This window comes from Staurois parvus, unplaced genomic scaffold (genome assembly GCF_062004578.1).
Source record: "Staurois parvus isolate SC_StPar_1 unplaced genomic scaffold, SC_StPar_1.0 ptg000960l, whole genome shotgun sequence".
NCBI classification, from domain to species: domain Eukaryota; kingdom Metazoa; phylum Chordata; class Amphibia; order Anura; family Ranidae; genus Staurois; species Staurois parvus.
The window spans coordinates 444582-516670 of NW_028318756.1; the positions used below are offsets into that span (position 1 = coordinate 444582).

At 44.2% G+C, this 72089-nt stretch overlaps 1 protein-coding gene and 1 pseudogene across 1 annotated transcript; one reads left to right on the forward strand and one right to left on the reverse strand.

Annotated features, from left to right (window-relative positions):
* Positions 1-28101: 28101 nt before the first annotated feature.
* LOC149441668 (uncharacterized) lies at positions 28102-38401 on the forward strand. The gene is made up of 2 exons (XM_089657055.1): positions 28102-28306; positions 37346-38401. Exons 1-2 carry the CDS (start codon positions 28102-28104, stop codon positions 38356-38358), a joined length of 1218 nt encoding a protein of 405 aa, XP_089513181.1. The 3' UTR covers positions 38359-38401.
* Positions 38402-69963: 31562 nt separating this feature from the next.
* The window catches only part of LOC149441669 (uncharacterized), a 17606-nt pseudogene continuing 15480 nt past the window's right edge, over positions 69964-72089 (reverse strand).

Below are 72089 nucleotides of genomic sequence, written 5' to 3' on the forward strand. Positions count from 1 at the left end.
ATGTCTTAGCACTAGTTGCAGCTCTTTCCAAATTTCGCTGGGCAAAGGCAAAAGCATATTGCAGATGTTTACGTAAATCCTCTATGTACTGGTGTGTGGTGGTAGCATTGACCAAATTTTGATCTGTAGTGCGATACAATAAGTGCTGGGGCAGTACCATCCGTCTACCTGTCATCAGTTCAAAAGATGACATTTTTGTAACTGTATTCGGAGTAGCCCTCAACGCCATCAGGACCAGCGGGAGCTTGACATCCCAATCTTTGCCTGTTTCCTTAACAAATTTCTTAAGGACATTAACGATGGTCTGATTGTATCGTTCTACACCACCACTAGAGGCTGGCCGATAGGCGATATGCAATTTCCTTTTAACCCCCAAAATTTTCCACAATTTGGCCATAACTTCGCTAGTGAAGTGCGATCCTCTATCAGACTCTATCCTCTGAGGTAAACCAAAACGTGAAAATACATGATTTATTAGCAATGCAGCACATGTCTCGGAGCTGTTATTTGGTGCTGGTATACATTCGACATACTTGGTGAATAAACATGTAACTGTTAACATATACCAATTTCCTCGTGAAGATTTTGTTACGGGCCCAATAAAATCCATTTGAAGGTCTGACCAAGGCATACATATCCCCCTCTTCTGGAGAGGTGCTCTGTGAGTTGGCTTGGTAGGTTGAAATTGGGGACATATTAGGCAACCTTGGCAGTATTCCTTCACATCACGTAACATATGAGGCCAGTAGGCATAATCCCGCAGGATCTCATACGTGATCTTCTCTCCACGATGACCGGAAGTGGGAGCATCATGGGCATGCTGTAGCATCAAACCTCTAAATTTAAGTGGGACGACCCATTGTTGTACGCCACCCTTTGAGGTTCGTATCAACAATCCCTGGTATAAATAGAATTGGGATTTGGATTTCATTAAGATACGTAAATCCTCCTTCCCACTACATACTTCCTTATTTATGGGATTTTGGTTGGGATCTTCTATATGACTATAAAACAAGCCAATTATTGGGTCTTCTTTTTGGGCAGTAATTAAATCCTCACTAGGAGAATCGTGACTCCACTGTAATGCATTCGGATCACCAGCTGTTCTGGCCTGTTGCCTGGTGACAGCTTCAACCTGTACGGTACCTAAAAATTGATCAATGTCTAACAGTTCACCGGTGATTGCCCCTTCCTTGGCTAGAGAATCGGCCAGATCATTCCCTTCTTTCTCGGCACCTAGAACCTTGGAGTGGCCTTTGGTCTTCTTGAAGTGCAGGGTGAGATCATTGGACCTTACCAGTTCATTGATGTGACAAAAGAGCTTACCATGTTTCACGGGTTTGTGATTACTCTTGTTCATGTTGTTTCGCTTCCACCTAGGGAAATACTCCACAAAACTATTCCTGACATAATTGGAATCGGTTATGATGGCACACTCTCTGATGTTGAACTCTATAGCCATCTCAACTGCTCTAAGAATTGCGGTAAGTTCAGCAACCTGACTGCTTTTTGGTCCAAGTTTGTATCCCACAGAAATTGGGATGACACCTTGGGTCCAAACGATTCCAATACCTGCCACTAGTTGGAGCTGTTCCCCATCCTTGTGATGAAAAGCACAACCATCCACATATACACACGGCAGCTGTTTACAGTATTCTTCATCGTAAACCTTGTAGGGAGAGAACAGTTGTTCTTCCAGAAAGTCAGTGTCCGGGCCCTCCATAGCAGGCGTAGTTGCGGAACAATCATGGAGCTCGGCTAGGCCCTGGGCTACTGGACTTTCCTTTTTCTGTTTGTACCGAATTTCGAGAGGCCACCCTTGCAAAGACAAAGTCCAAGCAGTGATGCGGCTATTAGACACATTTCCTCCCTTGATACGTTCACTCTTTAAATACTGTAAAGGCTGGTGTGCCGTTTCAACAATGATTCTCTCTCCCTGAATGTAACTGCGGAAATTCTGTAATGCCCACACGGTGGACAATAGAGCTTTTTCACAGTCACTGAACTTTACTTCAACCGGGGACAAAGTTTTACTGGCATAGGCAATCACCTTACTGACATCATCACGTTTCTGGTAAAGAACAGACTCATACTTACCTGCGTAAACCCTGTCTCTAGATAGAAATTTTTACCCCCTTCGGGATATCCTAGACACGGCGCTTGTGTGAGACGTTCCTTTAATTCCTTCATGGCGTCCTCCTGTTTCTTACCCCACGACCATCCGACATCCTTCTTCAGTAGGTGAAGCAACGGCTTGCTTATCTCGGCGTAATTATCAATAAACTTACGCGAGTAGTTTACCATACCTAGGAATGATCTCAATTCTTTAAGGTTAGTAGGGACTTTACAGTTCAGAACCGCCTCAACTTTCTTCTTTTGTGGGTTCAAACCTTCAGCAGTAACTTCATGGCCTAGGAAGTTTACCTTCGTGCGACACCACTGGGCTTTTTGTAAGGACAGTTTAACTCCTGCTGCTTTTAATTGGCCCAGGACATGCCGAAGTTCTGTAATGTGTTTGGCCATATCCGTACTTTTGATCAGGATATCGTCCACATATGCCAACGTCCCCCTTTCGAAGGCGTCTGGCATGGCCTTGTGCATGAACACAGCAAATTCATGTCCGGAATTTATGAATCCGAAAGGCATTCGTACCCAACAATATTGTCGATTCCCAAAACTGAAAGCCAGTTTGTATTGGTCTTCCTCACTCACCTTTATGGTCCAATACCCCTGTGCACAATCCAAGGCTGTGAAAACTTGGGATCCTTGGAGCTGGGCGAGACATTGGTCTATGTATGGGACAGGCCATCCTGACATGTACACACGTTTGTTTAGCTGACGGAGATCAGCGCACAAACGCCATTGTCCATTGGGTTTTAAAATACCCAGGATCGGGTGGTTATAGGAGCTGTGGATGGGCCTAATTATACCCCTTTCATGTAACTTCCTGATAATCTCAGCTAGAGATTCATAGGAAGCTCATGGTAACCTATACTGTCTTACGAATACTGGTGGGGCATCTGGATCTGTTTGGATCCTAGCGATGTGTAGGTCAGTAGTCCCACAATCGTAAGAATCCTTGGCAAAGATCTCTTGGAATTCAAGGAGAAGCTCTCGGAGCAATTGTCGGTCGAGATCACTGGCACACGCGTCGGCGAGGGCCACCATCTCTTCCACCAACTCCTTGAATCCAGGAAAGCTTTCCGGCTGACCTATCTCATATGCCTCTTCAAGTTTCGTGGTGAGGTCATTGGGTATGTGATGTGTGTGTGTGTTCTCCTGCCATCCAGGTTCTTTGGGGTACTCTTGTTCTTTGATTGGGTGATCAAAGACAATTGATGTCTCTTCGATTCGACAGGTGCCATCTTTAGAATCGAATGGATAAATGGACTCTATGGTGAAAATACCCTCTGGTAATGAATGGAATGTTTGTTCAATTAATTGTTCCTCCGACAAATATTCATCGGGGATGAGTCCAATCACCTGGTTAGTGACCCCAAAGGTATAATATTCAGTCTCTACCGCTAGACCAATAAGGGTCTCTTTGGGTAAGACGATGTCCTGATTGGACAGATTATGTATGTAAATGTACATCGGGGATTGATGTGTGTTGACTAGGGGCGTGTGTGTAATGTTCAGTCCCTCCTCCTGCATTTTATGGGAGAGGCATACTAATGCATCTGACCCCTTCAGTCTATGTCCCTTTTTAACTTGGATGGGGAGTATGAAATTATTTATGCCCTTAGGAATTGTAATCTTTTGGGCTACCTGGACTTCAACAGCATAAGGCATCTGTTGCTGGGATTTTAAAGCTAAGTCCAGATTTTGGTATTTTTCGGGGTCCCCCTTTAGTCGACTCCATAAACAGTCATTAATTAGGTCGACTTGCATTGCAAAGCGATGTAATACATCGTTGCCAAAATAAATTTTAGTTTGGGGATTATCCAAGACTAGGAACACATGGGTGGCTGTTTTGTTTCCTACAGTGACGTTTAAGAGACACCTAGCCATTGAATTGTGATCATCAGAGTCATCAAGGGAGTCTGAAATCCAATGACGCTGAGGTGTGGAGAAACGGATCATTTCCATTTCGGTCAGGTGTTTTATCAACCCATGGCTTACAAAGCTGTGTTCCTGTCTCAAATCTAGTTTGGCATATTTTGACCTATTAAGACCATTTATCCGGATGGGGATAAACAAGTCGCTGTTAACCCTTTCAATACCTGTCAAGAATTGGGTGTGATCTCCCCCTTTTCTTGGTTTATCCTCCTGATGAAAAGATATCGTAAGGATGTCATCTTGGAGGGAAATATCTTTTATTTTATCTTGGGGAATTCTAAAAATGTGTTCCTCATCTCTTCTGATAGGGTTATGGTCATCAGGTTTGATAACCGTTACATCAGGAAGTTGGCTGTTCCTGAAATGGATTTCTAATGATCCAGGCCTTTCTTCCACCAGGTGGCAGTGTTGTCGGGAATGGGGAGTTTTAAGTTTCCCATATTTAATCGGGGTATTTACCTGTGACCACAGTACTTGGTTCACACAATCAACTATGGTGTTCAGCCTTTTTAGGAAGTCCATCCCAATTATCATGTGGTGCTGGGAGATGCTGGCAATGATGATGGGGTGTCTCAGTTCCTTATTACCCAGTTTCAGTTTAAGCCAGGCGGTACCCATGACTTGTAAAGGGTCTCCACCTACACCAATCAATGAGCTGTCAAAACTTTTAAGTCTTGGCTTGGTGGGCATGACATTCGCCACTTTATCAAAATGTTCCTGTGACATGATGGTTGCTTGGGATCCAGTGTCTATTAAGCCGACAATCGAAAGATCACTGGCATCCTGCACCTGCACCGTGGCATAATATCTCCCATCAGATTCAGTCAGCTCACACATGAAATTGGTGTGGTTGAAGATCTGTGGGCCCTTCAATAACATATGACTGGCTCTTATCTCACCGCATGTGGTGGACACATTACCCTTATCCTCCCTGGTGGGATTCTTGGACTGTCTCAAGACAGAAGCACAACTAGAAGTTGGTGCTCCGTCTGGCTTGTCAATCCCGACGACTTCCGATGCCGCGACTATATTAGGGGCAATAGATGGACACTGAAAAATAGGAGAATCGTTAATAACCAACAACTGGTCCCCCTTTGCCTGAGAACTAGCTTCTCCATTAGTAGGCGTGTCAGGGATGGGGCACACATCTCCTGTCATTTGACTCAGTGTCCTCCCCTGTTGGTTTAAGGCTTGGTTGCCTGTTAATTCTGTGACCCTTGGTTGGTCACAGGAGCTGCTCCTAAAAAAGGATTGGATGGAAATTGAGTGACAAGCCTGTCCATTTGTTCAGCCATTTTGCTGACCTGTGCCTCTATTTGTCCAATACGCTCAGAGGAGTCATTCTGTTGATTCTCCCTCTTCCTATACTTACGCTTGTATTTTGGACGGGACTGGTAATGAGACTCAGAGTCAGAACTACTGCTCTGGTCCCGACGCCATTGTTCTCTCTGAGGTTTTGGGGTCTCCCTGTTATTAAAGGGAGCCTGGGGTACTGTATTCCCCCTTTGAGCTTGAGGGTGTTCTTGGCGTGGAGGAAATCTTTGGAAGTCGGAGTTCTTATTAAAATTGGGATTCTTATTGTAATTATGGGGCCTGTTGAAATTGGGGTTCCCATAAAAATTCCCATGTTGGTTTTGGCGAGGATAATAGAACCTCCGAGGATACCATTGACTCCTTTGATTCTCATCACTGTACTGACCCTTACCATAATTTTTATTCTTCTCACTTCCACTACCGTAGTTCCCTGGCTTTTGTCTATCCTTTCTCACCCACTGGTTTTGGGGTGCAAAGTTATGGACCTCCTTTACTTGCTGGGTTTGAGGTACAAATCTAGGGGAACCATTGGTTTTACCCCCACGGACTACTTCCGCATATGATTTCTTCTCTGCCTGCAAATTTGGATTTGGAGGGGAAACGGTAGTGGCTGCTACTATCTTGGGGCTATTTTTAGGTTCTCTTTTTATCCCGCCCTCACTGGACTGTTGGATCGAGAATAAATAGTCACTCTCTCTCACCAACCAATCAAGAGAGCATCCCTTTCTGTAATCCTTTGCAAGTCCCAATTTTATGTAAGCAGGTAATGCTTCATAGAATAGGGTCTTGAATTCTGGCTGGTTAGGATTGGGATCCTTTTCAGCCAGGAAATAGGCATTTCTGAGGACAGCCAGAAATTCTGCAGGGCTTTGGTGAGGACCACACTTTAAATTGTAGGCCGCAGCCTTGGCAGAGGTTACAGTTTTATAAGGCCCAAATTCCATGTGGCACTTATGTTTAACCTCTCTCCAGGACTGACTGGAATAGGCCCTCAAGGTCTCAAAGAATTGCCGGTATTTCTCTTCAAACACCCATGGCAGCAATTCTATTTTGGTGTGGTCATCTCTAATGCCCAGAATCTCTAACGTCTGTTCATATGTTTTCATGTGTTCGGTGATCTCAAGGGACCCTTTCTTAGAAAACATAGGAACAGTGTCCTTCAGGAACTTAATGACCTTTGGGGTGTCATATCTCCTGAATGATCCCTGGGATTTCCCTTCCTGCCTATATGAAACCTCATACTTTTCTTCTGAGCGCTCTGGAGTATATCTTGAAAGCCTAGGAGGTGACCTATATTCTGACCCTGCCTCATTATCAAATACTTCGCTGTGATGCGGGTATCTCCGCTCATCAGCCTCCTGCTTGCCTGGGTTGGTCCGGTTTTGGACCCCAGAATTTATTTGGGCCGTCAACCTCATGATCTGCTCCTCCAGAGTTTTCTGCTCAGATTTTATCAATGTAAGTTCTGACTGGTCATGCTTATCCCCTGGGTGAACTTTAATTTTGACAGGAGATAACCTCTCTGATCTGAAGTACTCCACCTCATCTTTTAAGTCCTGATACTTCTCTTGAAGTTGTTTTAATTCCTGAAAGTTTCTTTCATACAGGTCCTGAGCACTTCGAAAGTCTCCGACCAATCTATCATAATGTTTCTCGGATTCGTCTAAACGAATACCGGCATGACCAAGCTTCCCTTTCAAAGACTCAATGTCCTGATTTTTGCTTTCTAACAAGAGGCGGGCCTCTGACAACTCTTCCCTTAAAGTCATGGTCCGCTGGGCAGCTCCAGCGGTCATGAACCATAACATGGGCCAAGCTTCTAGGAGAAGTCTGTCACGGCTTCTATCACTTTCTGCTCCAGCAAATGCTATTAAAAACCCAACAACCTGGCCCTTTTGGTTGAACAGGTCCTCAAAGGTACTCATAGCCTGCTTTTTCTCTTCATCCACAAATTCATTATTGCTATCCCCCAGACCTAATCTCTTGCGGAGATAATCTATTACTTCACATTCAACATACTTCTGCCAAGCACCGGCAGCGTTCCGAGCTGGCTTCATAGCTTCCTGCTCAATGCCTTGAGCCGCCATATTTTCCTCGTTATGCTTGGAAGAGGTGGATCCGTGATTACTGGATGCCATTTTGATACAAAATATATGTTTGATAAAGTGTACAAATATACAATCACCAGTGCGTTTTGTATTATGGTACGATTTCTATGGATCTCAGCAGTGCCTCCAAATTTATCCTGTGGTGGTTTATGTAAGGATATATTTTATTTATAAAGGGCGTGTCCCTTTCCCTTAGATGAAATATTACAGTGCCTCCAGCCGTTAAAATACGGCAAATATTTAGTAAACCAACAATTTGGACACCTTGATAATTTGATCACCACTTATTATTATACCTTGAATTCTTTTAGCCAATATGATTTCGTACCATACACACAAAATTTGCCTTATAATAGATAAATATAAAAATTTATTTATGTACAAAAATTATATATATATTAACACAAAACGCAAAAGACTGGTGATAAATGAATATTGGTACGCACAATCAAAAATATATCCTACCAATGTAAGACACACTAATCAAGTTTCTAACTCATTACATCAATCACAAATTTTAAATGATATGATTATTTATTAAATTTATTAATAATTAATAATTTCGAATATCTCAAAGGTTATATTCTCACAAGCCGTGGCCATAGGATTGCAAGAAGCAAGCCCTTGATATATGATACTCTGGTTATTAATATTCAATAAATTATGAAATATGAAAAAATTTATAATATGGCAATAAACAATTTTTAACAGTCAAAACAGTATCTCTCTACATATATCTAACTACCCAATATTGTTGTGATACACTAAGGTAATTTTATGATTCCACACAACAGAGAAAATAATTAATACAAAAATCAAATAAACATCTCACCGCACCCGGCATTCAGACTAGGCAACTCTCCCGTGGATTTAGCTGGCAGTGGAACGCCTTCAGACTGATATATAGGGCAAGTGAAAGATATTCAGTAGGGGAGAATGTAGGAAGTTATAAGATTAGAGGTTTAGAAATTTAGTTAAAGTTTTAGGAAGTTTCAAAAGATGGAAGAGTAGTTATTCAGCAGAGATCTTCTTCAGATGTCAGGTCTTTCCATGAGGTTTTTTATGAGCTTCTTTTTTTGATCTCAAAGCACAAGGGCTTTTATATCCACTAGTCCATTGTTCTAAGATACCTTCCCACCAGGCTTCCTGATTGGCTAGTTGAGAAATGTGTGTACATAAGCTATTTCTCACCTGCCCGCCAGGTGGCGGTCATGTATCACAGAACAATGTGAGTATTTGAGATGACTCATACCTTGGGTGGAATCTTCAGGTAATTTCAGGAATTAAATATACAGCTTTTTCCAGATATAGCAGCGATCATACCTATACTATTCTAAATAGGGACCATGGAATATAGGTGTATATTCAGTTATTCCTTCTTGAAGTACCATCCTGTTTGTTCCCTGATAAGACATGTAACTAATGCTAGTCTATAATACATCTTACTTCCCATCATCTCAATACTCAAGTTAGTGATATATAGTTCCCATTGCTGAGTATTTAGTGGTGTTTAAAGTCTATAACATCTTATTTATAATATGTTTTTGTAGTATATTTTTGTAATTATATACAGTGAACTTTTAGACTTAAATGTCCTGAATTTCACCTCTTTGTTTCAGAATCAACATTTTCTCTGTGTAGGAAAAAAAAAACTCTCTGTTTGCCTGGCCCTTGTATTGGACTCATGGTAAACAACTGTTAATGCTTTCACCCTTGGTGAACAATAGTATATGGTAATAGTTTCAGAGGTCTGTTAGTTCATCACACTCTGCAAGGTTTGGGTAAGCTCTCAGACAATCAGTTTGGTTCCTCTATTGTCATGTCCAGACCTTGTATATGTTTACCTGCTTATTGAAGTCTGAATAATGGTGTTTGATCACCTGTAGAACTTCAAAATAGTATTGTCTCTAGGAGGAAAGAAAAACAATCCCTTCACCCATTACATTTCTCTAGCTAGATGGTCATTCGACTTTCCAACCAAGACAAATTAACCCCTTAACATCCGGCTATGCTGACTTGATGTTATATAGGATTATGTCTTGATAAATCATGTTTTTGAGACATAATTCAAAAGCCCACAACAAGTGATAGAAAGATCTATATAGAGGAATCGGGACCTCCTTCCTCCTGCCGGTGATCCCTCTAGTGATATAAAGATCTATATAGAGGAATCGGGACCTCCTTCCTCCCGCCGGTGACCCCTCTAGTGATATAAAGATCTATATAGAGGAATCGGGACCTCCTTCCTCCCGCCGGTGACCCCTCTAGTGATATAAAGATCTATATAGAGGAATCGGGACCTCCTTCCTCCTGCCGGTGACCCCTCTAGTGATATAAAGATCTATATAGAGGAATCGGGACCTCCTTCCTCCTGCCGGTGACCCCTCTAGTGATATAAAGATCTATATAGAGGAATCGGGACCTCCTTCCTCCTGCCGGTGACCCCTCTAGTGATATAAAGATCTATATAGAGGAATCGGGACCTCCTTCCTCCTGCCGGTGATCCCTCTAGTGATATAAAGATCTATATAGAGGAATCGGGACCTTCTTCCTCCTGCTGGTGACCCCTCTAGTGATATAAAGATCTATCTAGAGGAATCGGGACCTCCTTCCTCCCGCCGGTGACCTCTCTAGTGATATAAAGATCTATATAGAGGAATGGGGACCTCCTTCCTCCTTCTGTGGACCCCTCTAGTGATATAAAGATCTATATAGAGGAATCGGGACCTCCTTCCTCCTTCTGTGGACCCCTCTAGTGATATAAAGATCTGTATAGAGGAATCGGGACCTCCTTCCTCCTTCTGTGGACCCCTCTAGTGATATAAAGATCTGTATAGAGGAATCGGGACCTCCTTCCTCCTGCTGGTGACCCCTCTAGTGATATAAAGATCTATATAGAGGAATTGGGACCTCCTTCCTCCTGCTGGTGACCCCTCTAGTGATATAAAGATCTATATAGAGGGATCAGGACCTTCTTCCTCCTGCTGGTGACCCCTCTAGTGATATAAAGATCTATATAGAGGAATTGGGACCTCCTTCCACCTGCCGGTGACCCCTCTAGTGATATAAAGATCTATATAGAGGAATCGGGACCTCCTTCCTCCTGCTGGTGACCCCTCAAGTGATATAAAGATCTATATAGAGGAATCGGGACCTCCTTCCTCCTGCCGGTGACCCCTCAAGTGATATAAAGATCTATATAGAGGAATTGGGACCTCCTTCCTCCTGCCGGTGACCCCTCTAGTGATATAAAGATCTATATAGAGGAATCGGGACCTCCTTCCTCCTGCCGGTGACCCCTCTAGTGATATAAAGATCTATATAGAGGAATCAGGACCTCCTTCCTCCTCCTTCTGGTGACCCCTCTAGTGATATAAAGATCTATATAGAGGAATCGGGACCTCCTTCCTCCTGCCGGTGACCCCTCAAGTGATATAAAGATCTATATAGAGTAATCAGGACCTCCTTCCTCCTGCCGGTGACCCCTCAAGTGATATAAAGATCTATATAGAGGAATCGGGACCTCCTTCCTCCTGCCGGTGACCCCTCTAGTGATATAAAGATCAATCTAGAGGAATCATGATCTCTTTCCTCCTGCCGGTGACTCCTCTAGTGATATTAAGATCTATATAGAGGAATCAGGACCTCCTTCCTCCTGCTGGTGACCCCTCTAGTGATATAAAGATCTATATAGAATAATGAGGACCTCCTTCCTCCTGCCAGTGACCCCTTTAGTGATATAAAAATCTATATAGAGGAATCGGGACCTTCTTCCTCCTGCCGGTGACCCCTCTAGTGATATAAAGATCTATATAGAGGAATCAGGACCTCCTTCCTCCTGCCGGTGACCCCTCTAGTGATATAAAGATCTATATAGAGGAATCGGGACCTCCTTCCTCCTGCCAGTGACCCCTTTAGTGATATAAAGATCTATATAGAGGAAACGGGACCTCCTTCCTCCTGCCGGTGACCCCTCTAGTGATATAAAGATCTATATAGAGGAATCGGGACCTCCTTCCTCCTGCCAGTGACCCCTCTAGTGATATAAAGATCTATATAGAGGAATCGGGACCTCCTTCCTCCTGCCGGTGACCCCTCTAGTGATATAAAGATCTATATAGAGGAATCGGGACCTCCTTCCTCCTGCCGGTGACCCCTCTAGTGATATAAAGATCTATATAGAGGAATCGGGACCTCCTTCCTTCTGCCGGTGACCCCTCTAGTGATAGAAAGATCTATATAGAGGAATCAGGACCTCCTTCTGTGATGTTTGTGTGCAATAGAGGCATAGACGTTGTACATGACAGCCATCTTGTTAGGTTTCATCCATGTTCCCTTCTGTCCTCCCTCATCCCTTTGTACATGGAATGCATAGCTACAAGTTGAACGGAGGTCAGCAGGATCTCTTATCCTAAATAAAACACAGATAGATCATCTCCAGGTCTGTAAACCTCTAATTAGTCTGGTTCCAGGGGGTTTGCTGGAAAACCACTTCCCGCTGCCCGGTTGTAAAACAATAACTCAGTCAGTCATGACCTGTTAGGCTGTTAGGGCAGAGCGTGCCATAAAACGTACATTCCACAAGAGTCATTTTTCATACAATTTATAAACTTCAGCAGGAACTGGGCACATTAATATGAAGTATATATACAGATAGATCATTTTAATGAGTCACACAAGACCTTACATTACTATGTTAGTGCCTACAAGAGAGAAGAAGCAGTCTCTTTCCTCCTGGGTGACAAGGGTACGCTATGTTTGGTATCTTTGTGTTACGAACAGGGGCGGACTGACAACTCATGGGGTCCCTGGGCAATAGGGGATCATGGGGCCCCTGTGTCCTTGCCCAAACTAAAAAAAGCCTATGAAAAAGGTACCAGGGGAATCTCATGGGGCCCCCTACTCACCCCGAGCCCTCGGGCAGTGCCCGAGTTTCCAAATGGTCAGTCCACCCCTGGTTCGGAATATATTCGGAATAATCATACTTAGTATGAAATTGTAAGGGATTTGGTCATAACCTTGGTTACCGCCTAACACCCATCCCCAAACTGGATGATTGGTCATTTGTTCTCAGGAGACACCCCTTTAATATGGTAGAAAAAGACTGACAGCCTGGAGAAGACAGCTCTCATTTAACATCAATCAGAAAAAATCTAACAGACTTGAGAGCCAAGGCAATCTTTTTGTTCGGACAATTGGACTCTGCTCAAACAAAGGATATTGAAAGTATTCTGCCTTCTGAACTCCTTTCTTTTATTTCTCTGTTGTTTTATTGCTCTCTTTATATCTTTGTTACAACTTTGTTTGTAAATATTTTTATTGCACCATTTTGACCTTTTTAGTAATAAATCCTATTTTCTGAAAAGTGTTGAACTGTCTCTAAAGCTTTTAATGCAAATTAAAGAATCTCTGACCATGGAAGAGTGCTCCTGTATGTGATAATCCTCTGAATATCCCTGTCCCTGGAAGAGTGTTCCTGTATATAATAATCCTCTGAATATCCCTGTCCCTGGAAGAGTGTTCCTGTATATAATAATCCTCTGAATATCCCTGTCCCTGGAAGAGTGTTCCTGTATGTAATAATCCTCTGAATATCCCTGTCTGAGGTGACAGTGTGTATTACAGACACTTATACTAATATCATAGTGTTACTGCTAAGATTTGTGTGTTTCCTCCTTCTCTGTAAAAAGGTGGTGGTGGCAGTGTGAAGGGTTAATTGCGTAATTAACCAGTAACAATCGCTCTCAGGCTGCTGGCACATAGATTGTAGTCCCACAAGCTGGAAAACCTTTGTTCAGGGCGCAACTGAGAGTGGCATTGTTACGCAAGTGGCAGATCGGCTGGTCCTTCGGTCACGAGTTGGTGAGAAGGGCTGAGGTCGGATGCCGCATTCTGTCATACCTTCCTCCCGCTGGTGACCCCTCTAGTGATGCATCCTAGAATTCTATTCGCTTTCCCCACTGCCTGGCCATGCTGTTTGTTCATTTTGCAATCATCTGAAATAAGTACCCAAAATCCTTTTCTTCTGAAGTGCTGGCCAACACTGTACCTCCAATGTTGTACTTTCTCAAGGGATTCTTTTTTCCTGGGTGCATTATTTTAGATTTGAAATATTGAACCGCAATTTCCACTTTTTTACCAATCTTCCGGCAATGCTAAATCCTGTTCCATGTTACAGACACCTCCAGGGATATCCTCCCTATTACACACCTTTGTGTCATCAGCAAAGAGACATCCCCTTACCCAACAACCCTTTAGTTCTATCACTTACATATAGATTACATATAGAACAGCTCCCAGTACAGAACCTTGGGGTACACCACTAGTGACTGGTCTCTGTTCTGAGTGAACCCCATTTACAACCACACTCTGGTATCTATCATTTAGCCAACTGCACATCCACTGAACCCCCCAAGGGCTAAGTCCTAGCTTGTCCAACTTCTGTATTAGATCGTTATGTGGAACTATATCACATGCCTTGCTGGAATCAAGATATTCTATGTCCACAGCACCACCCTGGTCCAAATCATTGGTAATATAGTCAAAAAGTCCAATCAGTCGAGTCTGCCATGATCTGCCCTCAGTAAAGCCATGCTGCTTTGTTTATTTAAATATTTATTGATTTTCAAAATATTAGGAAATTTAAAATCCACAGTATAAATTCTCTACATTTATATAACAACAGTATCTAATTTAAACATTAATTTCCCATATTTTCCTTATTTCTCCCAACCCCCCCACTAGCAGCTCCATAGTCACCCCCCCACCCTAACCTCCCACCCTACCCTACATCCACCGCTCTTTGGCAAGAGAAAAAAGAGGCTCTAAATCGTGCTCTCATCATAAGGAGGCAAGAAAAAGAGAGGCCTTACTCTCGTCCATTCACCCTTGATCTAAACTCTTCCCATTTTTTCCATTTCGCCTGATATATCCCCATACCATCTTCCTGGGCATAAAACAGTTTCTCTAATCTTACAATATGGTCCATTCTAACTATCCAGTCTTGTTTTTTTTGACCTTCTAGTTGACGCCAAAATTTTGGAATCAATCCCTTGGCTGCATTTAGAAAATACCATACTCCTGACTCTTTATATTTATTTACTGCTATTTCTGTATTATGTAAAAGGCAGGTTCCAGGGTCCAGACTAATATCAATTTCCGTAATCTTTCTAATTTGGTTTACCACTTCTCTCCAGAATATTTGTATCTTTGGACATTCCCACCATATGTGATAAAACGTGCCTATCTCTCTGCACCCCCGCCAACAAAAAGGTGACTTCTCCCCACTCATCTTATGTTCTATACTCGGTGTAATATATCCTCTTGTCAAACATTTAAAATTCATTTCCACCTCCCGTGAACTTATATTCTCGTGAACCAACCTAAATATTCTTTTTTGTTTAACCTCATCTATCTCCACACCCAAATCTCTTTCCCATTTACTATATACATTAGTTTTTTTCCACCTTTATCTAACTCAGTGAGAATTTTATATATCCTTGCCGTACCGTGTCTCCCATCACCTCGTGCTCCCAACAGCTTCTCAAACAAGTTCCAATCTATACTCGCTCTCAAAGGCTTAGGCAATTTCCCCACAAAACATTTTAATTGATTATATCTCCAACCATCTATCCTAGTGAAAATCTTTCCCTCTTCCTTTTTCAAATCTTTAAGTGTTCTCAGTTCTACTCCTTTCATTATATCTCTCAATTGGGCACTCTCATTTGTGATACATTTTCCTGAAACCTCCTCCCTACCTGGTGGGAAGAACCCTGAATTTTTCAATGGCATCAATAATGAATTAAATTCCCACTTTAACTGTCTGTGCATTTTATCCCACACTCTTAACACATTTAAAGTATACACACTTGTGCTTTCTTTTAGTCCTCTATACTCTGTAGGCATCCATATACTCCTACTTAAATCATTACCACTAAGTGAGTTTTCCACTGTGACCCAACTTTTCCCTTTTGCATTATATGTCCAATCAAATATTCTAGCCAAAATAACTGCATTATAATATCTCTTAAAGTCAGGGACTCCCAATCCGCCATTCTCTTTATTTCTAGTTATCACTTCATAAGATACTCTAGGTTTTTTATTACTCCAAATAAATCTTGTCATCATCTTTTTCAGTATCTTAAAATATACCTCAGGCAACTTAATAGGGACCATTTGAAATTTATATAGGATTTTGGGAACTACAACCATTTTTATCAAATTTATACGTCCCAACCAGGACCGATTTCCTCCCCCTAATCTCTTTAGTTCCTCTCTAATTTTGTTTAACATTACTATATAATTTGCTTGATACAAGTTTTTATAGGCCGAAGTGAGTTTTACCCCTAAATACTTCAATTCTCTCTCTCTCCACACAAAGGGAAACTCCCCTGGTATCCCCATTTTTTCTTTATTTGAAAGGTTTATATTTAATATCTCTGTTTTAGACGGGTTTATTTTTAAGTTTGACATCTCTCCATATTCCTTCAAAGCCCTCATTAAATTAGGGAGCGTTATCCTAGGATTTTCTACATAAAACAGTAAATCATCTGCAAATGCGGCAACCTTATGTTCTATATTTCCCACCCGTATTCCTTTTATGTCTACAGTTTTCCTTATTGTTGCTAATAATGATTCCAAAGATAGAACATATAACAATGGGGACAGTGGACAGCCCTGTCTTGTTCCATTTGTCAACTCAAAAGATTCCGATAGCTCCCCATTTACCATTACCACTGTAGAGGGGTTCTTGTATAACTTTCCTATCCAAGTTCTCATTCTATCGCCCACTCCTAAGATCTCCAATGTGTCCATCATATATCCCCATTTGACTCTATCAAATGCCTTCTCTGCATCCACTGAAAGAGCCACCGCTGGCGACCTTCCCTTTCTACTTTTCTGGATAAGCAACAGTGATCTCTACCCTCTCACCCCTGAACAAAACCCACCTGATCTTCATGTATCCATTCGGGCATTAAATCTTTCAATCTATTTGCCAAAATCTTTGCATAAATCTTCGTATCTATATTCAGCAAAGATATTGGTCTATAGCTTGAACATTGGGTGGGATCTTTTCCTTCCTTGTATATGAGGACCGCCTGAGCCTGCAGTGATTCTCGTCTCATATCCATCTCTTCTCCCAAGGCGTTAACATAGGACTTCAATTTAGGTATTAACAGTTCACTATATTTTTTATAATATCTAACAGTATATCCATCTGGTCCTGGGCTTTTACCTATCATAGATTTTTTTAATGCTATCTTTATTTCTTCATAGGTAATTTCAGATTCTAAGGAATTCAAAAGATCTTCATTTAATTTCGGTAGTCCTGCGTTTTTTAAATATATTCTTCTTTTTTCTACGTTTATTATTCCATCTTTACGTGTTGAATCTTGAGGGGCAATATTATAAAGTTTGCTATAATAATCCCTAAACACCTTTGCAATATCTTTAGTTGAGTGCACCAGTTCTCCGTTGAGGATTTTTATTTTCTCTATGTAATTCCTATTTTTCTTTTTCCTCAAAGCTCTCATCAAAAGCTTTCCTGATTTATCACCCCATCTATATCTTTCGCATAATACTTTGTTAAAGACTCTCTTCTTCTCTTCCTCCATCATAATCTCTAATTCCTCTTTCTTTTCCTTTACCTTCTGCATTATCTCTTTCGTTATATTCTTTTTATGCAATTGTTCAACATCCGCCAGTTCTTTTAGGAGCCTACTGATCTTCTCTCTCCTTTCCCTTTTCTTTCTAGCCCCTATTGCAATAAGAATTCCCCTTATGTAGACCTTATGAGCCTCCCACACTGTAGCCTCAGATATCTCTCCCGTTTCATTTTCCTCAAAATATCTCTTAATTTCCTCTCCAACCTTTCGCTCAGTCTCTGGATCCATTAGGAGAGACTCATTCAACCGCCACATCAAACCACCTGGAGGCTTTCTTCCCCATCCTATTTTCATTACAACTGGGGCATGGTCTGAGAGTGACCTTATCTCTATTGTCACTCTAACCAAAGACTCTATTAATCGATGATCTATCAGTATGTAATCCAGTCTAGAATACATCTCATGGGCCCTTGAGAAGAAGGAATAGTCTCTATCGTTCATGTGCATAATTCTCCAACCATCCACTAACTGATACTCCCTTATCTCTTTCTTTAGTACTCTTAGGGACTTACTACCCTCTCTTTGTATAGATGAAGTAGTATCCATTTGTGGGTCCATACATAAATTGAGGTCCCCAGCTACTATCAAATACCCCTTTCTAAAATCCATCAATCTTTTTAAAATTCTTTTCAAGAATCTTTCCGGCTTCTTATTAGGACAATAAATATTAGCAACTGTACATTCAATGTCTTCTATTTTACCTCTTAGAAATAAAAACCTCCCCTCCGGGTCTGTCTCTCTCGATTCCAACTCAAACCTTATATCTTTTGCAAATCCTATAGCTACCCCCTTTGCTCTCTTAACCGGGGAATCTGCATAGTACCATAATGGGTAATATCTAGAATTCAACTTTACATTTGACTTTAGTTCAAAATGCGTTTCCTGTAGGAAAGCCACTGACACTGCTCTATGTTGTAGTTCCTTATATAATTTAAATCTTTTTCCTGGACAACACAACCCGTTTACATTATAAGTTATAAATCTTAGATCTTTCATTTCCTTTATATCTTTTCCCTTCTCTTTATCTTATCCTCTCTCTCTCTGCCCCAATTACTCTTCTCTTCCTCCAAACTATACAGCCTCTTATCTTTCCTCCATCCCTCACTTATCCCTCTACCCCCCTGTCCACCTCTCCCCTCCCTCCCACCCTTCCCATCCTTTAGGCTTACGTTTTGCCTATACATCTTTTGCGGGGCCAAACCCACCATAGATTACCTCCTAGGGGTTGAACTCCAACCATGGACAGATCCCCACACCTCCCACCACCTCAGATACCCCAAAAGTATTTCCATCATCAATTCAAGATGTTCCACCTTTCTTAAGGTCCCAACGGAGAAAAGAGAGAGAGAGGGTGGTGTCAAGCGTGATAAGAGGAGAGAGAAAAAAATAAAAAATGTCTTTCCCCTTCTCTTTCTCTCTCCTCTCCCTCAATTCTCTATCTCCCTCTTCTAGCAACCTGCCACTCCTCTCTCTCTCCACCTCCCAAACCCCCTTCTTCCACCTCCCAACCAGGGACTTCCATCCTTTGTAATTCAAGTCTATCACAGAAGTTTCTTAAGTCCTCAGGAAATCTCAACTGGGCTGTAACTCCATTCTTCCATCCAATTAGGCACTCCGGCATACCCCATCTATAGTGCACCTTTTGCTTTATCATCTTCTCCTCCACAATGTCTCTGGTGTTAAATCTGCAAAAATCTGTATATTCATTTCTCCATAATTAATACTTGATCTTCCCTTGATCTTTCTCCATACTTCTTCTTTATCCTCCCATTTCTGAAATTGGACTATTATATCTCTTGGTTTCTCTTTTCCACTTCCTTGTTGATTTTTTCCTATCCTGAAAACACCTTCCAGGTTAATCTTTTCTGTTTCTGATCTATCCATAATGGAGTTTAATATTTTACAGATAAGGCCTCTTGTTTCTTCTCCTTTTACCACTTCCGGAACTCCTCTCATCCTAATGTTGTTTCTCCTTTCCCTATTTTCTTGTACTTCCATTCTATATAACAGCTTTTTTTGATCTTTCTTAATTTCCATTGTCCTTTTCTCCAGATCAGAAATATATTGAGCATGGCTTTTAACTCTTTCCTCTGTCTCCTCCACCCTCGATAGCATCCGGCCCAAATCATTTTGTATACTTGTCATTTCATGTTTTAATGTTTTTTCTAAGTTCTTGAACATATCTGCCATCTCTTTCTTGTTTGGAATTTGTAATTCACTTTCAGTATCTCTCCTTTCCAATTTTTCTGTAAGATGTTGACTGTTATATTCTTTTCCCAGGGAGAGTCTAGGGCTACCTTCTATACTCATTTCCATTTCACATTTTTCACCAACGCTTTGAGATCTATCTGGAGTCACATTTCCTTGAGATGTATATTTTTTTATCGTGCCAGTTTGAGACCCCTTTGGGCCACTATTTTTAACATTTTTATTTTTCATCTCTTCTATGCGTTCTTTTTCTTCAATAGGGGGAACACAAAGATTGATAACAATATATACCAGGGACTCCTTTTTTTTTTCTCTTTTTTTTTTCTTCTTCAAGTTCTCTACTTAGTATTCCTTTCAGGTTACTTTAATCTCCTCCTCTCTCTCCGTCAGACCCCCCAGGGAAACCCCCTCTCTCACAACTCCTCCTTTGCCTTTAGACAACAGAAACAGTCATTTATGTATCACAATAATCCATCCAGGCTGCTCTCACTCACCCTTCACAGCTGCAGCTCTAGCAAGTTCCTCGGTTGTCACATTCCATAGCTCTCTTCAGGAGGGGAGGGTTTCCTCCAGGTTTCTTCGTTTTCACTCCTCTGTAACAAAGTCACCTCCATTCAGGGGGGGGAGGGAGGCATCTTGCTGCATACTTCTCCCATAAGAATGTCTCATGTACTGGGAGGGGAGCAATCTGACGTCTTCCTCTCCCCTCTCAGCTCTAAAGACCAGCCGGCTTTTCCCCTACCCAGTAGTTCTCTGCGGCTGACACGTGGTCAAGCCGAGCCTCCTCGTTTCCTCTGCAACCCTGCTCTCTGCTCTCTCTCCCCTAGGACGGGTCTCCAGCCTGTCTTCAATCCGACGGCACCGTTCACTTCCTACTCATAGCGCCCGGAGCCACGGCTTCAGCACGGAACCCACCATACTCTGGTAGGTCCCCCCAGTCCCTGCTCTCCAGTATCTGTATCCGAGGCGGTGGGGAAGGACAGAGAGCTTCCACACCACGCTCTCCTACACCGCCATAGTTAGGCTCCTCCCCCTCGGTTTTGTAAGTTGTTATTATTTTGAATTTGATTCATTGGGTGAGCGGAAGCCAGTGGAGATGACAATTCAGCAGAAGAGGCCATAGAGGAAGAGGAAGGGGAGGGGGTGGAGCAGACAGATGTGGCAGAATCACCACCAGGTTTTTGGAGGCATGGTGGTGGAACAAGCTCCAGAACTGAACCCTGTCCTGCATCCTTCCCAGCTGCTAGCAGAGTCACCCAGTGTGCCGTGACGGATATGTAACATCCCTGACCACGCCTGCTGGACCACGTGTCAGTAATGTGGACCTTGCTGCTGACCGCCTTGTCCAACAAGGCCAAAACATGACCTTCCACATGATGGTACAGAGCTGGAATGGCCTTGCATGAAATGAATTGTCTTTTCGGAACCTGTCACTGTGATACAGCACATTCTGCAAATTCCCGGAAGGGGGAAGAGTCCACCAGATGGAAAGGCAGCAGTTGTAACGCAGCAATTTGGCCAGGATAGAATGTGGATGGGTGGGACAGTCTTTTTTTCACGGTTCAGTAAATGGGGTAGTGAAATGTTCCTGCTGAAATGAACAGGTGGTGTCCTGCTGTCAGATGGGCCACCCACTGCTGTACCATCACTCCTCTCAGTGGAGGCTGTTGAGAAGACCTGACGTTTTACAGTAGAGATCCCAGATGAGGAGCAAGGAGAAGTCTGCACTTTTTCTGGGTCTTTCAGGTGCTGTTACCAGCGGGCTGCATGGCAGCTCATCATACGTCTTGTCAAGCATTTGGTGCCCAAGTGGCTGGTGTTTTGGCCACGCTTGGTCTGCTTCAGTCAAAGACTGCAAACAGCAATGCTGCACATGTGTTGAAGAAAGCCCACACCAGAGAACTTGTGGAAGTCTGCCAGGAGTCAGCAGCGCCCCCACCTGCGGAGCTCTGTCGTGTGATGCCATTGGTTGGCTGCCCTTATGCCTGTCCCTGGAGGACATCCTGCCTTGTTGGAGTTCTGCCTCCTCCTCACTTTCCTCCTCTGTTCTCTCAGGCACCCAAGTATGGTCAGTGACCTCATCATCCCCATCCTCCTCATCAATGGAGCCAACTTGGCAGTGTGCTGCGGCTGGGGGAACAGGACTGACAATTTCTTTTCCCTCACTGGCGCCCCCTCTCTCTAGGCTCACGTCACTCCTTTCCTCATCCTGGGAACCAACATCACAGCATTCAGATTGCTGCACATCCTCCAGCAGCATGGGACTGACACTATGATCCAATCATTCTGGTGACTCCTCCATGCATGATGGTGGGGCTACGGAAGGAGCAGCTGTGGTGGACAAGGAGCCGGAGGAACAGGACACTTTGGCAGCTGTGGTGGAAGGCAAAATAGTATGAGCCTGGGTGACAGAGGATGAGGATGACTGACTTATCCACTCCACCACCTCTTCTGCATGTTGTGGTTCAATAATACAGCCAGCACTTTGGCCAATCATGGCTCTTCCTGAGAACTCAGCTGTTATTGGCCAAAGCATTGCATGTGACCTGTGGTCAGGTGCAATGCTTTGGCCAATCACAAAACATGTTTTACATTGGGCACACAGGTGAACTTCCTGCATAATGGTGAACACTCAAACGGCTAATGTTCGAGTTGAACTTATGTTTGACTCGAACCGTCAGCCCATCCCAACTCAAAATATTATTATCTGCGGATCTACTGCTTCCACTTTACACCTACTTCATTGATCTTGAGGTGTTTGACAGTAAATTAAGAATACTGAACCATGTGCAAATCCATATACAACAAAGTGCTTTGTGCTCAAGATGCAGTTCCCTGCAGATCTACTGCTTCCACTTTACACTGACTTCATGTAGCACTACCTCAGAAGGAGCTGAATGTTGCCCCTGGTTTCCCTTTGCTTTGCCCCACAGCAAGGCAAACACACACACTTCTGCTCGTTGTCTCCAATCACCAGTCTAGGGGATGTTTTGTGTTTGGAGTTTATTGTAGAACTGGGGATAGGGATGGGGAATGTAGTCGGATCCTCCAGAATCAGAACTCTTCACACTGAGGACATCTAGCTGATCTCTTAGTAGAACACTTGTGAAGTCTCGGCTGACAGTAGATAGCAGACTTCTCAGTAACAAATAGCAGCAAGTAGTTGTAGGAGAGCGAAGTCCCATTAGCAGTAGCAATACTTGGACAAGCTCTGCAGAACACTAGGCAGGGCTCCCTTTCTCAGACCCAGGCTGACTATCAAGCACCAGAGGGGTAACAAGCACACAGAGCCCCCCAGATCTCTCAGAGTTTGCACTCACAGGTCCAAGGACAGAATGGTTGCCTCCTTCCAATCTTCCAAGCCACTCTCTCCAGTGATACCAGACAGAGCTTTGGCAGACAGCTCCCCTCAGTCAGCTTACTGTAGAATCAGGGTCACTCTCTCTAACTTCAGGCCCTCAGGTCACCCACCCGAGGCCACATAACAGCAAGTGCCAGGCGAGGCAGCCTGCCTCCAGCCTGGCTGGTGCAATCCTCTCCGAGGAAAGACACTGAACCCATGTGCTCTCAGAGTATAAATACCACTCCCAGCATGCAATGGGGCCACCCTCCCCTGCAATTGGCCAGGACTGTATCCATATTCATGCTGGTCATTTGTCTAGCCAATTCCCATGTTCTGGAAGACTCTCATAGCTTCCTGAAGGCAGGAAGAACTCAGACAAACTCCAACAGAACCAGAGCAGCATGAGCAGACCTGACTAATCAATCCCAGCTCTCTGTAAATCAGAATATCCGACTGAATCTACCTGACAGCCTCTCTGGTGAGCAGAGAAACACAGCTATGCTTTACCTGACTACACATCCTAGACCTGACCAGGAGGGGGCGCTACATTCATTCATCTCATCAGATTTGCTGCTATAGGAAATCATCTCAAATCCTGTGCAAATCCATGGAGACCGACAATATTGTGTGCTCAGTATAGTGTTCTCTGCAAGTCCACCGCTTCCACTTTGCATCTACTTCAATCCACTTATTTTACTCCAAAAATCCACCAATCAGTGAAAAGTTGATAAGGTGTGAAAGTGCTCCGCCCTCCAAACTGTGCCGGCTGTAGTGTAGCCCCGCCTTCTTCCACCTCTTGTACATGGGATGGTGAGGGCGCCCCCTAGTAGTGCTTCCCCCTCACCACACCAATAGGACTCCCAGCTTTTCAGCTCCCAGAGTCAGAAACATCCTTCACACTCTCCTCATCTCCGATGGTAAAGGAACCGGATCCTCCTCGCTCACTCCTGCAAGTCTGCTGCGGGTTCTGTCAGTCTCCCTCCTAGACTCCGCCTCCGACCGCCATTCCAGCAGGAGCTCCGCCTCTAAATACACACTCAGGGAGGAGAGAAAGGGGAACCCGACATCGTGTGACACCTTTTATTACATGGAAATACGAAAATCAACGGGACTAATGCAATCACATTTACTGCAAAATCAAAGGGGCCAAAATCCCTCCCCCGAGCAGTCATATATTTCTGTCCCCCTTGGTGGGAGCGGAGGTGACCCCTCTATAAGGATCTACAGTCCATACACACCCAGCACAAGGCCGGGGTCACACTACCAGACGCTTCTCGGGGCTGCAGTTCCTCTGAGCTCCACAAGGTGGGGATCTCACTTCTACCCAGACAGGAAGTCTCTATGGAAGACAGACAGGAAGTGATGTCAGGTACAGACAGGAAGTGATGTCAGGTACAGACAGGAAGTGATGTTAGGTACAGGCAGGACGTATAGAGGAGACCTTGGTGGAAGTAGCAGCAGAGGAGGTAATAAGATGTTATTTTCTATTTACACCCAGTAACCCCCCATCATGTCTGTCCTCTGACTTCTACCCAGACAGGAAGTTCCATGAATAAGGAAGTATAAAGGAGACATTCCTGGATCTGGCAGCAGAGGAGGTAATACGTAGATGAACCCCTTCAGGGGGAGGAGTTGATGATAATATATTTGCTCCCAAAGCTGGCCTACATGGTTCAGTTTTATCGTTCAGCCAGCGGGATGAGCATAAAAACTGAAGTGATTCCCCCATCCACACATTGGAGGTGGATGGGGGAATCCTCCCCGCTGCACTCTTGTATTCTGACAATGGGGGGACTCCTCCGCTCTCAGAATACACAGATCAGCACTGAAGCTATTGGCTGCAGCCGCTGGGGGAGTGGCTTTTATCCAGCAGTGGCCACACATGGATGGAAATGTGAGCGATCCCTGCTGAACCAGCTGAATTTCCATGGATCTATGGTCACCTTCAGTGACTTCCTCCCCCTCATCTCCTTCATGATGGAGACTATTGTCTGCTATTTACACTCCGTTCCTCTGCACGTCACCTGATCACATGACAGCTTACTTCCACAGATTCCGGACAAGTTTCTGGATGGTAAAGGTCAAAGTTCACTCTTCAGTTTAGGAGAGGTAGGACGCACCCAGGAACAAGGATTTGGTTTACATGGGAGCCTCATATCGCGGACCCCTCAAATCTCCCCATCCAAATGTCCCTCCATCCAGAGTCTATATGTCCTATGACATCACAATGACCGCACAGCTCCTCCTCCCAATGTCCCTCCATTCAGAGACAGAGAATCCTATGACATCACACTGACCTCACAGCTCCTCCCCATGTCCCTCCATCCAGAATCAGAGAATCCTATGACATCACAATGACCTCACAGCTCCTCCTCCCAATGTCCCTCCATTCAGAGTCAGAGACTCCTCTGACATCACACTGACCTCACAGCTCCTCCCCCAATGTCCCTCCATCCAGAGTCAGAGAATCCTATGACATCACACTGACCTCACAGCTCCTCCTCCCAATGTCCCTCCATCTTATTTTTCTGATGTTCTTAGGATGTGGGGCCCCTTGGTATCCTCACATGTAAAGTGGGACTGTTGGTCCTGCGTTGTATGTAATGACATCAGAATGCTGCAACAAGCCTATACCCTGCGTAGTGTGGGGGTCCTGTGGGGGGAATTATACCTCAGCCTGAAGTGGGGCTTTAATAAAATGGAGACCTGAATGGAGAGGTGAGGAGGATTCTGGGAATATCATTTGATGTGACTATTTGTGTTCAGATGTAGAGTTTTCCTCCTGTGAAGTCTGGAGATCATATGACATCACATTGCCTCCACCTCCCTCCCTGATAGAAGAGAGAAAGAAGAAGAAGATTCTAGAAGTCACCAGAGAGATCACTGAGCTGCTGACAGGAGAGGTGAGCGGTGCCGGGAATTCTGGGACATTCTCCAGTAACAGACAAGGGATGTGTCTGGATGGTGACTGTATCATTGTGTGTGTCAGGTTCCTATAAGGTGTCAGGGTGTCACTGTCTATTTCTCCATGGAGGAGTGGGAGTATTTAGAAGGACACAAGGATCTCTACAAGGACGTCATGATGGACAATCAGCCGCCCCTCACATCACCGGGTAAGAGGAGACTTTATTGTAAAGGAGAGAGCAGTACGGAGGATCCACCTAGATCCCCCATCATCTGATAAACACCTAGAAACAATGGATTCAGTCAGTGTGTGTGTTTCCTACAGATGGATCCAGTCATGGGAACCCACCAGAGAGATGTCCCCATCCTCTGTATTCCCGGGATTCCACACAGGAAGGTCACACCATCCCTCACCATCATCAGGTAGATGATGACAATTATTGGTAGTTGTGATTTATACACAGCATGTTTGTTACAATGAATGTTTTATTATATCTTTCAGAGTGGAATCCTCGGGGATGATAATATTGATGTTAAAGAAGAGTATAAAGAGGAGGATGAGGAGTATGGAGTGATGGAGGAGTTTTCAGAAGGACACAAGGATATGATGGAGCCACCTAATACCAGGAACCCACCAGAGAGATGTCCCCGTCCTCTGTATTCCCGGGATTCCACACAGGAAGGTCACACCATCCCTCACTATTACAAGGTTGGTGGGATGGAGCATCTAGAACATTATTATTATTATACAGTATTTATATAGCACTAATTGGTTTGCTCAGCGCTGTACATTATAGTGGGGGACAGTACATGAGACAATGCTGTAACAAAACAAAACACGAGGGGTTCAAGGGCCCTGCTCTTTCAAGCTTACAATCTAACATGGACTTGTAGAGACACTGAGGATTTTTTATGTGATGTCACAATCATAAATCTTACATTTTACAGATGATCTTTTCTCTCATTTCCTTGATTTAGAGTGGAGATCCAATCGATATAGAATTTGAGGTGAAAGCAGAAGAAGAAGAGGCGTATGTGAGGGATGATCAGCAGTCTATGGAGGAGGATGGAATAACGGGGACATTTATAGAGGAGGACACTCCTACAGAGATCAGCACAGGTGGGTCATGAACACTAAATCCATTCCTCCACCCATACTGCTCACTGATTGGTCCAGAGTAGGGCGGGGACTGGGTGATATCAGCCTGTAATCCCCTGGTCACTTTCCTGAGCTGTGTTCCCCGTCCTGTATTCCTGGATTTCTCTCGGATAATCTTCCTTCTCTGTGCTGCAGACACAATTTATGTCTCTAGACTGGATTTATGGAGGTTCTGGGGTTCAGCTGGCAGCAAAATGTTCATTTCACCATAGATTTTGAGTTATCTGGGACCTTCTCTGTGGGTCCTCTTCCTCATGCCCTGGTGAAATCTCCGATAGAACAATTCTCCCAGGGTTCCTTGCTCTGTGGTCTGCTGGCTGTGCCGGGTGGAGGGATATGTCTGTAGTGTCTCAGACCCAAGTCACTGAGTGCAGTCTCAGGAGATGGGAGGCAGCGGTGTGGGATCTCTGCAACTTGTCTACAGTAAACATTTAATCTTCCACTGATTACTGAATACCAATATTATGAGTCCTGACCCTTACACTGTATAACCCAATGCTGTTTATCTTCAGGATCAGTCCAGTCTTCATCTTGGTTGTTCTCCCCCCATCCTCACTCTCTGACCTCTGGTGGGGCTCAGCCCCGCTGTTCTTCATGACTAAATCATGGAGTACATAAGGAAGTGCAGTACTTCTTGTGTTGGGAAGATGGCGATGAGTGATAGAGGGGGTGGGGACCCTCGTCCTATAATCCCCTCATCACTGTCCCTCCTATAAAAGACAGTTCTGGTTGTTTCCTCACTCTCTGACTAAGGTCCATGAATAAAGAAATGACCTGGTAGGAGATCAGAGGAGCCATTTCCTAGTTCCCTTGAGGGTGGAATTGTAAGCTCCTCAGAGCCCAAGCTGCCTGATGTGGGCGGAGTCCTGGTTTGGGGGAACCAATCAGCTCCTGTCTAGTAATCCTCTTTGTCTTTGTATTTTAGTCCATGGCCGGGAGATGAGGAAAACCTCCGAGGATTGTCTCACTTTGTCTCCAGACTGGAAAGTAGAAGATGAGGACATCACACAGTATAGTCCAGGAGAAAACCCGGCTCCCTCCAATGTCCATCCGGCACCACCCAGTGTAGATGGACCATCGGATTCCTCGTATCCTCAGACTGTGTGGGACCGGGCCAGCCTTCCAACAGACAAGAGGTTCTCCTGTCCTGAGTGCGGGAAGGGATTCCCTTCTAAATTCCATCTTAATGAGCATAAAAGATCTCACACGGGGGAGAAGCCGTATTCCTATCCTGAGTGCGGGAAATGTTTTTCACAAAAGTCTAATCTTCAAAAGCATATGAGGCTTCACACAGGTGAGAAGCCATATATCTGTACTGAGTGCGGGAAGTGTTTCCATTCTATGTTCAATGTTATTAGGCATAAAGAATCTCACAAAGGAGAGAAGCCATATTCCTGTCCTGAGTGCAGGAAATGTTTTATACAAAAATCACATCTTGTCACACATCAAAGGCTTCATACAGGGGAAAAACCATACTCCTGTTCTGAGTGTGGGAAATGTTTTTCAGACAAATCTTTTTATCACAGACATCAAAGATTGCACACAGGTGAGAAGCCGTATACCTGTCCTGAGTGTGGGAAATGTTTTGTAGAAAAGGCAAAACTTGTCACACATCAGAGATCTCACACAGGGGAAAAGCCATATACCTGTCCTGAGTGCGGGAAATGTTTTTCAGATAAGTCCAATCTTTACAGATATCAGAGATTGCACACAGGTGAAAAGCCATAATACTGTTCTGAGTGCTGGAAATGTTTTGTTGAAAAATCAGAACTTGTCATACATCTTAGCTCTCATACAGGGAGGCAAAGGACGTTTTCGTTTTCTGAGTGTGGAAAATGTTTTTCACCGATGTCCTGTCTTAACAGACATCTGAGATCTCACACAGGGGACAAGCCACTTTCCTTTTTTTTTTCAAGAAATTCCAGTCTTTATACCCATCAGAGATTTCACACAGGTGAAAAGCCGTGTTCCTGTCCTGAGTGCGGGAAGTCCCACCTTCACAAACATTTGGGATCTCACATGGGGGAGAAGCCACTTTTCTGTACTGAGTGAGGGAAATGTTCCTCACTGAAGTCCTGTCTTCCTGTACATCAGGGGTCCCACACAGCCCTGGAGGTTTATTAGTGCCTTAAGTGCGGGAAATGTCTTCTAGATGAATGTTGCTGGACATCCCAGCTCTCATGTGGGGAAGAAGCACACCCTGATATACACCTCAGATATACTCCATGGCTGATCTTCATCATGGAAGAAACAGTCCATAAGGAGATCAGAGGTCCCCAAAGACATGGATGAAGTGTGGGACCGGGTTGGTCATTGATGGCAGGAGAAGAAAAACAATGGAGTCCTGACCTTTGATTGGCTGAGTACATTTTGTGGTGGGAGATTTCACAAACACTTGGAGGTCTTGTCACACTTCTCTCTAACACAGGTGGTCAGACACTATAGCTGGCTTCTGTGGTCCTTACCTATAGCAGCCCCTTTCCCATAAGGCAGGCAGGCCTACTGGTACTCGGTGCCCCCAGGACTGATACACAATGCTATAGTGCCTGGCTACCACACCAGGGCAGGTGCAAACTGAGCACAGCAACAGGTACTTGTGGTTGGCTGACAGGCAGAATGGTTCAATGACAGGCCAGGTACAAGGCGAGTTCATCTCCCGAAATGCATCAGTTTTCCCAACTGGGCAGTATTTGGGACAGGACCCCATTGTCTGGGACTGAAGATCTGGCTATATGTCTGTTTTTATGGTCGGCTTGTGAGATTCCATTTGTGATCTATCTTTTAATAAATATGATATTACGGTAATGCACCCTCTTGTGTGTTGTCTTTGACAGTTCCTAGATATCCCCATCTGTGGAGGGCTGCACCTCATCAAGTGACAGATACCATGTGGAATTGTGAAGCACCAAGATTTAAGCATTGTGTTTGGCAACATTTGATTGACAAGGCAGGCAATATTCAGAGTAATCAGGGTCCAATCCCTGGTCAAAAGACAGGCAGAGTTCAGAGAGTAGTTTATATCTGATCCAAGGTCATAAATAGAGGAATCCAAACAGCAGAGCAGGACAGACAGACAGGGAGCTTAAACGTGTATTACACACACTATCACTAACATGAGACTGTAGGTTTGGCTGGCTTAAATGAGGTTTGGTCTCCACCCAGAGACAAGCTGCATCATAGCTAGAACCAGGATGCTGTAATGGGACCATTAATTGTGATTTATCAGAAGGACTAGACGTTCCTGACATTAGCCCCCTCTGAGGAGGAACCCATGGACACTTAAAAGCATGCTGGGCATCTGGCACAGGACCATCAGGGTGGGCATATGACAAAGGACCATCAAGCTGGGCTTCCAGTAAAGGAGCATCATGCTGGGCAATGGTCAGGGGATCAGCAAAGTCAGGTTGGTTAGCAGGCAGAGTTTATGGAGCCAAACTGGACAGCAGAGAACCTGTAACATCAGGTTAGATAGCAGGTGACATGGTACAGAAGTCAAGCTGGAACACAGGCTGGATGCAGAGTGGCCTGAAGAAAAAGTTGCGGGCCCAAAAATGGCTGAATGAGGCAGTTTATCCAAAGGCTGGATGGAACTTCTTAGGTTTCAGCAGTTGCAGTAGGGTGAGGCCCGGTTACTGAAAGTCCCAGAAATGAAAAAGGAGGCTCAATTGGCCTGGGCTGAATCAGAACAACTGGTGCAAAGGCAGACTAGACCACATTGGCAGGTGTAGAGACAGACTAGACCACATTGGCAGGTGTAGAGACAGACTAGACCACATTGGCAGGTGTAGAGACAGACTAGACCACATCAGCAGGTGTAGAGACAGACTAGACCACATTGGCAGGTGTAGAGACAGACTAGACCGCATCAGCAGGTGTGGAGACAGACTAGACCACATCAGCAGGTGTAGAGACAGACTAGACCACATAAGCAGGTGTAGAGACAGACTAGACCACATTGGCAGGTGTAGAGACAGACTAGACCGCATCAGCAGGTGTAGAGACAGACTAGACCACATCAGCAGGTGTCGCTTGAGGTTGGGATCTAATGTTTCGTGTGGTTAGGGGTGCTAAGGGGTCAAGAGCGGCTGGCAGCGAGTTGTTATAGACAGTAGTGGCCAGGTCAGGGCAGAACAGGGGAAGGATACTGTCATAAAGTTGGTCAGCTGCAGAGTGGAAGGGGGTAGGGTCCAGGTTGCGGAGGTTTCGGCTGGTAATGGTTTGACGTTTGGAGGGGTAGGTTTTAAGAGGAGATGGAGAAGGTGATGAGGTTGTGGTCAGAGAGGGGAAAAAGGGTGGTTGTGGGGAGTGCAGCGATGAGAGAACACAAGGTCCAGGGTGTTCCCGTCGGAGTGGGTGGGGGAGTGTATGCACTGTGTGAGTGCAAAAGAAGAGGTTAAGTGGAGGAGTTGGGATGTAGCCGGGTTATTGATGTTGGTAGGGATGTTGAAGTCTCCAAGGATGATGGTGGGCAGCTCAGAGGAGAGAAAGAAGGGTAACCAGGTGGAGAAGTCGTCGAGGAAGCGGGATACGGGTCCAGGAGGCCGATAGATTACTGCGATCCTCAGGGGGATTGGAGAGAGCAGTCGGATGCAGTGGGCCTCAAAGGAGGAGAAGGATAGAGAGGGGGGTTTGGGAGGACTTGGAAGGTGCTCTGTGGTGACAGGAGCATACCAACCCCACCACCTTTTCGACCGCTGGGTCTGGGTGAGTGGGTCCAGGTGAGAGCTCCATAGGAGAGAGCTGCAGGGGAGGTGGAGTCAGTGGTTTGGATCCAGGTTTCGGTGATCGCCAGGAGGTTGAGGGAGCGGGAAACAAAGAGGTCGTGGATGGCGGTAAGTTTGTTGCAAACCGAACGGGCATTCAGGAGTGCACGTGAAAATGGAGGGGTGGTTTTGGGGAGCAGGGGGACCGGTATTAGGTTGAGGGGGTTGCGGCAGTTCATGGAAGTAGGTAGGTGCCTTGTGGGTGAGTGAGGTGGAGGAGGACAAGGGTTTGGGGAGATGTCCCCTGCTGTTAGGAGGCAAAGAAGGGTAAGAAAGGTGGCATGGGTGCAGGATGACAAGAGCGTGTGATTCTACCATTGGTGGTGTTCGGGGCAGTGGGAGAGTGGAGCAGCAGGAGAAGGTGGTGAGAGCCATAGAGGGGAGAAGGAAGCAGTGAGGGTGTGATGTATAGTTGTGTGGGAGGAGCAGGGGCATAGAGAGAAGAGATTTTGGGTACGGAGGAGAAGAGTACGAGGAGGAGGAGTACAGGTGGCATTTTAGGGAGGTAGAGGAATTGGCGGACAAGTGAGGTGGAAAGTCTCTCAGGGCGCTTGGTTGTAGATAGTCGGCATGTAATGGCGTATTTCGTAGCTGTACCTTTCCATGACAAGAGTTCTCGTGCTTAGGATCAGGATGGGTAGAGTTCTGTTCGGCCAGTTGTGATCAAGGGTAGTGTCAAAGATCACCCTGTCATGGATCCACCCACACGCCACGCCTACAGCGAATAGCTAACTGAGACGCACACGTGCGGCCATGACAGGGAGGTCAAGAGGGCATAAAGGGGACTTAACTTGAATATCTAAAAACCATATATAAGATCAGCCGTGATACCTTTTCACAGCCCGCACTACCTTTTGGCCACCAGTAGATGGAGACTCCACTCCAATCCAGCTGACTGACCACACACACTGGCAGATAGGAATCTTACATACAACCTGGTGCACTGATTAGAGTCGAGGACCAGTTTAGTAATTACACCCTCCTAAGGTCCCCCCAGCTACCTAGAGCTTGAACCCCAGCGTTAATCACCCTTCCACTGTCCACATCCCCCTGCACTAGACACACCACAAAAGGTAGCCTGCCACCACCCAACAGTTTATCCGCAGAATGGTCTGTTGAGACACCACACACACACAGATCTCCGTCTGGCAGATCTGTTACCTTTGCAATCTGTGTACAATCTGCCCACTCGCAGTGCAGTTGCATACAGATTGGCAATGAGCTTGACCGAGCGTTTTAAAGGCACTAAAATACAATACAATCTAACCCAATCTAATCTCTCCAATCTAATCTCTCCGATCTAGTCTCTCCGAAGATATGAGCACGTGCTTAAATACACAGAAGTTCACTAATTAATTTTAAGATTTAATTTCCCAAAGTGGGCGGTGCATAAAATATGTACAAAATATAACAAGTTACATAAAATACAAAAGATATAAGAAGACACACAAATGACTAATTACTATAAAATAAAAAGGGAATAAAAGACAATAACACTTTACCCTGCGGCTGGAGCAAGTCAGAAAATTAGCAATCCATTGGTCAATCGAACCAGCTCCGCACGAATCACCCATGTCCAAATGTCCGTGTGCTCAATTTATTGGGATATGGACATGGGCGGGACATTAGTCTTCGGCCAATTGACCCTGGGGGAGGTGGTCCTGACCTGCCCACAAGAGGTACTGTGTATGGACCTGCCCAAGTTCAATCGGGCCAAGACTAGCCTGAACACCAAATCGGGGATTGGATTTCCGACACCAGCAAATCAGTCCGATCGCGACAGTACCAAACACTGTTCGACTGTCGTGATCCAGCGCCACCTAACCATTCCCTTCATTTTCCTGGTATTCTCCCTAAGCCACAAATATGATTTTTTTGTGCAAATGCAGCGCACAGCATGCCCTGTACAAAGGGAGCATGTTCATATCTCTCCAACTAATTTTCCAGCTTTATAAGAGATTAAACATACTCCTTTGATGAATGCATGACTATACCTATAGGGCTTTCCACATCTGGCAGCTGCCCTGTCTGCTGTAATTAGTTCCCAAACTGGTTTTCCCAGCAGGTGATAATCTAATTAACACAAAGGTGTCACCTCCAGGAGGCCTGGCTTTAGACTAACTAATGCTAATTGATGACTACTGTCTGTAATGCCTATTCATTTCCCTAATGTCAAGGGACTCAATATACATCCTTAATGAAAAGGGCTGTTCCTGAATACATATTTGTAATGAAAAGGCCTGACCTAATCTAATGTACTCAACCTGCTATGGCTATGATTCCATATTTCCACTGATCAAATCTTTCGTGTCCGTTACAAGTAGTCAAGCGTCAGATGGACTGTGGGTCAGGGCAGGGTTGTCCCGGGGTATGCGATGGTAGGCCTCACCAGGTTGAGATCGTCCATTGGGCTCAGCAGGTCCTGGCAGGGTTGCGACGTGGAGGGCGGTGGTAGGCCTTTACCAGGCTGGGGTCATCTGCGGGGTTCGGCAGTGTGGAAGTAGGGTTGCCTCATCATGCTGGGGTCATCTGCTGGGTTCAGTGGCATGGAAGTAGGGTTGCGACGTGGAGGGCGATGGTAGGCCTCACCAGATCGAGATCATCCATTGGGCTCAGCAAGTCCGGGCAGGGTTGCAACGTGGAGGGCGATGGTAGGCCTCACCAGGCTGGGGTCATGTGCTGGGTTCAGCGGCGTGGAAGTAGGGTTGCGACGTGGAGGGCGATGGTAGGCTTCACCAGGCTGGGGTCATCTGCTTGGTTCAGCGGCATGGAAGCAGGCTCGCTTCTGGTCCTTTAGGGTGATGGAGTCCCAGGCAGAGCGGGCATAGGCCCCTGGATCTCAGCAACAGGTGGGGCATGTGGGTCCATGACATCCAGGCCAGGCAGATGGCAGCAAAGAAGGCCCGCAATGGAGGCCCGCAGAAGGGGGCACAGGGGCAACCAGTTCACCCCCTATAGAAAGGGGGCAGATGGGGTAGGCCTCCAGGCCTGTCGGGGCCACTCTTCCATTACGCTGGGCCTCCAGGCCTTATTACCGACTGTGTGGGCCTGGCGTGATCCCCAGAGCCAATGAGGAGGCTGGGGGGCCACACACAGAGCACCACAGGAGCGGGCCCAATGGCAGGGGGCGGTGCCTCGCTTCGGCCTCGCTCCGGCCATGGCAGCAGGAAAGACCGCGGCTTCACAGGCCGCAAACTGCCAGAGCTCCACCAGAGGGACAACGCGCCTAGCACCCCTCAGGCAGGGGCCGCAGGACCTCCGGTGATGTACAAAGTATAAAAAGTTACAGAAAATACAAAAACTACAGCACAGTGGCTAAATGGTGGGGCAGCACAGTGGCTAAATGGTTAGCACTTCCGCCTGGCAGCACTAGGTTCATTGGTTTGAATCCCAGCCACGGCACCACCTGCCTGGAGTTTGCATGTTCTCCCTGTGCCTGCGTGGGTTTCCTCCGGGTGCTCCGGTTTCCTCCCACACTCCAAAGACATGCTGGTAGGTTAATTGGATCCTGTCTAAATTGTCCCTAGTATGTGTATGTATGAATGTGAGTTAGGGACCTTAGATTGTACGCCCCTTGAGGGTGAGGGACTGATGAGAATGTACAATATATATGTAAAGTGCTGCATAAATTGACGGCGCTATATAACTACCTGAAATAAATAAATAAAACTACAAGAAGACACACAAATGACTATTCACTATAATATAAAAGGGAATAAAAGACAGAAATAAAACTTTTACCAAGATTTATCTGGAGCAAGTCAGAGAGTCAGCAATTCGTCAGTCAAATAGAACCGGCTCCATATGAATTACCATGTCCATATCTCCAGTCCTCAATTTATGGGAATATGGACGTGGCCTGGACATGAGTTCTGGGCCAATTGACTCTGGGGGGTGTTCCTGTACCCGCCCACAGGCTGTTCTGCGTGCTGAACTGCCCAAAGTCAATTGGACCAAGACCGGCTTGCATCACCAAGTCGGGGATTGAATTTCCGACACCAGCGCATCAGTCGAATTGCGACGGTACCAATCACTGTTCCACTATTGCACTCCAGCTACACATAACCATTTCCTGCATTTTCCTGGCATTCTACATAAATATAGTTTTTATATGCCGATGTAGCCCACAGAGTGCCCCATCAGAAGGAAGTATTTTCATCTCTCTGCAACTATTATTTTAGCTTTTATGAGGGATGAAACATACTCCTTTGATCTATGTATATACTTTTAGAGCTCCCGAGACAGATCGGAGCCCCCCTGGTGTCATGAAGTCGAAACGTCTGCATTTCTCTTTTAAACTTCAGGAAGATGGCAAAGTCTGATTACATATAGTTGACAAAATCTTATTAGCACCCAGGTGCCATTTCCAGCCTGAGGAAGCTCTGTCTCTTTTCAGATGCTAATGAATGAACATATGCCTCTGTCTATGACTGAATATTTCTTTCATGATAAGGACTGAACTAAATTTATGATTACATATTGCTACAGGTCATATTTCAGCTACTCAAATCTGTACATTTATGTCACAGTACTGTCTGGACATTTGGGGGGATTTGTACCGTACTGACATTTGGGGGGATTTGTACTGTCCTGACATTTGGGGGGATTTGCACCGTCGACATTTGGGGGAATTTGCACTGTCCTGACATTTGGGAGGATTTGCACCATCCTGACATTTAAGGGGATTTGTACTGTCTTAACATTTGGGGGGATTTGTACTGTCTTAACATTTGGGGGGATTTGCACCGTCTTGACATTTGGGAGGATTTGCACCATCCTGACATTTAGGGGGATTTGTACTGTCTTAACATTCGGGGGGATTTGTACTGTCTTAACATTTGGGGGGATTTGCACCGTCCTGACATTTGAGAGGATTTGTACTGTCCTGGCATTTGGGGGGGGATTTGTACTGTTTGGACATTTGGGGGGATTTGTACCGTCCTGACATTTTAAGGGCCTCAAGAAATGATGTCGGTACATTAGGATTGGTCAGTTTTCAGTGATCGGTACCATAGTATGTAGACTCTATAACTTTCTCACAGACTATATAATATACACAGATTTTGGCCAAAATGAATGAAGAAAAATTACTTATTTCTAAAATGTTATTACAAAAACTAAGAAAAATGCAATTTTTGCAAAATTTTTAGTCTTTTTTTTTGTTGATACCTAAAAAACAAAACAAAAAAAAAAACACACACACAAGTGGTGATTAAATACCACCAAAAGAAAGCTCAATTGGGTGAAAAAAACGATACAAATGTAATATGGGTACAGCATTGCATGATTTGCACGAGTAATTGTCATTCAAAGTGTGTGAGTGCTGACAGTTGAAAATTGTCTGTGGTGGGAAGAAAGTGAAAGTGATAATGAGGGAGGAGTCAATACCCCAATGATGGTGGTCTTCAGGATCAGTCCAGTCTTCATCTTGGTTGTTCTCCCCCCATCCTCACTCTCTGACCTCTGGTGGGGCTCAGCCCCGCTGTTCTTCATGACTAAATCATGGACTAAATAAGGAAGTGCAGTACTTCTTGTGTTGGGAAAATGGCGATGAGTGATAGAGGGGGTGGGGACCCTCGTCCTATAATCCCCTCATCACTGTCCCTCCTATAAAAGACAGTTCTGGTTGTTTCCTCACTCTCTGACTCAGGTCCATGAATAAAGAAATGACCTGGTAGGAGATCAGAGGAGCCATTTCCTAGTTCCCTTGAGGGTGGAATTGTAAGCTCCTCAGAGACCAAGCTGCCTGATGTGGGCGGAGTCCTGGTTTGGGGGAACCAATCAGCTCCTGTCTAGTAATCCTCTTTGTCTTTGTATTTTAGTCCATGGCCGGGAGATCAGGAAAACCTCCGAGGATTGTCTCACTTTGTCTCCAGACTGGAAAGTAGAAGATGAGGACATCACACAGTATAGTCCAGGAGAAAACCCGGCTCCCTCAAATGTCCATCCGGCACCACCCAGTGTAGATGGACCATCGGATTCCCCGTATCCTGAGGACCCTCAGACTGTGCGGGACCGGGCCAGCCTTCCAACAGGGGAGAGATTCTCCTGTACTGAGTGCGGGAAGTGGTTCCATTTCAAATCCAAACTTAACGTTCATAAAAGATCTCACACAGGAGAGAAGCCGTATTCTTGCCCTAAGTGCGGGAAATGTTTTTCACAAAGGTCCAATCTTTACAGACATCAGAGATCGCATACGGGGCAAAAACCGTGTTCCTGTCCTGAGTGTGGGAAATGTGTTTCAAATAAGTCATATCTTTGCACACATCGAAGATGTCACACGGGGGAGAAGCCATTTTCCTGTCCTGAGTGCGGGAAATGTTTTTCACAGCAGTCCCATCTTTACACACATCAGACATGTCACACGGGGGAGAAGCCATATTCCTGTCCTGAGTGCGGGAAATGTTTTTCACAGAAGACCAATCTTTCCAGCCATCAGAGATCTCACACGGGGGAGAAGCCACTTTCCTGTTCTGAGTGCGGCAAATGTTTTTCACAGAAAACTGATCTTTACAGACATCAGAGATGTCACACGGGGGAGAAACCATATTCCTGTCCTGAGTGCGGGAAATGTTTTTCAGTGAAGTCCAGTCTTTACACACATCAGAGATCTCACACAGGGGAGAAGCCATATTCCTGTTCTGAGTGCAGGAAATGTTTTTCAGACAAGCCCAATCTTTACAGACATCAGAGATCTCACATGGGGGAGAAGGCATATTCCTGTCCTGAGTGTAGGAAATGTTTTACAAGGAAGTCCAATCTTTACACACACCAGAGATCTCACACGGGGAGAAGCCAGTTTCCTGTCCTGAGTGAGGGAAATGTTCCTCACTGAAGTCCTGTCTTCGCTTTTATCAGGGATCCCACACAACCTTGGAGGTGTATTAGTGCCTTGAGTGCGGGAAATGTCTTCTAGATGAATGTTGCTGGACATCCCAGCTCTCATGTGGGGAAGAAGCACACCCTGATATACACCTCAGCTATACTCCATGGCTGATCTTCATCATGGAAGAAACAGTTGATAAGGAGATGAGAGGCCCCCAAAGACATGGATGAAGTGCAGTAAATGTCGGGGTGCAGAGTGGTCAGTAGATCCTGGAAATGAAGGACACAACTTCAGCCCTTCTTGGGTGTCGGAGTTGCGTTTCCTGATAATGATATAGCGGGTTACAGAGCTAGAAGCCGGGAGAGCCCAGATCTGGTTATCGGGGAACTTTACACAGACAACAAGAACTTCTGAAGTTGATGTCCTTCATTTCAAGGCTCTACAGAACAGTGGTGACCCCGAAGCGTCTCTCTGTCTTCAGTCCATCCTTCTCCCATCCCCCAAGAGGAGGGAAGGAGAACTCCGCCCCAAACTAGGGGGGAACTTTCCTCTCATTATTTCCCTTGGCTTCTGTGTGGGTTTGGGTGGTTGGAGGAGTGCGGCACGAGAGGGAACACAGCTTGTTGTTCTATGTCTACATATGGGGTCTGGGTAGAGGGGATCCACCGGAAAATATTTCTACTCTTTGATTTTGTGCAAATCGTTTCTGTTTTCACTTTGAAGGGCGATATTATGTGTGGTTTGTAAAAGGGATTGGCCCAATAGTTACCACCCTACTTAGAGAACAGATGAACTAATATGACCAGCATTCATTCAGCCATGTCACATGTTGGGATCTTTTCTACAATACTTTGTTATAATAATGGAACACGTTGTGTATTGTATTGTACACCAATAATAATGACTCCGCCCCCACATTCCAGACAAGGAATCTTCCTGACCAATCAGATTCCTACCTTTGTTATTTCCTGATTCTATGACTGCAATCATGTTAAAAGTGAAATTATAATAAAAAATGTATTGAATGAAAAACAAAATCCTGTGTGTGTGTGCAATGATGACAAAGCTGTGTATCCAGAAACGGCTGGTCGGTGACACTTCCATATACAGCCCAATGAAGTGACAAGGAAGCCCTAGAACCCTTTGGAGGAACCCTGGCTGAGAAAGGCTGGACTAGGCAGTCACATATCTCTGCCCCCCTTGCAGGGTTCCCAACCCTCCGTGACTTTTATTACTGACACAACATGAACATTTACTGACGGAGGACATGATTTTACTGACATCCTGAAAAATGACAGAACTCCTGTTAGGATGTCAGACGATGGATATTGAATCCATATAACAGGACATGTGATCACTGACAATCCCCAGAACAAGCCATCTGCCTGGTTTACACCTAATAATTCAATCCATGGTGACCACAAATCAGCCCAACGCAGACACACATCTGGGTCTCATTTAAATCTAGTCCTTGACCACAGATACCTTTTATTAGGCCCAAGTCCTCAGGGTGATAAATACAGTTAGTTAGGATCCATACTGGCAGGAAAAAGAGCAGTCAGTGTGCCCAATAGGACCCAGATCTTCAAAGCACCATGAGGGGCAGTAAGGAATGTCATCTTCAGGGTCTTTTTCACCGATTTCACCCGCTCTTCGAGGATTTTCCTCTCATACTTCTCCTTTTTCAATCTCGTGTTTCTCAGGTGTTTGGTTCACCTTCTTCACTCGACTAGCATGAATCCAGGACTGGGAATTCTCCACCAGAACAGCCGTTCTGGTAACCGCCCGCTATCACCGTAGTAGGTGGTCCAAAGGGGTAGCCTTGCTTCTTGTCTTTAGCGAGTTGGCGGACCACTATGACATCTCCCACTTGGAAAAGGTGTGTTGGTTCCTGAAAAGATAAAGGAGAGGTGCGAGCAACATTTCTTTCAACCTGATCTAAAGTCTGAATCAATTTTCTCACATATTCTTGTTGTACCAGGTCAAGGTTCCCTCTTTCTAACATAAGTGGCTGTCTAGCCCAAGGAGTGGGGAACGGTCTTCCCATTAATATTTCAAAAGGGGATAACCCTGTAGTCTTATTAGGTGTCATTCTTACCTCTGCTAGAATTGCAGGTAACATCTTCTTCCAGTGGGTATAGGTTCCTCCAGTGGCCTTCCTCAACTTATCCTTGATTGTCCTGTTCATCCTTTCTACTATACCCCAACTTTGAGGATGATAGGGAATATGACATTTCCAATCTAAGTACTTTTACCAGGTCTTGGCATACCTTGGCCACAAAGGCTGGTCCGTTATCAGAATTTATCTGCAGCGGACATCCCCATCTGGGTATTATCTCCTGTGTAAGAATTCTGACTACAGTCTGCGCGTCTTCTTTATTAGTGACAAATGCTTCCACCCATCTGCTGAACATATCCACCATTACCAACAAAAACTCTTGCCTCTGTCCTGTTTTTGGCATGTGGGTAAAATCTATTTGTAAATGGGTGAAAGGTGTAGTTGGGTACACTAGATGCTGGTGTTGTGATTTCTTTGGGTTCTGTGGATTGTTCCTTATACATGTAATGCACCTGGAAACATATTCTTTCACCAACCTAGATAAACCTGTAATGTAAAAATCCTGCAATAATGTTTCACATGTCGTTTTCCATCCTCTATGTCCTAGACCGTGGTACTGTGCAATGAACAGTGGGGCACCTGACATGGGAATACATGGTTTCCCCTCTAAGCACACTAGACCAGAAGCTGGATCCAGTTGTGCTCCAGAACCATTCCAGTCTGCTAGATCGACTTCTGTAGCAAATGTTTGTAAATCTGCATACATCTGGTCATGTGGGGTGGTTGTGACGCCTGAAGTGGACATAGGCATCTGTTCACTGGCCACCTGTTGTAATGCGGCTTCCTTTGCTACCTTATCTGCTAATGCATTTCCTTTGGCAATATGATCTCTGCGATTTGTATGTGCCCTGCAATGTAGAATGGCTAATGTTTTTGGTAACTGTATGGCTTTGAGTAGATCAGATATCAAGGAAGAGTGAGATATGGTTTTGCCATCAGCAGCAATGAATCCTCTTCTCTCCCAAATGACCCCAAAATCATGTACAGCACCATGGGCGTACTTGGAGTCTGTGTAAATGTTGACATCCTGTCCTGCAAATAATTGACATGCTCTTGTAAGGGCAATCAGTTGGGCTGCTTGGGCTGACTGATATGGGATTGGCTTTGACTCGAGTATTTTGTCAGGAAGTTGCACAATGCCGTATCCTGCATGGTAAGTATTATCATTTGGCCTAGAACATGAGCCATCTACAAACACATCTGGGGCCCCATCAAGAGCCACAGCTGACATGTCGGGCCTAGGGGAAGTGTCTTGCTGTATGTGGGTTATACAGTCAGTTGTGTTCTGGTGCCACTTCATCCTGTTCCCCCTTTAGCCCCAATAGGGCATTCAAAATTGGAGCAGGACCTGAATTTACTGAAGAATATTTAATAATCAAGTTGGGATCAGATAGAAGAATCACTTCATATCCGCTCAACCTTTGTGCTGACATGTGTTGAGTGTGTATGTTTTTCAGTAGTAAGGACACTTGGTGTGTGGTGTGTAGGGTAGTTTCATGTCCCAATGTGAAAGAAATAGCCATTCCCACCACCATCACACAGGATGCAACAGCTCTCAGACAAGCAGGCATGCCCTGAACCGGAGTTGGCACTACTTTGGAAAAAAAAGCTACAGGGCGGAGCTTGCCTCCATGTTCCTGAGCCAGGACCCCCGCCATGGTTGTACAATTTTCCCCCGCATACAGATGAAACATTTTCTTATAGTCAGGTAGTCCAAGACCAGGGGCCGTTACCATAGCATTCTTCAGGTACACAAAGGCATCAACCATTTCATTTGACCATGTGAGAATGTCAGGTGATTCTGAAAGTGTGGCAGACCTCAGAGTGTGATCATAGAATGAACAATCAGGTATCCATTGGCGGCAGTAACCAATCATACCAAGAAAAGTTAGCATGTCCTTTTTTGTTTGTGGGCGGGGCAGACCCACGAGAGCCGCAGCACTTTTGTGACTGACATTCCTCTCACCATGACTTAGAGTAAACCAAGGTATTCAACCTGTTTTTGGCACCATTGCAGTTTCTTTTTAGATGCTTTGTGACCATTCCCTGACAACCATTCTAACAGAGACCAACTATCCTCCTGACTGGCCACCTGACTTGGACTTCAAATCAATAGGTCATCCACATATATAATGAGGACCAAACCATTGGGAGGGGTCCAGGACCTCAGTGTGGTCTGGAGGGCAAGTGAGTAGACTGCAGGCGAATCTACATAGCCCTGGGGCAATCTACACCAGGTCAACTGGCGGATACAGAACGTAAATGCAAAGAGCGCCCTCGTCTGGTGGTCCACAGGAACCGAAAAAAATGCATTTGTTAAAGCAATCACTGTAAAATATTCTGCATCGGACGGAATGGAGGTGAGGAGTGATGGCACATCAGGCACTATTGGGGCTAATGGAACCACCAAATTATTTATGGCCCTCAGATCTTGTACAAACCTGTAAGAGCCATCCGGCTTCTTAACAGGATTGATAGGTGTGTTGTAAGGAGAAACCGTTTCTTCTAAAATACCTGTCTCTAAAAATCTTTCCACTAGAGAAGCAATCCCTTCCTCCTTCTCTGGCATCAATTTGTATTGCCTCTGTTTGTAGGGCAATGCCCCTTCCTTGAGTGTGACTGTGTACGGTGTACATGAAATTAATCCTACATCCATAGAATTTGTGGCCCAAACTGGATGTGTATCAGGAGGGGGTGTAATGTGTGAGGGATGACTCTCATCATTGAAATAGGCGGGTATAATGGGTACTTTGGAGGATCTGGCAACAATACCTCCTTCTGATGTTACTCTCAGAGAAATCCATAAAATTCGCTTAAGATCTCTTCCCAACAAATTTACAGGGCAATTTGGAATGATTCTGAAACTGTGACAAGTGATGGCCTCATCCCATGTGAGGGCTGAAACGGGCAAGGGGGGAGTTTTGAGGGTTTTTGTTAGTATCCCATTTATTCCCATAGAAGGTTCGGCATTTGTAGTTTCTCCATGATACATTTCCTCACTCAGACTGCTGCATGTCATGCCTGAGTCAATTAAAAATGGAACTTCAGCGCCCCTACTTGTAAAGAAATGAGAGGCTGCTGCCTGTATGATGAAGAAACCAAGGGAAATGCCGGGACACCACCTTCCGGGCATCCCTATTGTCTCTGGTTCTGCTGTGGCCCCCACTGAATTGGATATTTAATATCTTGGGGTTGTGCCTGTGCCTGTGGTGTTTGGGGGGTGGTGGTGGCATTAGGTGGTTGGTATCTCTGTTTGCGCTGTTGTGGCTGTCCCTGGGAGGAGGAAGGTTCATATGGACAGTTATATCTCCAGTGATCCTGTCCTCCACAGTTGAAACATCCAGTTCTTCCGGGGATTTGGTGAGGTTCAGAGTTACTTCTTCCCCTGCCAAATCCTCCTTTTCTTCTACCTCTATACCACCCTCCTCCTCTTTGTCCTTGCCCTTGATTTCCCTGTTGGGGGTCACTTTGGAAATGACTACTATTAACCTTCTCTTTTCTTACAATATCTAAACATCCCGCTGCCTCCTTCTCGTGAAGGGAGGTCTGAAACTCAACAACAGTTTTAGTTGCCCAGTCAGAGACCTGCTGCTTCACGGCTAATCCTGCTTCTGGCTTAAGACCTGTTATGTCTGAATCATCAATGGACTTAACTCTCCAGTTAGAGCCAGTCCTGCTTCTTGTGTCCAGACATCCTTCAACCTTTTCCAGAATTCTAATACAGTTTCTCTACCTTCTGTTTACATGCTGTAGCAATAGGGAGGGAAGCCTTATTCTTGAAAACCCTTTTTAGTTCTGTGTCAAGCTCCCCCCACATAGTTTCTCTCCCTTCTGTGGTGTTTAGTTTATAGGCAGTAGCCTGTGTATTACTTGGTTCTATGTGACTAATGCTTTTTACATTTATCCAATCCCAAGCTGGATTATTTCCCAGAATACCATCAATAATCAATCTCATATCTTCCTGCGTGTAATTTCTTCCCAAACATGCCTTTTTTAAATAAGCAAGTGTACCTCCAGGAGATACTGTAGGCTTGGGACAATGTTTAACAATCTCATTAATATCTTCTAATTCTATGGGGTTTTTTAGAATTAGTTCTCCTGCTGTGAGAAATGGTAGCGTCAATATAGCCACCTCCTTTCCTCCTACGGCCCCCTCATCTTCTCTTTTTCCCTCTTGTTTCTTATCCATGGATCTAAGCTGCATTCTAAATTCCTCCACATCTCTGCCCTTTCTATGACTGGTGTCACTTCTTCTCCACTGACCATCCTTTTTCTGTAATTTTATTATATTTACCTGTCCCTGTTCTTCGTATTCCAACTCTCCTTCATTGTCATTATTTTCCGTAAGGATGCCTTGAACTTGGCTACCCTCTTTGTCTGGTGATTTTATACTAATAATCTGTTTGGGTCAAGTGGAGGGGCCTGGCTGTATTGGTTGTAGATCCGGGACGGGAAGTGGCGCAGGGACAGGGGCAGGGACTGGAGGGGCAGGGGCTGGAGGGGCATTAGGCTGGGGAGTAATCATCCCAAAACTGATCAAAAAATCATCATCAGCAGCATTTTTAAAACCACTTAATGAAGGATATATATTATACGGAGGGGGTGGGGTTGGTGTCTGAACTGTTTTCAGTCTGATCTTGGGTCTGCATGTCTTTTCAGATTGATGCTTTTCCTGGCATATTTTTAATGTATCCAATTTCAACTTCCTCTTTTGTTTTAAAGAGAAAATCAAATTGAACTTTCCCTTGCTATTATCAACCCAATACGGTGACCATTTTAACCAGTTTTCTCCCCCTTTCTTCATATAAACTTGGTCCCATTGTGGGTCCCCCTCATACCAAGGAAAGGCTTGTTTGTCCCCCAAACATAATCCCTTAACCATGTCTGTATGAAAAGGATCATTTGCCCCCTTTATTGGGAATGGGTCTGTACTTCCCATAGCTTCTGTCCAGCCTGCCATACAATCCACCCAGGGATTTATTAAATAATAATCCGTTCCATAAACTCTAGCAACATAATCCTTACAATTTTCTCCCTTTTCTGGGGGACCTGGTGGGTAATTACCTCCTTGACCCATATTTAGACAGTGGGTAAGATTATCTTACTTTATAATCTTATTTTGTTCCACACAACAAATTATCTTATACTTCTACGTGACAGAAAGAAAAAGCAAAAGATAAACAAGAATCTGCTCCACAGACTTATTAACCTTTTGATAACTTCCCAAAAGTTATCTCTTCACTGTTATACCAAAGGACAGTGTGTTCTGCCAAAGAACAATTTCTTTTATGTTCTACCAAAGGACAGTGTGTTCTACCAAAGAACAATTTATTTTATGTTCTACCAAAGAACAATCTGTGTTTCACCAAAAACACTCTTTCTTTATAGTGCACTATTTTGTAACTCTACCAAAGAGTTAAGTCTGCTTACCAAAAGCAGCTACAGGTTATCACGGGTCTATATAGACAATACAGAATGATTCAAGACCTTCCCTCAACACAGGGCAAGAAAGAGCTTTTAGTCATAAAAAGACAAAAGGTTTACTTACCAAGTGAGGTGGGTGGTCATCCCGGGCTGAGCCCCCAGCTGAAAGGATGATTTTCTTATCCCCTCAGAGACCCCCAGTCTGTGGAGAGATTCCTGGTTTATCAGCAGAATTCTGGGAACACCCCTTGAACACGGAAATAACGGCAGCTTATGTTCAGAGATGTTCAAAGTTTATTAGACATTACTAAGATTATATAGGATACAGAAATAATAAGGGGGGGGAGCGAGTTCTAAAACTGTAACTTGTAAGTTTCCATCATGAGCTGACTACATGAAACATGACATATACATTTCTTGGTATAAACTGTTTTTGCTAGCTTTCTGAGAAATAGCCGGGCAAAGAAAACTTCAGGGTCATGTTAGCTTTTGTTGATACATCCTTCAGCAAACTAAAACAGTTCCATTAAACTTCTAATATATCTGCAAAAATCTAACTTAATACTTAAAATGGCGTACATCAACACAATGGAGGTTCTCTAGATCCTTTCAATTGAAACCTTTAAATACAACAAGGGAGTGAATAAGGTTCAGGAGGGCAGGATTTTCAATATAAAACCAAAATGAAGAACACGGGACATGACCTCCAACTAACTGGAGGAAAGTTCACAACTAATCTCAGAAAGTATTATTTTACTGAAAGAGTAGTTGATGCTTGGAATACATTTCCAGTAGAGGTATTGAGCCAGTGACAAATCACAGAGATCATCACAATAGTACACAATGAATGGCTATGAATGAAAGCCATTCATTGTGTACAACTGTCATGTGATCACTGTGATTGGTCATAGCAATCACATGGTACTGGGCTGGCATGGTACAATGATCTATCATCTGGCGGACACAGCAGGTGACATATCAGGATACAGCAGAGCCACTAGACTTGGAGGACTTCATATGATGTCCACCCAGGATGGGAGAGATCCCGCTCAGCTGTCATTCTGCTATAGGCCTGGTGGGAAGCAGTTCATTACAGGGGACACTGTACAGGTTCTATATGTAGTCTCGGGGGTCCCTGTGGAAGTCCATGTGAGGACATTCCTACCTATGATAAATGACAGGCTAAACCCACCTGGAGACCTGGGGACAATGTACAGGTTCTATATGTAGTCTGGGGGTCCCTGTGGAAGTCCATGTGTGGACATTTCTACCTATGATAAATGACAGGCTAAACCCACCTGGAGACTTTCTCCACACCTGGAGTGTGCTGAGTTCTTGGAGAACGTCTACACAGTGTTTCCAGATTGGCTTTATCACCCCAATGAGCTCGCTCCAGTTCATGGATGTCATCATTATGTTTGGAGGATCTCACCAGTCAGGAGCCTTTCCTGTCATCCTACATGTTCCCTTCTGAGGATTGTTCTATCCTTCCAAACAAATGTATGAAATCATGGATGAGTCCTCCTTCTATGTGATCTAGAAGATCTTCAATCACAATGTCTTTATGGATGAAGTGGATGGCCCAGTTTATATATTATTTATTGCTTTACAGCTTTATTCCCTCCAGGATTCATTCTTTATTTATAGAACCATTCAAGGAAGTGTTCTTACTGTGAGAGATCTCCACCACCATTCCTCTGTGACCATTACATCCTTGTCATTTATGTCTAACATCCTCATTATGAGTGGATTGATAGATATTTTTATACTTTAGGATGAATTTTTGCATTTTTTTTACCCAAAAAGATCTGTTTTAGTGGTATCTGTTTTATTATGTATACCTTTGTTTTTATCTTGTGTTCTGTGTCTTTAAGATTTTTCTATCTGTAGTAAAATATCTTTTTTAAACAGTTGGTTGCATAAGAGTTAGGTTTATTGTTTCTTACGTTTTTTAGTTCTTTTTGAACTTCCCTGATATCTCTGTAAGGTGGATACAATGCAGGAATGGTTAGGGGACGCTTCTCAGGGCTGCAGTTCCTCTGAACTCCACAAGATGGTGACCTCATTTCTCTCCAGACAGGACTTCTCTATGGGATACAGACAGGAAGTGATGTCAGGAACAGACAGGAACTGATCTCAGGTACAGAAGAGAAGTTCCATGTGGTAAGAAGTACAATGAAGACATTGCTAGAAGTGGCAGCTGAGGAGGTAATAAGATTTTATTTCCTATTTACACCCAGTAACCCCCATCATGTCCGTCCCCTTCCTCCATTTTCACGTCCGTCCCCTTACTCCATAGTCACGTCCGTCCCCTTCCTCCATAGTCACGTCCGTCCTCTTCCTCCATAGTCACGTCCGTCCTCTTCCTCCATAGTCATGTCCGTCCTCTTCCTCCCTAATCATCTCGGTCCTCTTCCTCCATAGTCACGTCCGTCCTCTTCCTCCATAGTCATGTCCGTCCTCTTCCTCCCTAATCATCTCTGTCCTCTTCCTCCATAGTCACTGTGGCGTCTTTTATCTCCAGCAGATGATGATACACACATATATAGTGTGGGAACCCAGATTAACCCCTTCAGGGGGAGGAGTTGATGATAATATATGTTGCTCCCAAAGCTGGCCTACATGGTTCAGTTTTATCGTTCAGCCAGCGGGATGACCATAAAAACTGAAGCGATTCCCCCATCCACACATTGGAGGTGGATGGGGGAATCCTAACCGCTGCACTCTTGTATTCTGACAATGGGGGGACTCCTCCGCTCTCAGAATACACGGATCAGCACTGAAGCTATTGGCTGCAGCCGCTGAGGGAGTGGCTTTTATCCAGCAGTGGCCACACATGGATGGAAATGTGAGCGATCCCTGCTGAACCAGCTGAATTTCCATGGATCTATGGTCACCTTCAGTGACTTCCTCCCCTCCCCCTCATCTCCTTCATGATGGAAGTCATGCTGAGATCATCTCCCATTGGCTGAGCAATATTCTCATTTGTCTCTCAGCTCCTTCTTGCTATTCCTCGTCCTGCCTGTTGTTTCCTTGGATTGATTTTCTGTGTAGTGACCCCGGCTTGGTCTCTTGGATGCGCTCGTCTGTTGCTTGCCCTGACCTTTCTCCTGATTCCTGGATCTCCTCCTCATCTCTCCTCCATATCCTCTTACACAGCTTTTCTCCACACCTGCAGTGACCCTGGGGGGGGGAAACTTGGCACCAGCACGCCGCCAAATCCATCCCCACCATTAGGGGCTCTGGAGACAATTGTCTGCTATTTACACTCCGTTCCTCCGCACGTCACCTGATCACATGACAGCTTACTTCCACAGATTCCGGACAGATTTCTGGATGGTAAAGGTCAAAGTTCACTCTTCAGTTTAGGAGAGGTAGGACACACCCAGGAACAATGATTTGGTTTATACAGGAGCATCATATAGAGGACCCCTCAAATCTCCCCATCCAAATGTCCCTCCATCCAGAGTCTATATGTCCTATGACATCACACTGACCTCACAGCTCCTCCTCCCAATGTCCCTCCATCCAGAGTCAGAGAATCCAATGACATCACACTGACCTCACAGCTCCTCCTCCCAATGTCCCTCCATCCAGAGTCAGAGAATCCTATGACATCACACTGACCTCACAGCTCCTCCTCCCAATGTCCCTCCATCCAGAGTCAGAGAATCCTATGACATCACACTGACCTCACAGCCCCTCCCACCAATGTCTCTCCATCCAGAGTCAGAGAATCCAATGACATCACACTGACCTCACAGCTCCTCCTCCCAATGTCCCTCCATCTGATTTTTCTGATGCTCTTAGGATGTGAGGGCCCCTTGGTATCCTCACATGTAAAGTGGGACTGTTGGTCCTGCGTTGTATGTAATGACATCAGAATGCTGCAACAAGCCTATACCCTGCGTAGTGTGGGGGTCCTGTGGGGGGGAATTATACCTCAGCCTGAAGTGGGGCTTTAATAAAATGGAGACCTGAATGGAGAGGTGAGGAGGATTCTGGGAATATCATTTGATGTGACTATTTGTGTTCAGATGTAGAGTTTTCCTCCTGTGAAGTCTGGAGATCATATGACATCACATTGCCTCCACCTCCCTCCCTGATAGAAGAGAGAAAGAAGAAGAAGATTCTAGAAGTCACCAGAGAGATCACTGAGCTGCTGACAGGAGAGGTGAGCGGTGCCGGGAATTCTGGGACATTCTCCAGTAACAGACAAGGGATGTGTCTGGATGGTGACTGTATCATTGTGTGTGTCAGGTTCCTATAAGGTGTCAGGGTGTCACTGTCTATTTCTCCATGGAGGAGTGGGAGTATTTAGAAGGACACAAGGATCTCTACAAGGACGTCATGATGGACAATCAGCCGCCCCTCACATCACCGGGTAAGAGGAGACTTTATTGTAAAGGAGAGAGCAGTACGGAGGATCCACCTAGATCCCCCATCATCTGATAAACACATAGAAACAATGGATTCAGTCAGTGTGTGTGTTTCCTACAGATGGATCCAGTCATGGGAACCCACCAGAGAGATGTCCCCGTCCTCTGTATTCCCGGGATTCCACACAGGAAGGTCACACCATCCCTCACCATCATCAGGTAGATGATGACAATTATTGGTAGTTGTGATTTATACACAGCATGTTTGTTACAATGAATGTTTTATTATATCTTTCAGAGTGGAATCCTCGGGGATGATAATATTGATGTTAAAGAAGAGTATAAAGAGGAGGATGAGGAGTATGGAGTGATGGAGGAGTTTTCAGAAGGACACAAGGAGATGATGGAGCCACCTAATACCAGGAACCCACCAGAGAGATGTCCCCGTCCTCTGTATTCCCGGGATTCCACACAGGAAGGTCACACCATCCCTCACTATTACAAGGTTGGTGGGACAGAGCATCTAGAACATGGACATGTGGAGACAATGTGTGGAGTTCTTTTATGTGACCTTATATTTTACAGATGATATTTTCTCTCATTTCCTTGATTTAGAGTGGAGATCCAATCGATATAGAATTTGAGGTGAAAGCAGAAGAAGAAGAGGCGTATGTGAGGGATGATCAGCAGTCTATGGAGGAGGATGGAATAACGGGGACATTTATAGAGGAGGACACTCCTACAGAGATCAGCACAGGTGGGTCATGAACACTAAATCCATTCCTCCACCCATACTGCTCACTGATTGGTCCAGAGTAGGGCGGGGACTGGGTGATATCAGCCTGTAATCCCCTGGTCACTTTCCTGAGCTGTGTTCCCCGTCCTGTATTCCTGGATTTCTCTCGGATAATCTTCCTTCTCTGTGCTGCAGACACAATTTATGTATCTAGACTGGATTTATGGAGGTTCTGGGGTTCAGCTGGCAGCAAAATGTTCATTTTCAGCACAGGCATTACAAGACCTTATCACCTGACATAAGTGTCTATGGTCTCCTTCCCCATGCCCGGGTCTAGTAAGATCTCTGACAGAACAATTCTCCCAGGGTTCCTTGCTCTGTGGTCTGCTGGCTGTGCCGGGTGGAGAGATATGTCTGTATGTCTCAGACCCAAGTCACTGAGTGCAGTCTCAGGAGATGGGAGGCAGCGGTGTGGGATCTCTGCAACTTGTCTACAGGAAACATTTAATCTTCCACTGATTACTGAATACCAATATTATGAGTCCTGACCCTTACACTGTATAATTTATTTTGTACATTACATACTGCTGACCCCTGCACTATATACTCTATGTTGTACATTACATACTCCTGACCCCAGCACTATATACTCTCTGTTGTACATTAAATACTCCTGACCCCTGCACAATATACTCCATGTTGTACATTACATACCCCTGACCCCTGCACTATATACTCTGTTGTACATTACATCCTCCTGACCCCTGCACTATATACTCTATGTTGTACATTACATACTCCTGACCCCTGCACTATATACTCTATGTTGTACATTACATACTCCTGACCCCTGCACTATATACTCTGTTGTACATTACATCCTCCTGACCCCTGCACTATATACTTTATGTTGTACATTACATACTCCTGACCCCTGCACTATATACTCTATGTTGTACATTACATACTCCTGACCCCTGCACTGTATACTCTACGCTGTACATTACATACTCCTGACCCCTGCACTATATACTATGTTGTACATTACATAGTCTTGACCCCTGCACTATATACACTATGTTGTACATTACATACTCCTGACCCCTGCACTATATACTATGTTGTACATTACATACTCCTGACCCTTGCACTATATACTCTGTGTTGTACATTACATACTCCTGACTTCTGCTCTCCCCCTCCCCCCACTGCTATATATACACATAATATGGATTCTCTTTTGTTACACCCATTTCCTCCCAGCTGGACATTTTGTATCGGATGATGTGATTGGAGCACAGACTTTTACATGGTGATAATAATGTGATAACATCCTCCAACTTTGGACCCTTAAACAGAAAGTGATAATGAGGGAGGAGTCAATACCCCAATGATGGTGGTCTTCAGGATCAGTCCAGTCCTCATCTTGGTTGTTCTCCCCCCATCCTCACTCTCTGACCTCTGGTGGGGCTCAGCCCCGCTGTTCTTCATGACTAAATCATGGACTAAATAAGGAAGTGCAGTACTTCTTGTGTTGGGAAGATGGCGATGAGTGATAGAGGGGGTGGGGACCCTCGTCCTATAATCCCCTCATCACTGTCCCTCCTATAAAAGACAGTTCTGGTTGTTTCCACACTCTCTGACTAAGGTCCATGAATAAAGAAATGACCTGGTAGGAGATCAGAGGAGCCATTTCCTAGTTCCCTTGAGGGTGGAATTGTAAGCTCCTCAGAGACCAAGCTGCCTGATGTGGGCGGAGTCCTGGTTTGGGGGAACCAATCAGCTCCTGTCTAGTAATCCTCTTTGTCTTTGTATTTTAGTCCATGGCCGGGAGATGAGGAAAACCTCCGAGGATTGTCTCACTTTGTCTCCAGACTGGAAAGTAGAAGATGAGGACATCACACAGTATAGTCCAGGAGAAAACCCGGCTCCCTCCAATGTCCATCCGGCACCACCCAGTGTAGATGGACCATCGGATTCCTCGTATCTTGAGGAACCTCAGACTGTGCGGGACCAGGCCAGCCTTCCAACAGCTTCTCAGAGCTTCTCCTGTACTGAGTGCGGGAAGTGGTTCTATTATAAATACCATCTTAATTTGCATATAAGATCTCACACAGGGGAGAAGCCGTATTCCTGTCCTGAGTGCGGAAAATGTTTTTCAGTGAAGTCCAGTCTTTACACACATCAGAGATCTCACACGGGGGAGAAGCCTTATTCCTGTCCTGAGTGCGGAAAATGTTTTTCAATGAAGTCCAGTCTTAACACACATCAGAGATCTCACACGGGGGAGAAGCCATATTCCTGTCCTGAGTGCGGGAAATGTTTTTCAAGGAAGTCCCATCTTTACACACATCAGAGATCTCACACGGGGGAGAAACCATATTCCTGTCCTGAGTGCGGGAAATGTTTTTCAAGGAAGTCCCATCTTTACATACATCAGAGATCTCACACGGGGGAGAAGCCGTATTCCTGTCCTGAGTGTGGGAAAAGTTTTTCACAGATGTCCCAACTTTACACACATCAGAGATCTCACACGGGAGAGATGCCGTATTCCTGTCCTGAGTGTGGGAAAAGTTTTTCACAGAAAGCCAGTCTTTACACACATCAGAGATCTCACACGGGGGAGAAGCCATATTCCTGTCTTGAGTGTGGAAAATGTTTTTCAGCTCAGTCCAATCTTTACAGACATCAGAGATGTCACTTGGAGAGAAGCCACTTTCCTGTCCTGAGTGAGGGAAATGTTCCTCAATGAAGTATTGTCTTCCTGTACATCAGGGGTCTCACACAACCCTGGAGAGGTATTAGTGCCTTGAGTGCGGGAAATGTCTTCTAGGTGAATGTTGCTGGACATCCCAGCTCTCGTGGGGAAGAAGCACACCCTGATATACACCTCAGATATACTCCATGGCTGATCTTCATCATGGAAGAAACAGTTCATAAGGAGATCAGAGGCCCCCAAAGACATGGATGAAGTGTGGGACCGGGTTGGCCATTGATGGCAGGAGAAGAATAAAAATGGAGTCCTACCCTAGAGCACTGGGCTGACTTCTCATTGGGGTGCAGCCTATATACTAGAGATGGTCTACACCTAAATGAAAGGGGGTCTGCTGTGCTGGGGGAGGGGTTTATGGGAAGGCTGGAGGAGAATATAAACTAGGATGGAGGGGGGAGGAAGAATTAAATTATAATGGGGTAGACAGATCAGACCGGGGTCAGTACTTATTGGGGGGTGGAATGAGGAAAGATGGGGTTAGGGCTATGGCAGATGATAAGAAGGTTCCCATGTTACAAACAACCAGTGGAATTGGTACCATTTGTATGAAAATAAAAAATACACAAAATCCATGTGAACAAGGTGTCAGTGAATGGACAAGGTGTCGGTGAATTGACAAGGTGTCGGTGAATGAACAAGGTGTCGGTGAATGAACAAGGTGTCAGTGAATGAAAGTGTTCCCCAATGCCAGAAGTGTGCCCAGCACAATAGGTGAGTTGGAAGGTTTGGTGCATGAAGAGAACTAGGATTGAATTGGTATTGCTGAATCTTGGCTTCATTCCTCACATGACTGGGCCATTCATATTCCTGGCTAGGTTCTCTTTCGGAGAGACGGGGGAAATAGGAAAGGTGGTGGTGTCTGTCTCTATGTGAGAAGTGATCTCAGAGCGAGTGTGAAAGAGGACCTAGTTGATGGAGAGTGTGATGAGGCTGAAGTATTATGGGTGGAACTGCACATGGGGGGCGGTACTACAAAGGTCATCATTGGAGTTTGTTATAGGCCTCCCAGTGTTAATGAGGAGGTTAAGACTCAGCTCCTCCCACAGATGGAAAGGGCTGGGACAGTGATAATGGGGGATCGCAACTACCTGGAAATTGACTGGAGTAATGGTACTGCAGGAACAGTTAAGGTGCAAAAATGTATAAACCTACTACAGGACAATTTTATGGTCCAGCTCATAGAGGCCCCAACTAGGAATGATGGTCTGCTGGACCTGGTCATCTCCAACCATGCTGAGCTTATTACAAATATCCATATAATGTTAGCTGTAAACAGCGAGCATATACGGGAAAATAAAAACGCTCAACTTTAAGAGAGCTAATTTTCCAAGGCTGAGAGCTGCTCTCCAAGACTTATACTAGGAGGGAATATTGGTATCGATGAACACAACACAGAAATGAGAGTCCTTCAAAAAGACTGTATGTGACCACACTGCAAAATATATTCCCATGGGCAACAAGTATAAAAGGATAAAAATCCAACCTATTATTATTATTATTATTACATGGAGTTTATATAGCACCAAAGGGTTTGCTCAGCGCTGTACAATAGAGGGGGGACAATACATGGCACAGTACAACAACAACAAACAACGTACGAGGGGTAAGAGGGCCCTACTCTTTCGAGCTTACAATCTAGGTGGGAGGGGGTAAAGGTACAGTAGGAAGTGGCTGAGGGGAATGAGGGGTGGGAGGAAAGAGGGAGAATGGCCGTTAGGTGAGGGTGGGGTAGGCTTCCCTGAAGAGATGGGTTTTGAGGGAGCGCCTGAATGTGAAGAGGGAAGGCGACAGTCTGATGGATTGGGGCAGTGAGTTCCAGAGGATGGGGGAGGACCTGGAGAAGTCCTGCAGTCGTGCATGGGAGGAGGAGACCAGGGAGCAGGATAGAAGGAGGTCCTGTGAGGAGCGAAGGGTACGGGTAGGGCGGTACTTGGGGATCAGGTTGGTGAGGTAGTCAGGGGCAGTGTTGTGAACAGCTTTGTAGGTCAGGGTTAGGAGTTTAAATTTGATGCGTTGGGCAATCGGGAGCCAGTGGAGGGAGAGGCAGAGGGGGGTGGCAGAGGTGGAGCGGGTGGTGAGGTGGATGAGTCTGGCCGCTGAGTTCAGGATGGTCTGGAGAGGGGAGAGCCTGCACTTGGGTAGGCCGGTAGGCCGAGAAGAGAATTACAGTAGTCGAGGCGTGACATGATGAGGGAGAGTACTAGAAGTTTGGTGGTGTCTGGGGTGAGGAAGGAGCGTATCTTGGCAATGTTGCGGAGGTGGAGCCTGCATGTGTTTGTGAGTGATTTGACATGCGGTTGGAAGGAGAGGTTCGAGTCAAGAATGACGCCAAGGACTTTGGCTTGCGGGGCGGGAGTGATAGTGGAGTTGTTGGTGATGATGGATAGGATGGGGGGGGTGTTGGCAGGGGGAAAGACGAGGAGCTTGGTTTTGGAGAGGTTGAGCTTGAGGAAATGTAGCGACATCCAGTCTGAGATGTCATTTAGGAGGTGAGTGATGCGGGCGGAGATAGTGGGGGTGAGGAGAGAACCTATGTGGCTTACGGCCAAAGTTACAAAAGCGATAGATAATAAGAAAAGAGCTTTTATTAAATATAACAATGAAGGAACGCGATCATCGTTTACACATTACAGAGAATAGAACAGAATATGCAAAAAGGAAATAAAGGTGCAAAAACTGAAAACGAACGACAGAAAGATATCAGGACGACCCCAAAACATTCCTCCAATATATGAATAGTAGAAAGGTCCGGTCCCAGCATGTAGGCCCTTTACAGAACCATCTAGAGGGGGGGGGACAAAGAGAAGGACAATATATGAAATCCCTTCTTCAGCTCTGTGCATACAAAGGATCATGGGGGGGCTCTTGTCCATAATGGGGGTGGTACTGACACCCCCCAGATGATCCACATTGGCTCACAATTGATATGATGCAGAAATATTTGTACAGAATAAAGGTGAATAAAGCCCCTGGACCGGATGGCAGACACCCACGGGGCCTTAAAGAATTCAGCTCTGTCATCTCACAGCCATTGTTTCTCATTTTTAGGGACTCTTTAATGACTGGCATAGTACCACTGGATTGGTGTAAGGCCAATGTGGGGCCAATATTTATAAAGGGGACAAAATCTTTCCCAAGTAATTATAGAGCTGTTAGTGGAACTTCTATAGTTGGGAAGATACTGGAGAGTTTAATAAAAGACCACAGAGAGGAGTTCTTGCTGGAAAGAAATATTGTAAGCCACAGACAGCATGGATTCATGAAAGATGGAAGTTTTCACACAAATCTGATTTCTTTTTATGAGGAGGTGAGCAAAACCTTGGACAGAGGGGTGGCGGTGGACGTGGTATACTTGGACAGAGGAGTGGCGGTGGATGTGGTATACTTGGACAGAGGGGTGGCGGTGGATGTGGTATACTTGGCCAGAGGGGTGGCGGTGGATGTGGTATACTTGGACAGAGGGGTGGCTGTGAACGTGGTATACTTGGACAGAGGGGTGGTGGTGGACGTGGTACACTTGGACAGAGGGGTGGTGGTGAATGTGGTATACTTGGATGGAGGGGTGGTGGTGGTTGTGGTATACTTGGACAGAGGGGTGGTGGTGGATGTGGTATACTTGGATGGAAGGGTGGTGGTGGTTGTGGTATACTTGGACAGAGGGGTGGTGGTGGTTGTGGTATATTTGGACAGAGGGGTGGCGGTGGAAATGGTATACTTGGACAGAGGGGTGGTGGTGGATGTGGTATACTTGGACAGAGGGGTGGTGGTGGTATACTTGGACGGAGGGGTGGTGGTGGTTGTGGTATATTTGGACAGAGGGGTGGTGGTGGTTGTGGCATACTTGGACAGAGGGGTGGTGGTGGTTGTGGCATACTTGGACAGAGGGGTGGTGGTGGCATACTTGGACGGAGGGGTGGTGGTGGTTGTGGTATACTTGGATGGAGGGGTGGTGGTTGTGGTATACTTGGACAGAGGGGTGGCGGTGGAAATGGTATACTTGGACAGAGGGGTGGTGGTGGTATATTTGGACAGAGGGGTGGTGGTGGTTGTGGCATACTTGGACAGAGGGGTGTCGGTGAACATGGTATACTTGGACAGAGGGGTGGCGGTGGACATGGTATACTTGCACAGTGGGTGGCGGTGGTTGTGGTATAATTGGACAGAGGGGTGGTGTTGAACGTGGTATACTTGGACAGAGGGGTGTCGGTGGACATGGTATACTTGGACAGAGGGGTGGCGGTGGTTGTGGTATAATTGGACAGAGGGGGGGCTGTGGACATGGTATACTTGGACAGAGGGGTGTCGGTGGACATGGTATACTTGGACAGAGGGGTGGCGGTGGATGTGGTATACTTGGACAGAGGGGGGGCTGTGGACGTGGTATACTTGGACAGAGGGGTGACTGTGGGTTTGGTATACTTGGACAGAGAGGTGGTGGTGGATGTGGTATACTTGGACAGAGGGGTGGCAGTGAACAAGGTACAGTTGTGCTCAAAAGTTTTCCTCCCCCGGCAGAAATTGTGAAATTTTGGCATTGATATTGAAAATATGACAGATCTGCCAAAAAATGCTCTTTTATTGAAGGATGATGATCATATAAAGCCATTTATTATCAAATAGTTGTTTGGCTCCTTTTTTAAATCATAATGATAACAGAAATCACACAAATAGCCTGGATCAGAAGGCTCCGCCCCCTGGATCAGAAGTCTCCGCCCCCTGGAATGTTTGGCCTTGGTACAGACACACAAGGTGACACAAACGGATTACAATGCCAATTAGAGGTTAATGTCCCACATCTGTGGCTTTTTAAATTGCAATTAGTGTCAGAGTATAAATAGTCAATGAGTTTGTTAGCTCTTACGTGGAAGCACTGACTAGGCTAGATACTGAGTCATGGGGATCAGAAAGGAACTGTCAAAAGTCCTGCCTAACAAGGTAAATGAACTTTATAAAGATGGAAAAGGACATAAAGAGATGTCCAAAGCCTTGAATATGCCAATCAGTGCTGTTAAATCACCTATTAAAGAAGTGGAAAGTTTGGGGATCTCTTGATACCAAGCCAAGGTCAGGTAGACCAAGAAAGATTGCAGCCACAACTGACAGAAGAATTGTTTGGGATACAAAGGGAAATCCATAGGTAACTGCAAGAAAAAACCAGGCTGTTCTGGAAAAAGACAGTGCAGTTGTTTTGAAGGAGCACGATATGATGACACTTGAACAAAAATGAGCTGCATGGTGGAGGTGCCAGAAAGAAGCCTTTACTGTATCAATGACACAAGAAGGCCCAGTTAGGCATGTCAAGGTGTTGTCAGGCATATTATAACCGGGCTTTTTTGTGTCATTGGTGCAGTAAAAGCTTCTTCCTGGCACCTCCACCATGCAGTTCATTTTTGTTCAAGTATCACCGTATTGTACTCCTTAAAATCAACCACACCATCTTTTTCCAGAGCAGCCTGGATTTCTTTTGAGGTTGCCTGTGAGGTTTTTTCTTTGAATCCCGGACAATTCTTCTGTCAGTTGTGGCTGCAATCTTTCTTGGTCTACCTGACCTTGGCTTGGTATCAAGAAATCCCCGAACTTTCCACTTCTTAATAGGTGATTTAACAGTACTGATTGGCATATTCAAGGCTTTGGATATCTTTTTATGTCCTTTTCCATCTTTATAAAGATCCATTACCTTGTTATGCAGGACATTTAACAGTTCTTTTCTGGTCCCCATGACTCAGTATCTAGCCTAGTCAGTGCATCCACTTGAGAGCTAACAAACTCATTGACTATTTATACACTGACACTAATTGCAAATTAAAAAGCCACAGATGTGGGACATTAACTTCTAATTGGCATTGTAACCCGTGTGTGTCACCTTGTGTGTCTGTACCAAGGCCAAACATTCCAGGGGGTGGAGACTTCTGATCCAGGGGGCGGAGCCTTCTGATCCAGGTTATTTGTGTGATTTCTGTTATCATTATGATTTAAAAAAGGAGCCAAGCAACTATTTGATAATAAATGGCTTCATATGATCACTATCCCCAAATAAAAGACAGTTTTTTGGCAGATCAGTCATATTTTCAATATCAATGCCAAAATGTCACAATTTCTGCCAGGGTATGCAAACTTTTGAGCACAACTGTGTATATATATATGTCTATATGTATGTGTGTGTGTTTATGTATATGTGTATATAGTGTGTATATATAATATATAATGCTCAGCACATAATTGCCATAAAATAATGATGTTGATCACTGAAATGAATAACAAAAGTATGAATACAAATACACCGTGTTCCAAATGATTCTGCAGATGATATTTTCTCATTTCCCTAAATAATTGATGTAAATATCAGTCGGCAGAATTCTCAGGTGACAACTATAAGAGGACAATTCACATTTAATTGAACAAACCTCCTAATGATAACAGGATTTTTGTTCCGGATTATTCCGCACAGGAAGTTTCAAAACACTTTCTAGGTTGTAAAGAACTGAAAATTGTTATTTGTTGTGTTTGCAGCAAATTTACTGAAATCAAAAGCTATTTCAATCCAACTTTTAACAACATTGTAACTTTGTAAACATTTGAAGCGTCACGTTACATTGTAACATAGGACCCCTTATCTGATAGCAGATCACAAGTCTGGCATCCATTGAACTTGGGAGTTTTTGGACAGTTTCTGCTTGAATTTGTTTGCAAGATGTCAGAATAGCCTCCCAGAGCTGCTGTTTGGATGTAATCGGCCTCCCACCCTCATAGATCTTTTGCTTGAGGATGCTCCAAAGGTTCTCAATAGGATTGAGGTCAGGGGAGCATGGAGGCCACACCATGACTTTCTCTCCTTTTATCCCCATAGCAGCCATTGATGCAGAGGTATTCTTTGCAGCATGAGATGGTGCATTGTCATGCATGAAGATGATTTTATTACGGAAAGCATAGTTCTTCCTTCTGTACCAGGGAAGAAAGTGGTCAGTCATAAACTCCTCATACTTTGCAGAGGTCATCTTTATACGTTCAGGGACCCTAAAGGGGCTGAGAAGCTCTGTTTCCATGATTCCGGCCCAAAACATGACTCCACCACCGCCTTGCTGACATCACAGCCTTGTTGGAACAGGGTGGCCGTCCACCAACCATCCACTACTCCATCCATCTGGACCACCCAGAGTTGCACAGTACTCATCAGTGAACAGGACTGTTTGAAAATGAGTCTTCATGTATTTTCTGCCCAATGCAGCCATTTCTGCTTGTGAGCATTGGTTAGTGGTGGCCGAATGGAAGGTTTATGCACAGTTGCAAGACTCTGGAGGACTCTACACCTTGATGTCCGTGGGACTCCAGAGGCACCAGCAGCTTCAAATATCTGTTTGCTGCTATGTAATGGGATTTTAGCAGCTGCTCTCTTGATCCGATGCATGGATCTGGCAGAAATCTTCCTCAATGTGCCTTTATCTGCACCAACCCGTCTGTGCTCTGAATCAGCCACAAATCTCTTCATAGTGCGATGATCACGCTTACGTTTTCCTGAAATATTGAATGTTTTCATCCCTCGTCCAAGGCATCGAACTATTTCACTCTTTTCAGCAGCAGAGAGATCCTTTTTCTTCCCCATATTGCTTGAAAATGGTTCTCTGCTTAATAATGTGGAACGCCGTCCTTTAGGAGTTTTTCCTTAAATTGGGCTCACCGGCCAATCTAATTATCACAGGTGTCCCAGATTGTTTTCAGTGATCAAAAGAGCCCTGACACACAATGCCATCCATGAGTTACACTGAAAAACAAAATATTTCATCTTTGTGACACTTAAATAGAATTTGCAGAATAATTTGGAACACGGTGTAGTAATAAATCCATGATTCAGCTTTACCTGTACATTGTGATCAGAGCATATCGATCTTTTGCTGAGTGATTTGCATTAAATCCATGTTATTAGAGCTCTTAAAATGCTTCAGCAACTCTTTAGAACTCTTTCCAAGTGATCAGACAGGTTTACAGGAATATTATGAGGAAGTATTGTGTTCGATGTGTCAGAATTGTAACAACGGCAGTGGAGAGAGGAACTTCAAACAATCAATCAACAGCAGAGGCTGCTCAGATGGCGGTGGAATGCACGCCGGAATGTAACCACTAATGGGTGCCTGCTCAATGCATTCCAGCCGCCATCTTTACTTGTCACTGGAGGGCATATCACAGGAGGTGCAACCGAGAAGCCTCTGAAACCGCCCATATGTAAATCCGAACAGACGGAGGGTGGCTGCACACAGCCACAGTCTACTGCTCACTGCGTCGTCACTTGCGGGATGGAGAGCCCAGGAACCAACACCTCCATCCCACAACACAAGGAGGGATGGAGGGGCACAGCGCCCACCTTGCACTAGATGGAAGAGTTTATGGATTATGATCCAAAGGAGGAAGGAAAAAAGGGGGAAATTATGCAAATAACTAAAAAAATAAAAAATGATTAACAATTGATGGACCACAACACTGGTAAATTGAATTGATGAATAACGATAATGAAAAATAATGGAAAATATTTAAAATAATGATAAAAAAAAAATATATATATATATATATATATATATAAATTGAATAAATGATAGTTAATGACTGAATAAATAAAAATGAATGAATAGAAGGGAATGAAATGGAAACTAGCATATACAGAAAATATGAAAAATAAAGACAAAAATAAAACAGGAAGACCTTAATAATAATAAATTAATTAATTAATTAATTTATGATGAATCATAATAAATGATGAATGAAAAAAATGAATAAAAGACCAAAAACCGAGAACCTTCCAGGCCTCTATGAATTTTGGGGATAAATGAATAAAGAAGTAAGAAAAGACATTGGGCTGGAGATAAATTGTTCATGAAAAGAATGGGTAGATTTCATGTGATGTAACTCCTGTTTAAAACAGATGGAGACTTTTCATAGGGACTAGATCAAGGCATGTGTTTCAAGATCATCATTCAAACCTTTTGGGGATAAAGTATCTAGTGTAAAAATCCAAGAGCTCTCTCTCCTGCAGAGTCTTTGGTGTCTCCTGCCATTGTCCAGATCTTTCGGTATGGCCTCCACCCCAAAGACTCTGATACCACAGTAACTACCTTGGGGGACGTCTTTAAAATGATGGGGGACAGAGCATTTGTTTTTACCATTTTTTGATACTGCTTTTATTTCACTGATGTGAATTCTCAAAGGACAGGAAGTACCGCCTGTATAGAGTAAGCCGCATGGGCACTAAAGTCCATACACAACAAAAGAAGTACTACATTTAATGATCCCAAGTGATCTCGCAGGTGCCACAGTTGGGGACACCACATCTATAATTCCCTTTTTGGTCAAAGAGACCAGACCATGGGCCTGGAACAGATTTAGGGAGGCTCGTAGTCTTGAGTAGCCTACTGGGAGCTAGGATACTTCTAAGGTACGAGATTCAGAACGGTTCTGTACGAAATTTAGTAACAGATCCTGGGCCATCAAACAGATTCTTTCCAAAAGTTGGAACATTCTCAAAAATGATCCTGCCCTGGGTCACTCACTTCCACAGAAGCCGAGCTTGATCTTTAGGAAACCCAGAGACCTTAGAAATAATTACTTTATTATTAATAATCCTTAATAAGGGCATCAATGTATTTTCCAATTCACTCCAAGGGTCCTTTAATGGCTGAGATGATGGGCCTCCCTGATGGAATAACCAACCTCTTATGTACCTTGGGGATAATGTAGATAGTGGGGATGTTATAATCCTCCACATGTAGATAACTGTGTTCCTTCTTGGTGATAAGGCCCACCTCACATGCCAGGGATAGTTCATGATTAAGGAGCGAGACCACCCTGGGAAAAGGATTCCTCTCTAGTTTACTGTATGTAGAAGTATCTTGAAGCTGCCTTTTGATCTCACATTCATAATCATCCGTAGACATGAACACCACATTACCACCTTTGTCACAAGGTTGGGTGCTTCCTTAAGTTCCCTGAGTGCTTGTCTCTCATGCTGTGAAAGGTTATCAACACCACTTGGTCTCCAACCATGCCAAGTCATGATGAACCAGATCAAGGAATACTCCCAGCCATCGATTTTTCTGGATCTGGGGCATTTTAGTAGATTTTATAGGTAGACAAGCCTGTCTTAACCCCAAATTGCAAGGATCCTCCTCAGTATAGGACTCGGAGGTTACATCCTCCATCAATGAAATGAGATTGTCCATAGCCTCCTGATCCCTATCCTGTAATATAGGGGTAATATACAGGTTGGAACCAGTTCCTTCCTGTCTTCCTTCCTATAGTGACCTCAGGTAGACCTTTCTGAGTGAATTGGAAAATACATTGATGTCCTTATTAAGGATATGGTGATGGCACTTCCTTCATATGTTCAGGACACACGAGATATACTATCAAAGATTGCTCAGATTCAGGTACAGCCAGGTATGCTTTTGGTGGGTATTGATGTAGAGTCTCTCTATACCTCTATCCCCCATGATTGGGGGATTGGAGCTTTAGCCAATTTCCTAGATAAAAGCTACCCAATGATGGGAGCTCAGAATGAATTCCTTATTGAACTGTTAGAGTTTGCCTTAAATCAAAACATTTTAATATTCTAGGTACATCATACCATCAAATTTGTGGGACTTCAATGGGAGCCCCCTGGACACCTGCGTATGCGTGCTTGCACCTTGACTGGTGGGAGAAACAAATTGTTTATTCACCCCCCCTGTACATCAATGATGTCCTCATGCTATGGGAAGGCACTGAGTCGACGCTTCATGCGTTTTTGTCTGAACTCAATAATAACAATCATAATATCAAACTCACCTATACCTTTAACTATAGGGAACCTCATTCCTTCATCTGTCAGTATGGATTGAGGGTGATGCCCTCCATATTAAAACGTATAGGAAATTTACAGCTGTCAATTCCTTGCTCCTCACCTCTAGCCCCCATCCACATTCTCTGATCCGGGGGGATCCCCACTGGACAATGTCTGTGTATTTGCAGAAATTGTACCTGTGGTGACGACTATGAAGAAGAAGCAGATGGCCTCTATAACAGATTTCAGGAAAGGGGGTATCAACATAGTACTCTTAGACAATCCAAAGTGAAAGCCTCTAAATGTAAGCGGGAAGTTATTACATACATGTACTGACAATTCTGTCTCTCATGATCTGTCTTCTGTGCATATTATTACCCGGTTTGGGATCCAGTTGGAGGCGGTACGGGAAGTTCTTACTAAGCATTGGCACATCCTTACTCAGTCCCCTGAATTATCTCAGATTGTAGGCCCTAGACCCCTTATGGTCACTAAGCGAGCAATGAACCTGAGGGACAATCTAGTTAAATCCGAATTCACACCAACAAACAATTGGCTAACAGATTTAGCTCCACTCATCGGAATATATCCGTGTGGACGATGTAGTATATGCAGGTATGTTGAACGGACAGACACATTTACTGCTGTCAACAGACAGAGAGTTTTTCATAGCAAACAATTCATGAATTGTGCCACCACACGTGTGAAATATATGCTCCAGTGTCCTTGTGACAAAATTAGAGATGAGCGAATCGAACCAGGCGAAGTGGAATTCGTTTCGAATTTCAGGAAAAATTCGATTCGTGCCGAATCCGAATATTAGCCAACTTCGGGTGCACGAATCGGATTTTTCCCGATCAGCCGGCAAAAGTGTCCCTGCAGAGAGCTCCGCTATTTCTGACAGTTCTCTGACAGTTCCTTCACATGTACAGCGGTTGAAACATTGTATCTATTTGTTTCCATTTAGGATACAGATGTTTTTATTCGGAAACAGATACAATGTTTCAACCGCTGTAAATGTGAAGGAACTGTCAGAGAACTGTCAGAAATAGCGGAGCTCTCTGCAGATACACTTTTTGCTGTACTGGAATACTTCTTCTTTTCATTCTTCTTTTCATTCTTCTCATTCTTCTTTTCATTCTTCTTTTCATTCTTCTTCTCATTCTTCTTTTCATTCTTCTTCTTCTTTTCATTCTTCTTTTCATTCTTCTCATTCTTCTTTTCTTCTTCATGAAAAGAAGAATGAGAAGAATGAAAAGAAGAATGAAAAGAAGAATGAAAAGAAGAAGAATGAGAAGAAGAATGAAAAGAAGAATGAGAAGAAGAATGAGAAGAATGAAAAGAAGAATGAGAAGAATGAAAAGAAGAATGAAAAGAAGAAGAAGAAGAATGAAAAGAAGAAGAAGAAGAAGAATTTAAAGAAGAATGAAAAGAAGAAGAAGAATGAAAAGAAGAATGAGAAGAAGAATGAAAAGAAGAATGAAAAGAATGAAAAAAAGAATGAAAAGAAGAAGAAGAATGAAAAGAAGAATGAGAAGAAGAATGAAAAGAAGAATGAGAAGAAGAATGAGAAGAATGAAAAGAAGAATGAAAAGAAGAATGAAAAGAAGAATGAAAAGAAGAAGAAGAAGAATGAAAAGAAGAAGAAGAATGAAAAGAAGAAGAAGAAGAATCTTTTCATTCTTCTCATTCTTCTTTTCATTCTTCTTTTCATTCTTCTTCTTCTTTTCATTCTTCTTCTTCTTTTCATTCTTCTTTTCATTCTTCTTCTTCTTCTTTTCATTCTTCTCATTCTTCTTTTCATTCTTCTTCTTCTTCTTTTCATTCTTCTCATTCTTCTTTTCATTCTTCTTCTTCTTCTTTTCATTCTTCTGCTTCTTTTCATTTTTCTTTTCATTCTTCTTCTTCTTCTTTTCATTCTTCTTCTTCTTTTCATTCTTCTTTTCATTCTTCTTCTTCTTCTTTTCATTCTTCTTCTTCTTTTCATTCTTCTTTTCATTCTTCTTCTTCTTTTCATTCTTCTTCTTCTTCTTTTCATTCTTCTTTTCCTTCTTTTCATTCTTCTCATTCTTCTTTTCATTCTTCTTTTCATTCTTCTTCTCATTCTTCTTTTCATTCTTCTTTTCATTCTTCTCATTCTTCTTTTCCTCTTCATGAAAAGAAGAATGAGAAGAAGAATGAAAAGAAGAATGAAAAGAAGAATGAGAAGAATGAAAAGAAGAATGAAAAGAAGAAGAAGAATGAAAAGAAGAATGAAAAGAAGAATGAAAAGAAGAATGAGAAGAATGAAAAGAAGAATGAGAAGAATGAAAAGAAGAATGAAAAGAAGAATGAAAAGAATGAAAAGAAGAAGAAGAAGAATGAAAAGAAGAATGAAAAGAAGAAGAATGAAAAGAAGAATGAGAAGAAGAATGAAAAGAAGAATGAAAAGAAGAATGAGAAGAATGAAAAGAAGAATGAAAAGAAGAAGAAGAATGAAAAGAAGAATGAGAAGAAGAATGAAAAGAAGAATGAGAAGAAGAATGAGAAGAATGAAAAGAAGAATGAGAGGAATGAAAAGAAGAATGAAAAGAAGACTTCTTCTTCTTCTTCTTCATCCTCATCCTCTTCTTCTGAGGATGAGGATGAAGAAGAAGAAGAAGAAGAAGAAGAAGTAGGATGAAAATAAGAAAATTCCAAGCCGGCAAAAAGTGTATCTGCAGAGCTTGGAATTCTCCTTCTTCTCATCCTTCTTCTTCTTCTCATCCTTCTTCTTCTTCTCATCCTTCTTCTTCTTCTCATCCTTCTCCTTCTTCTCATCCTTCTTCTTCTTCTCATCCTTCTTCTTCTTCTCATCCTTCTCATTCTTCTCATCCTTCTTCTTCTTCTCATCCTTCTTCTTCTCATCCTTCTCCTTCTTCTCATCCTTCTCCTTCTTCTCATCCTTCTTCTCATCCTTCTCCTTCTTCTCATCCTTCTCCTTCTTCTCATCCTTCTCCTTCTTCTCATCCTTCTCCTTCTCCTTCTTCTCATCCTTCTCCTTCTTCTCATCCTTCTCCTTCTTCTCATCCTTCTCCTTCTCCTTCCTCATCTCCAAGGGCATTTAAATTAAAGGTACAGTGTTCTGCACTAATATAAAGGCTCTCTGAAGCCTAGAAACCCTTTTTATAAGTTAAATTTGCATCGAATCAAATTTCTTCCTCAAATTCGGCAAATTAGCCGAATCGAATTTTTGAATAATTCACTCATCTCTAGACAAAATATATATTGGAAAAACAAAACGGCAATCACGTGTACGTATAGGTGAACATTTAGGATGCATTTGTAATAAACACGATCGAACTCCAATAACATTTTGCTAAATTCCACAATTCATCTCCTGTCGGTTTGCGTGTGAAAGCCATTTATGCACGCAATTTGCCCAATTGTAGGGGTGACTTTGATACAATTCCTTTACGTAAGGAGAGGGAATGGCTCTTTAAAATTGGATCCCAGCACCTAGTGGCTTAAATACTGAATTCAGTTTACAGGTCTTTCTTGACCCATAACTGTCCTTTTTGCCCCCTACTCACTGCTATAATTCCCATTTGTTAACAATCGGTTATATATGCTGACTAATCCTATCTCTTTCCTGTTTGGCCATTTGGTTCCTCTGGCTCACTATGGCACATACTGTACTTTATATGGGGTTCTAGTTGCCCCTCTGTATGGGAATGTTTACCCCGTTATGTATATTTGAATCCCCTCTTTTTGTTTTAATTATATGATTTGTAGCATTTTTGCACCGCTGGAATGACTTTTCTGTAGTGGCCATTTTTCCTGTGTGACGACTGTGTCCCCTATAAATGTCTTCAACAATATGGCCGCTACATCCTGAATAAGCTCACGTGACTCAATGGGCGAAATGCATTGACATCACAGCGTTGTAACGCTCACTTCCTCGCCATCCAGGTCCTCCTTGGCGGCTCTACAATCTGACCACACCAGACCATCTGACAGACTCTCTGTCCCTGGACAACCACATGGCATGCTCCTGCAGCTCTCATGTTGCAGCAAGTCAAGATCACCATAGATGTCGGTATATGGTTGGCTGAGCAGACATTGTTTTCACAGTAAGGCATCAATATATTGGGAACATTCCCCACAATAGCAAATTGCTCGGTTGAGTTACTTATTGGATGTATTTATCCTTATGGCAGGAAAGCGATTCATTACAGATCTGTACAACAGCTCACCCCCCATCTATTGTATCCTGTATACTGCCAATCATACTGAGATTATGGCCATTTACATCTCCAATCAAGGATGATTTAGTGGACTGTCCTCTATGGGAAGTATATGGGTCTGTCATGCATCTATGGCCTCAACAACCATCAAGGGATTGATCCATGTGGTCTAGTAAATGATAACCGTTTGTCTCCCCATTTCTATATACTGCTTCCGGTTGTTTTATCATTTCCCTCTATTGGGGGTCCATCTATTTGGTTTATAGGCACAACGGGATGTATTCCTATCCTTACAATTATCTTTCACACATGTGAGTGTTCTGGACTGCCTTCTATGGATATACCGGGATTCATATACACCTACACAAGGACTGTCTGAGTCTGTTTTATTGTGTTGAAGTTTTTTGATCCTGCCACTATCTACATTTGGCTCCACTGACTTCTGTGATTACTCTACTTCCATTTTTTTTTTTATTATTTTTGATCTCCCTTGATTTCTATGTTTGATGTGGAATGACCCTCTTTGCGTTTCACAGTCCCTCATTATATTGGCCAATCTTAGTGCTGTATGTGTGCGTGTAGCGTGGACCCGGGTGCCCAGGTGGGGGTTTCTCTACATGGCAACATTGTCATGATTTTATTGTGCTGGGTGGAGGGCATTGTCAGCTTTCTATTGTCATGTCAATTTCAATACAAATTGTGTTTCAAGCCGCAGCTCTGTTCTCTTGAGGACTTCTCTTCCAGTGAGTCCTTTACTCGTGGGTTTCCATTGTTATCTCTGGATTTCACCTCAAACAATGAAGACTTTGAATTCTGCGTTTCACACCTCAGTGTCTGAATTGCATTATTCCCAGAGTACTTTGTATCCGGCGTGATTGGACGGAGGGTGCCGGCATGAACCCGATCTATCCTAACAATGGCCAAAACGCATCACAGCTGGGGGAAGGATCATCACATTCATTCAACTAAGTATTTTTTAAATAGATCTCTAAATAGTTATGAAATCTCCCACCACAAAATGTACTCAGCCAATGAAAGGCAATGACTCCATTTTTATTTTTCTACTGTTATCAATGACCAACAATTTGGTGTGCCTACAGTGACAGAGTCTGACAGCCCAGCACTAGATGGTCATAGGAAACCACTATATGAAATAAAATACGGACAATATGTCTCATGGCTGAGCAAACGCATTTCATATTTATTCCACTCATTTTATAAATATAGACCTCTAAGAATTTGTGAAAGATTACACTGAAAAATGGCCAAGCCGGTCCCACACTTATCTCCTTATGGACTGTTTCTTCCATGATGAAGATCAGCCATGGAGTATATCTGAGGTGTATATCAGGGTGTGCTTCTTCCCTACATGAGAGCTGGGATGTCCAGCAACATTCATCTAGAAGACATTTCCCGCACTCAAGGCACTAATACACCCCCAGGGTTGTGTGGGACCCCTGATGTACAGGAAGACATGACTTCAGTGAGGAACATTTCCCTCATCCAAGACAGGAAAGTGGCTTCTCTCCCGTGTGAGACCTCTGATGATTGTAAAGATGCGATTTCCTTGAAAAACATTTCCCGCACTCAGGACAGGAAAGTGGCTTCTCCCCTGTGTGCAATCTCTGATGTCTGTGAAGATGTGATTTCCTTGAAAAACATTTCCCGCACTCAGGACAGGAATACGGCTTCTCTCCTGTGTGAGATCTCTGATGTGTGTAAAGATTGGACTTTCTTGAAAAACTATTCCCACATTCAGGACAAGAATACGGCTTCTCTCCTGTGTGAGATCTCCGATGTTTGTAAAGACTGGACTTCTCTGAAAAACATTTTTCACATTCAAGACAGGAGTAAGGCTTTTCCCCCGTGTGAGATCTCTGATGTGTGTAAAGATCAGACTTCTGTGAAAAGCATTTCTTGCACTCAGGACAGGAATATGGCTTCTCCCCTGTGTGAGACCTCTGATGGATTTGAAGATTGGTCTTTAATGAAAAACATTTCCCGCACTCAGGGCAGAAAAAGGGCTTCTCCCCTGTGTGAGATCTCTGATGTCTGTAAAAATTGGACTTACCAGAAAAACATTTCCCGCACTCAGGACAGGTATATGGCTTCTCTCCTGTGTGAGATCTCTGATGTATTTGAAGATTGGTCTTTAATGAAAAACATTTCCCGCACTCAGGACAGGAAAATGGCTTCTCACCTGTGTGAGATCTTTTGTGCATGTTAAGATGTGATTTAAAACAGAAACCCTTCCCACACTCAGTACAGGAAAACCTCTTCTCTGTTGAAAGACCGACCCAGTCCCGCACAGTCTGAGGTTCCTCAGGATACGTGGAATCCGATGGTCCATCTACACTGGGTGGTGCCGGATGGACACTGGAGGGAGCCGGGTTTTCTCCTGGACTATACTGTGTGATGTCCTCATCTTCTACTTTCCAGTCTGGAGACAAAGTGAGACAATCCTCTGAGGTTTTCCTCATCTCCCGGCCATGGACTAAAATACAAAGACAAAGAGGATTACTAGACAGGAGCCGATTGGTTCCCCCAAACCAGGACTCCGCCCACATCAGGCAGCTTGGTCTCTGAGGAGCTAACACTTCCACCCTCAAGGGAACTAGGAAATGGCTCCTCTGATCTCCTACCAGGTCATTTCTTTATTCATGGGCGTTAGTCAGAGAGTGAGGAAACAACCAGAACTGTCTTTTATAGGAGGGACAGTGATGAGGGGATTATAGGACGAGGGTCCCCACCCCCTCTATCACTCATCGCCATCTTCTCTTTTCATGTGACAACACTGAAGAAATGACACTTTGCTACAATGTGTCGTACTACAGCTTGTATAACATGGAAATTTGCTGTCCCCTCAAAATAACTCAATGCAGCCATTAATGTCTAATCCACTGGCAAAAAAAGTGTGCCCACTCCTAAGTAAAAATGTCCAAATTGGGCCAAAAGTGTCAATATTTTGCATAGCCACCATTATTTTCCAGCACTGCCTTAACCCTCTTGGGCAGGTGTGTTAAATTCGGTGTTATCGCTCTCACTCTCTCATACTGGTCACTGGAAGTTCAACATGGCACATCATGGCAAAGAACTCTCTGAGTATCTGAAAAAAAGAATTGTTGCTCTACATAAAGATGGCCGAGGCTATAAGAAGATTGCCAAGACCCTGAAACTGAGCTGCAGCACGGTGGCCAAGACCATACAGCGGTTTAACAGGACAGGTTCCACTCAGAACAGGCTTCACCATGGTTGACCAAAGAATTTGAGTGCACGTGTTCAGCATCATATCCAGAGGCT

Excerpts from the sequence above, each read along its gene's own strand:
- LOC149441668 (XM_089657055.1), top strand. The coding sequence starts at position 28,102 with ATGTTCAATGTTATTAGGCATAAAGAATCTCACAAAGGAGAGAAGCCA. Across the intron at positions 28,307-37,345 it reads ACATCAAAGATTGCACACAG|TCCATGGCCGGGAGATCAGG; the intron begins GTGAGAAGCCGT and ends TTTGTATTTTAG.